Here is a 72089-nt window from a genome sequence, read left to right on the forward strand (position 1 = left end):
CATCAACGCGCGAGTCATCGGACCTAAAATTACAAGTCTACTATGCACATGAATATAATATAATATATATATAATTATATATATTATATTATATAATTAAATATAACGTCGACAAACAAGAAGACAAGGCATTGTGAGCTGGCCAGGGAAGCCATGCGATCGCATGGCATTTACACACAAAGCCCATGCGATCGCATGGGCTACAGAATTTGCAAAAGTCCTATAAATAGGTCGAGAATCTGCCTAGATATACACACCAATTCAATCTCTTTACTTCCTCTGTATAATCAATATATATATATATATATATATATATATATATATATATATATATATATATATATATATATATATATATATATATATATATATATATATATATATATATAATATAGTGTAGTTTTATATTAGTTAGTTTTGGGTAATGTAAAGGTTATTTTACGGGTTTTAAAGTCGAAGTTCTGTCTGTGTAAAGCTACGCGATAAATAATCAATGTAAGTTATGTTCTCCTTTTTAAATTAATGTCTCGTAGCTAAGTTATTATTATGCTTATTTGAGCCGAAGTAATCGTGATGTTGGACTAAATATTAAGACGGGGTTATTGAACTTTGTACCATAATTCAGGTTTGGACAAAAGACCGACACTTGTGAATATTGGACTATGGGCTATTAATGGGCTTTATATTTGATTAACTAAATGATATCTTTTTAATCTAATATAAAGATTTACGATTTGACGTAGATATAAATAACCACATACGCTTAATTGGGTACGGTAGGCGGGATATTTATAAATACTAATAATTGTTCATTTAACCGGAAACGGGGGATTGATTAATAGTTAATGGACTCATTAAACAGGGGTGAATTACATTCAAGGGTAATTAGTGTAATTGTTAACAAAGTATTTAAACCTTGGATTGCACGCAGTCGATAACCTGGTGAATCATTAAACAAAGTATTAAGACCTTGTTACAGTTTAAGTCCCTAATTAGTTGGAATATGTGACTTCGGATATAAGGTTAAATTTTCCGAGCATTTTATAATTATAACCGATGAACTATTATGGGTAAAAACTAGATAGGTTTCAAATAAATCCAGGACAAAGGACAATTAACTCAGGGTAATAAATTAAAATCAAAACGTCAAACATCATGGTTACGGAAGTTTAAATAAGCATAGTTATTTTATTTCATTTCTTATCGCAATTTTATATATCGTTATTTAATTATCGTCATTTATTTTTACGCATAAAACTTAAAATCGACAAACCGGTCATTAAACGGTAAATCCCCCTTTTATATATTATTATATATAATTATATATTTTTTGTACAAATATAGTTATTTAAAATATAGTGTAAAATAAGTCGTCTCCCTGTGGAACGAACCGGACTTACTAAAAACTATACTACTCTACGATTAGGTACACTGCCTATAGTGTTATAGCAAGGTTTAGGTATATCCCATCCGTAAATTAATAAAACTTGTGTAATATTTCGTCATATTTCGTAGTAAATATAATAGTATTTCACGTACACCTCGCACGACATCAATAAACAAAGCAACTAAATCAATCTCAAAACATATCGATGAAATGGTAAGTCAAGTTAATAAGAAGACAAATACAATAAGTCAAAAAGAAAGTGATGATTAGATCGTAAAAATTAAAAAAAAGAGTTAATATAACTAATATAATAAGTTAAGTATGATTAACTATTTTATTTACTATTTTGTTGAGTTGTGTAACTTATTTGAGAGTAAATGATAAAGCTTATGGAGTTGTTGTGTGTATATGGTTTAACTAATTTGGCTTATATAATATTAATCGTGGGGCAGGAATTAGGATATGAATGGAATGCCGACATGTTAGGTGATAATGATCACTTGATTTCCAACTTGTTTGACTTAGTTTACATCCCAACAAAATTTATCTTGTTACTTTAAATTTTGATAAGTTTATCAATTTTCATCATAGTTCTATTTATATCGTAAAATATAATTAACATATTAGATGCCTAGCTTGTTATGTATCACTCATATAATAAATGGTTTTAGACCATAACACATATGATGAAAAGCGAGTATGATAAAAAGCGCGTATGATGAAAAGCGCGTATGATGAAAAGCGCGTATGATAAAAAGCGCATATGATGAAAAGCGCAGCGCTTATAATTAAAAGCGCATATGATGAAAAGCGCATATGATGAAAAGCGCGGCGCATATGATGAAAAGCACAGCGCATATGATGAAAAGCGCATATGGTGATCAATGAAAAAGCACATATGGTGATTAATGAAAAGCACATATGGTGATTAATGAAAAGCACATATGGTGATTAATGAAAAGCATATATGGTGATTAATAAAAATAATATTGAGAAAGAATCACCAATGTTTCTTGAAAGAATTCAAGGTTATATGCATGGACCAATTCATCCATCATGTGAACCATTTTGATATTTCATTGTTCCAATATGCATCTAGCGGATGGTCTCATGTTTGTGTGTTATCAAGCCATAATATGGCATTTGCAAAATTTCTTGCACAAATTATTAAATTGAGAACACATTATTCTAATTACACCATTAAAAGGATGAGACTTGATAATGCTGGTGAGTTAACATCTCAAGCATTTAATGATTATTATATGTCTACAGGGATTGTTGTTGAACATTGAGTTGCTCATATGCATATACAAAATTGGTTTAGCTGAATCAATAGATAAACGCTTGCAGCTAATAACTAGACAATTGGAAATGAGTACAAAACTCTCAATATTTAATGGGGACATGTAAATTTACATGATGAAATATTAATTCGCATTAAACCAAGTGCAATTCATAAATATTCTCCATTACCAACTTAATTTTGGTCGAGAGCCAAATATATTCCATCTTAGAACATTTGGTTGTGCAGTGTATTTTTAATTGCACCACCACAATAAATGGTTCCTCAAAGAAGGATGTAAATATATGTTGGATATGAAACATCTTCAATCATAAGATATATTGAATCCATGACGGGTGATGTTTTTACAGCACATTTTGCTGATTGTCCTTATAATGAAAAATTTCTCCCTATATTAGGGGGGAAGAAATGAAAAATAAAGAAGAAGATGTTTCATGGTGTGAACATAAATTAATGTAACTTGATCATCGCACAAAAGAATGCGAGATAAAAGTTCAAAAATAATGCATATACAAGAACTTGCAAATAAATTACCCGATGCATTTACAGATACAAAAAGGAGAGACTAAATCATATATACCAACAGTAAATGCTTAAGCTAGAATTAAAATTCCAAAAGCTGACAATAATGTCACTCATGAGCCTTCGCCACGCCAGAAACGTGGGAGACCAATTGGTTCAAATGATAAAAATTTTTGAAAAATAAAATCAGCTGATAATGAGGTAAAAGAAAATGTTCAAGAAGAACCACAAATCAGTACTCCTTCTGCAAAGGAGATTGATGATGTCAATACAGAATTTTCAAATCAATTATGTACATTCAAAAATATTATGGAACCGAAATGAAATGAAAAATCTTAATGAGATACTTTCATATAATGTTGCATATGACATCATGAATGATGACGATGATCCATAACCAAAATATGTCATGGAATGTCAAAATAGACATGATTGGGATCATTGGAAATGAGCAATACGAGCTAAATTTGAATCGCTCAATAAAAAGAAAAGTTTTCAGATCAATAGTTATCACTTTTAAAGATGTGAAACGTATGGGATACAAATGAATTTTAATTCAAAAAAAAGAAATAAGAAAAATGAACTTACAAGGTCAAGCCAGACTTGTAACTCAAGATTTCTCTCAAAGACCAGGAATGGATTATGAGGAAAACTTATCCTCCTGTAATAGATGCAATTACTTTTAGATACTTAATCAACATGGCAGTTTCTTAAAAATACATCTCATGGATGTTGTTACTACTTATATATATGGATCACTTAATAGTGATATATATATATATATGAATATACCTAAAGGGTTTAAGGTATCAAAAGCATTTAATGAACCAAGGAAATGTATTCCATTAAATCATAAAGGTTTTTATATGGGTTGAAACAATCGGATCGCATGTGGTATACCCGATTAAGTGATTACATGATAAGCTAAGGGTGTACAAATAATCTTATTTGCCCATGTGTTTTCATTAAGAAAACAACATCCGAATATGTGATTATAGCTGTTTATGTCGATGATCTTAACATCATAGGTATAAATAAAGAGATTCATGAAGTCATTCAATTTCTAAAGAAAGAATTTGAAATAAAAGATCTCAGAAAAACCAAGTATTGCTTTGGTTTACAGATTGAACATATGCCTAATGGTTTACTTGTACATCAAACAAATTATACCAAAAAGGTTTTAGAACGCTTCAATATGTACAAGTCAAAACCATTAAGTACTCCTATGGTGGTTAGATCACTCAATGTTGACACTGATCCATTTCGTCCCCGAGAAGAACATGTAGATGTTCTTGGTTCAGAGGTTCCATATCTTAGTGCAATTAGAGCTCTTATGTACCTTACAAATTGTACGAGACCTGACATTTCTTTTGCAGTTAATTTGTGGGCAAGGTTCAACTCAGCTCCTACCAAAAGACATGATAATGCTAAAAACGAACATATATTTCATAGCATTATTCCTCAAGAAAGACAAGCTTTTAGTTGCAATTGTTCTATTTATAAGTGATATTCGTTTAAATAATAAAAGGTGAAGACAAAAGACAGATTCGACGAATTGAAGACGCAAACGACCAAAAAGCTCAAAAGTACAAAATACAATCAAAGAGGTTCCAATTATTGATAAGAAACGTCTCGAAATTACAAGAGTACAAGATTCAAAACGCAAAGTACAAGATATTAAATTGTACGCAAGGACGTTCGAAAATCCGGAACCGGGACCAGAGTCAACTCTCAACGCTCGACGCAACGGACTAAAAATTACAAGTCAACTATGCACATAAATATAATATAATATTTAAATAATTCTTATAATTATTTATATATTATATTAATATTTAAAACCGTCGGCAAGAAAGACTCCAAAAGGGACTGAGCTGTAATTTCAAACTCCGCGACTCGCGGAGTTTGAAGGCCAAAAACGCCGCGAGTCGCGGAGCCCCAAGTTTTGAAAATCCCTATAAAAGCAACCGAATTCTGAGCATTTTTAATCATCATATATCAATCTCTCCATCTATATACGTAAAATATATATATATAATTTATATTTTAATTTTAATTTTAATTTTAATCCTAATAATAAGGGTACGTTAGCGAATGTTGTAAGGGTGTAAGTCGAAATTCTGTCCGTGTAACGCTACGCTATTTTTAATCATTGTAAGTTATGTTCAACCTTTTTTCATTAATGTCTCGTAGCTAAGTTATTATTATGCTTATTTAATCCGAAGTAATCATGATGTTGGGCTAATTACTAAAATTGGGTAATTGGGCTTTGTACCATAATTGGGGTTTGGATAAAAGAACGACACTTGTGGAAATTAGACTATGGGCTATTAATGGGTTTTATATTAACTAAACAATACCTTGTTAATTTAATATACAAACTTATAATTCGACGTATTTATATATAACCATATACGCTTAATCGGACACGATGGGCGGGATATTTATAAGTACGAATTATTGTTCATTTGACCGGACACGGGGATGGATTAATAGTCAATGGACTCATTAAAACAGGGGTGGATTACATTCAAGGGTAATTGGTGTAATTGTTAACAAAGTAGTAAAACCTTGGTTTACACGCAGTCGATAACCTGGTGTATTCATTAAACAAAGTATTAAAACCTTGTTACAATTCGAATCCCCAATTAGTTGGAATATTTAACTTCGGGAATAAGAATAATTTGACGAAGGCTTTCGCTTTTTATATTTATGACTGATGGACTATTATGGGCAAAATCCGTATGGACATATTAAATAATCCAGGACAAAGGACAATTAACCCATGGGCATAAAACTAAAATCAACACGTCAAACATCATGATTATGGAAGTTTAAATAAGCATAATTCTTTTATTTCATATTTAATTTCCTTTATTTTATATTTAATTGCACTTCTAATTATCGCATTTTTATTGTTATTGTATTTACTTGCACTTTTAATTATTGTACTTTTTAATTATCGCAAGTTTATTTTATCGCACTTTTATTATTCGCAATTTCATTATCGTTATTTACTTTACGCTTTAAATTAAGTCTTGTATTATTATTTTACATTTGGTTTTAACTGCGACTAAAGTTTTAAAATCAACAAACCGGTCATTAAACGGTAAAAACCCCCCTTTATAATAATAATATTACTTATATATATATTTGTATTTTTATAAAAGTAAACTAATATAGCGTTAAGCTTTGTTTAAAAAGATTCCCTGTGGAACGAACCGGACTTACTAAAAACTACACTACTGTACGATTAGGTACACTGCCTATAAGTGTTGTAGCAAGGTTTAAGTATATCCATTCTCTAAATAAATAAATATCTTGTGTAAAATTGTATCGTATTTAATAGTATTTCCTTGTAAAAATAATAGCTATTTTATATACACCTCGCGAAACATCAAGTTATTTTTGGCGCCGCTGCCGGGGACTCTTAAACGCCGGAAGCGCAACGCTAATAATAAAAAAAAAAAAAATTTAGTTTACTTTTATTAAAATTCGTTTTTATAAAAATACGTTTTAAATATTCGAAAATATAAAAAGAAAAACAAAAATATAAATATTTTTAAGATTTTGTTAAATATTTAAGTTTTATAAAGTATCTTTAGTTTGTAAAAATATAAGTTTTTATATATAACTTTTAGATTATAAAACAGAAAATTATAAAACAGAAAATAAAAAAATAAAAAAAAAGAAAAACGCGTCGAATATTTAAACCTGTCAGCTGAATTCTGGAACCCCGCGACTCGCGGGGTTTGCTGCTTTAAATACCGCGACTTGCGGAGAGGACCTGACACGCTGACAGAACCCTAATTCAGCATTAATTACGGGTAATTATTAATTATTATTATTATTTAACCCTAATTATTATTATTATTATTATTATTATTATAATTAGTTTTATTTTAACTTTTACTTTTTATTTAATTTATGTATTTAGTATTAATTAGTTTAATTAATTTATAAAATTAGTAGTTTTAATAAATAAATAATATAAAAATAATATTTTTATAAAAATTGTACTTTTTACAACTTTTTGTATATTTTTATATTTTATCCCTTTTTAATTGTTTTAGCGTAATATTTGTATTTTTAGCTCATATTTAGTTTTAATTCATAGTTTTTGCCATAGTTATTTCTACTTCTAGATTTTTAGGCTTTGCCGTAGAATTCCTTAAGTGCTTTTTCTTTAGACTAAGATTTAGGTGCTTTAGAATTTTACGACGCCTTTTTAAGTTTTAGTTTCTTTTTAAGTTATTTTCATTTGGGATTTAGTTTTCATGTAAGCTTTAATATTTTTAGACGACTTTTACCTATGTATCAATTATCATTCCAATTAGTAATCTCAATTTGCGATTATAATTTTAAGTTAGTTGTAGTAATAAGGTTAGGTTAGTCAAGTATTTTTAAGTTTTATAAGTTTCTTTAATTTTTCCGTCACCTTTTATTTTTCAACCATTTTTCTTTTTCAACCTTTTTCCGACGAACTCTTTTTCTTTCTTATTTCTCGCTTTTCTAGTTTTAGGACATAGATTTTTATTCTACTTCTTATCTAATTTTCTTAAAATTACGAAAATTTATTTTAAGTAGTTAAATTGATAGACATCAAAATTTTCTGGTTCGTAGTAATAGTTGGATTTGTATGTGGACCGGGTTATTGGAGCCAAACAGTCCTCAATTATATTGAGACCAAACGAATCCTGCCCCTCTGCTGCATCTTTTGGCTATTCGAAACGTGAGCAAAATCAGAAAAGTCTATTGATTGGATAACTTATTATAATTTTTCTTTCCTTTTAAAAACTAATAGGATATTCAGTGAATGCACCGAGCAAGACGTTCACCACCTTTTGTACGTTCACCACCTGTAACTAGATCAAGACATTTAGCAAATATTACTGCCGTTGATTTTTCTTTAGAATCGTCATCCAGTCGACCAAGTACTTCAGTTCAAATTTCCGATAATCCATTTTTTGAACCCGACCTCACAATTGAGAATCAGGAGAATATTCAGGAACGGTTCGTAGATCCTGAACCACTAAACTTTCCTCCGGAACCACCAATCATTCAAACAGAGATTGTTGAGGAACGAACCATTAAATCAGAATCCTCTAGTGATTCCGATTCAACAAATTCAATTATGGAGAATCTGGAACCTTTAAGTATGGAAGGCCGAATGAGAGCTAAACGCACTGGCCAAGGTCACGCAATTACTCATCCAGACATTAATGCGCCAGATTATGAAATCAAAGGACAAATTCTACACATGGTGACTAATCAATGCCAATTTAGTGGTGCGCCGAAGGAAGATCCAAATGAACATTTACGTACCTTTAATAGGATCTGCACACTATTTAAAATCCGAGAAGTGGAGGATGAACAGATATATCTCATGTTATTTCCCTGGACTTTAAAGGGAGAAGCCAAAGATTGGTTGCAATCGTTACCTGAAGGGGCGATTGATACATGGGATGTTTTAGTTGACAAATTTCTTAAACAATTCTTTCCGGCATCTAAAGCCGTAAGACTTCAAGCAGAAATTGTTACGTTCACACAGAAACCAAATGAAACTCTATATGAGGCATGGACAAGATATGGAAAGTTGTTAAGAGAATGTCCGCAACATGGTTTAGACACCTGTCAAATAGTACAAATATTCTACCAAGGATGCGACATCACTACAAGGAAAGACATAGATATAGCAGCTGGTGGTTCTATTATGAAGAAAACCGAAACTGATGCTTACAAAATTATTGATAACACTGCTTCCCACTCACATGAGTGGCACCAAGAAAAGATATCGTTAGATCATCTAAAGCAGCTAGAGCCGATTCTAGCCATGACTTAGATTCCATTTCCGCAAAGATAGATGCTGTGGAGAGACGAATGGAAAAGATGACTAAAGATATTCACTCGATACGAATTAGTTGTGAGCAGTGTGGAGGACCACATTTGACAAAAGATTGTCTCAGTATTGAATTAACAATGGAACAAAGAGAGAATATTTCATACATAAACCAAAGGCCTGGAAATAATTATCAAAATAATTATCAACCGCCAAGACCGATTTACAATCAAAACCAGAATTATAACAGAAATATTCCATACAACAACCAACAAGGTCCTAGCAATCAACAAGTATCCAATAATACTTACTATCAACAAAGACCTAATTTTCAAAATAAACCACCACAACAAACCGATGATAAAAAGCCGAATTTAGAAGATATGATGACGAAGCTAGTTGAAACTCAAACACAGTTTTTCACATCTCAGAAACAAACTAATGAACAAAATGCGCAAGCATTTAGAAATCAACAAGCTTCTATTCAAAATCTGGAACAAGAAGTAAGTAACCTAGCAAGGTTAATAGGTGAAAGAAAACCGGGAAGTCTACCTAGTGATACAAATGCTAACCCCCGGAATGAAACAGCTAAAGCCATTACCACAAGAAGTGGTACAACACTTAAACCACCTGAAATACCTGTAACTTCTGATGAAGCTATTCCTACTCCACAAGAACCACAACCTGATCAAGATAAGGAAAAAGAACCGGTAGTTGAAAAGGTTAATGAAGATAACACAGTTAAGGCTAAACCTTATGTTAAACCATACCAACCACCACTTCCTTATCCAAGTAAAATGAAGAAAGAGAAACTTGAAGCCGAGCAATCCAAATTCTTGGATATGTTTAAACAGATAAATGTAAATCTTCCTTTCATTGATGTGATTTCAGGAATGCCTAGATATGCTAAATTCTTGAAAGATCTAATCTCAAATAGAAAGAAAATGGAAGAACTCTCGGCTGTTACTATGAATGCTAATTGTTCAGCAGTGCTGTTGAATAAGATACCAGAAAAACTATCTGATCCAGGAAGTTTCACAAATCCATGTTTTCTGGGTAGTCTTAGTTCAATAGAAGCATTGGCAGACTTAGGTGCTAGTATAAATCTAATGCCGTATTCACTATACGCTAAACTAGACCTTGGAGAATTGAAACCAACCAGAATAAGCATACAACTAGCCGATAGATCAATAAAATATCCTAGAGGGATAATGGAGAACATGCTAGTTAAAGTTGGTACTTTAGTATTTCCAGTAGATTTTGTTGTTCTGGACATGGAAGAAGATTCTCAAGTTCCTCTCATATTAGGAAGACCATTCTTAAACACGGCTAAAGCAATGATAGACGTGTTCGGTAAGAAATTGACCCTAAGTATAGAGGATGAGAGTGTTACCTTTTCAGTTGATAGAGCAATGCAACAACCACAATCTGCAGATGATACATGTTATTATATTCAAACTATAGATGCACATGCAGAATTATTAGAAGAATTTCCAGAATTACAAGGAACAGGAGAATGTTCTTTAGGAGAAGGTAATGAACCAATTGATGAAGCTGAAATGTTAGCTACACTTATAGCTAATGGATATGAACCAACAACAGAAGAAATTCAAATGCTAAAAGAAGAAGACAGATATCGATACAAATCATCGATAGAAGAACCTCCGAAATTAGAGTTAAAGCCACTTCCAAACCATTTGGAATACGCTTATTTACATGGTGAATCTGAATTACCTGTAATAATATCGTCTTCTCTTACTGAAAATGAGAAATCACAACTCATTTCTGTGTTGAAAGCTCATAAACCAGCCATTGCATGGAAGATTCATGATATTAAAGGAATAAGTCCTTCGTATTGCACACATAAAATCCTTATGGAAGAAGGTCACAAAACGTATGTGCAACGCCAACGAAGACTAAATCCTAATATGCAAGATGTAGTTAAGAAAGAGATTATTAAACTGCTAGATGCAGGTTTGATATATCCAATTTCTGATAGTCCATGGGTAAGCCCAGTTCAATGCGTGCCTAAGAAGGGTGGCATGACTGTCATTACAAATGAGAAAAATGAGCTTATTCCTACTAGGACTGTAACAGGATGGCGTGTGTATTGATTATAGAAAATTAAATGACGCCACCAGAAAAGATCACTTTCCCTTACCTTTCATTGATCAAATGTTGGAAAGATTAGCCGGAAATAGTTACTATTGTTTTCTAGATGGATTTTCCGGATATTTTCAAATTCCAATAGCACCCGAAGATCAAGAGAAAACCACATTCACGTGCCCTTATGGTACTTTTGCTTACAAACGCATGCCATTTGGACTTTGCAACGCCCCAGCAACCTTTCAAAGGTGTATGATGGCAATTTTTCACGACATGATAGAAGAATGCATGGAAGTTTTCATGGATGACTTTTCAGTCTTCGGTGATACATTTGAATCATGTCTAGTTAATCTTGAACGAATGCTTATTAGATGCGAACAATCAAATCTAGTTCTTAATTGGGAGAAATGCCATTTCATGGTTAAAGAAGGCATCGTTCTTGGTCATAAAATTTCAAAAGAAGGAATTGAAGTGGATAGAGCTAAAGTAGATGTAATTGCTAAACTTCCACATCCCACCAATGTTAGAGGAGTTAGGAGTTTTCTAGGGCATGCCGGTTTTTATCGATGTTTCATAAAAGATTTTTCTAAAATTGCCACTCCTATGAATAAACTCCTAGAAAAGGATGCTCCATTCATCTTTTCAGATGAGTGTATCAAATCTTTTAATATTCTTAAAGAAAAACTCACTAATGTGCCGATCATGATAACACCAAATTGGAATCTACCATTTGAACTAATGTGCGATGCAAGTGATTTTGCAATGGGAGCCGTTTTAGGACAAATGATTGAAAAATGATTTCAACCTATATATTATGCTAGTAAGACGTTACAAGGAGCACAAACGAACTATACAACTACTGAAAAAGAACTCCTTGCTATTGTCTTTGCTTTTGACAAATTTCGATCATATCTCGTTCTAGCAAAAACGGTGGTCTATACCGACCATTCTGCTCTTAGATACCTATTTTCAAAACAAGATGCTAAACCAAGATTAATCCGTTGGATCTTACTCTTACAAGAGTTTGATATTGAAATCCGAGATAAAAGAGGAGCAGAAAATCTCGCCGCTGATCATCTTTCTCGTCTTGAAAATCCCGAATTAGAAGTTCTAAATGAATCGGCCATACAAGACAACTTTCCTGATGAATATCTATTGAAGATAGATTATAAAGAAATTCCATGGTTTGCAGACTATGCAAACTACTTAGTTTGTGGATTCCTTGAAAAAGGATTATCGTACCAAAAACGAAAGAAATTCTTCAGTGATATAAAACACTATTTTTGGGAAGATCCACATTTGATTAAAAGTTGTCCCGATGGAATAATACGCCGATGTGTATTTGGAGATGAAGCTAGTAAAATTTTAAACCATTGTCACAGAGGACCAACAGGAGGGCATTATGGGCCTCAACTAACAGCAAGAAAAGTTTATGATGCTGGATTCTATTGGCCTACAATTTACAAAGACGCACACCTTCTTTGCAAATCCTGTGATGCTTGTCAAAGGGCCGGAAAAATAAGTCAACGTGATGAAATATCACAAAATGTCATCCAAGTATGTGAAGTATTTGACATTTGGGGTATTGACTTTATGGGTCCATTTCCAAAATCTCATAATAATCTATATATACTAGTAGCCATTGATTATGTATCTAAATGGGCGGAAGCACAAGCTCTCCCAACTAACGATGCACGAGTTGTAGTCAACTTTTTAAAACGTCTTTTTGCAAGGTTTGGAACACCGAAAGCTTTAATAAGTGATCGGGGAACTCATTTCTGTAATAATCAACTTGAGAAAGTTCTTAAAAGATATGGAGTAACTCATAAAATCTCCACCGCATATCATCCACAAACAAGTGGACAAGTTGAAAATACCAACCGAGCTTTAAAACGTATTCTAGAGAAAACCGTAGGATCAAATCCGAAGGAATGGTCCATTAAATTGGAGGATGCACTCTGGGCTTTTAGAACAGCCTACAAAACTCCAATTGGAACCACACCTTTTAGACTTATTTATGGAAAAGCATGTCATCTTCCAGTAGAAATTGAACACAAAGCATTTTGGGCTTTGAAGACATGTAATCTTGATTTACATGAAGCCGGACGTCTACGATTAAGTCAACTAAACGAATTAGAAGAATTAAGACATGAAGCATACGAAAATTCGATAATCTATAAAGAAAGAACGAAGAAATGGCATGATAAAAGAATCAGAAGTTTAAAAGAATTTAAGGAAGGAGACAGAGTTCTTCTTTTCAATTCACGATTCAAGCTATTTCCTGGAAAATTGAAATCAAGATGGTCTGGACCATTCATAGTCAAAAGAGTTTTCCCATACGGAACGATAGAATTAATAAATTCAAATGGGATTGAATTTAAAGTTAATGGTCACAGAGTTAAACACTACATACATAGTTCGATGGAAGTCGACAACGAAGTTAATCACAATTTCGACACCACAGCTAACTAAGTGTGGGGAGAATCAAGTCTTTAAAGGATAATATGTATTTCTGTTAGAGTTAGATTTTCTGTTTTCGTGTAGTTCTCGAAAATGGAACCCGAATGGTCTTTCCCTAGCAGACCCTAAAGAACTAGTCTTCTCCCCCCATTTTGAATTTTTATTTTTTTTAGGTTTTTACAAAATGAAGACTGCCTGTGAACTAAATCATGGTCTAATGCTACACGCTTTGATCACTAAACGTAATAATGACACACTACCGAGTGAAATAGTATCAGTAATCAGAGAAAGAATGGACGGAGTTAGAAAAGAATCCAGATACGAAGATAATAAGTTACAATTTGGTAAAGGAAAATCAAAATCCGCAGCGAAAAGGAGAGCACGACACCTAGAAAGATGTCACAAATGCGGAAAATGGTCACATAGAGGTAAATGTTCAAATAATCAAACCTATTCAAACACCGAATTTGTTACTTTATGCAGAGACGGACCGTTCATATGTTTAGAAGAAAAGACACTGAATGCTCGAGGTTACGCCTATGTAGCTATGGAAAACCAATTAAACCGACTATCTTATGAATGGGATAGATCGTATAACTAAGAAATCTATTTCACAGGTATGTCTGTACAGTTTTTATTTTATTTTTTATTTTTATTTTTAACCTTTTGGTAATAAACGCTAATTTGTTCGCTATAAAGTATTAAATTGGTATTGAATAAAATTAGGTTTGGCGACCGAAATTATTGATATCATTCAAAAATTTATTACATCACTGCGAAATTTAACGTTTATTCTTAAGGTATAAATATCTTTAATCAATCAACCCAAAATATTTCAAAAATTCGTCATGAGTTAAATTAGGTCTTGGAACCGAAATTACTTTACCGAAAAGAGGGGCGCATATTTTTGATAATATTTGATTGATTAAAGTGGGATAAAAAGTCAAAAAGATTTTTAATTTTATTTTTACCATGTTTTTAAAATTAATATTTAAATCTTAAATTAATATTGTAAACTTTGTAAAAACAATATTTTTAAAATTGTAAATATTTAAAAAAAATTAATATAAGTTTGGTGTGAATTTATAATATGAATTTTTAAATTAAGTTTGGTGTGAATTTTTAATTTTTAAAATATGAATTTTAATTTTATGCATTTCAAATTTTAAGTTTGGTGTGAATTTTTAATATTAATTTTGAATTTTATATTTAAGTTGTGTGAATTTAAAAACAAAAATTTACTTTATCTCATTAAGTTAAAAATATGATTTTTAAAATTCGTCGTAAGTTGAAGACTAGGTCGTTGAACCGAAATTACTTTACCCGAGGGAGGGACGAGAACTTTTATTATCATTATTTTTAATCTTATTGAATTAAAGTATGCCAAAAACATTAAAAAAACCCAAAAATCTTAGCTTTTAAAACAATCGCTACAAAAAGACAAATTTTAAAATTTTGTCGAAGGACGGACTAGGACATCGATCCGAAACGACCTCGTCCTAAATAACAAGGCAAACAAAATTTTAAAATTAATTACTTAATTGTTTTAATTAATATAAGATGTTAAAAAAAAAAAAAAAAAGCAAACTCCGCGACTCGCGGAGTTTGAAGCCTTAAACACCGCGACTCGCGGAGGGATGAAATTACAGAAAAAATATAACAGCCGAACTGATCAGTCCCAACACACCACACCAAAAATACTGAAAAAACACTGCGAAAAACCCGAAAAAAATCGAAAAAAAACCCCCAAAATCACAATTTTTAACCGTTAATCATCAAATCTTTTACTAAAATCATGTTGAGAAGGATGCTATCAAGGAATTACTCAAGAAAAACGGTAAATTTCTACACCTAAACACCATTTAATCCGAAAATTAGTGTTCTTGAGCAATTTTTTCCCCAATTTGATTTTGATGCTTTTTAGTGTAATTAGGCTTAAATTGTTTATGTATTATGCTTGTATAACCTAGATTGATGCTATTTAACATGATTAGAAGCCTTAAACTTCAAATTTTGAGTAATCTAGGGTTTGTGTTCTTGAGCAAATTTGGGGCTTTTTGATATAAACAGGTTATGGCCGATTTTTGTCATGAATTGTTGCTAAATTAAGTAGTGTAACATGTTTAGGTAGTTAAATGATCCAAACTTTGAGCCTAAACATGATTTTGAGAATTAAAGTGGACTTTTTCAAGTCTAAAATTCATGAACTTGATTTTTGAGAGATAATGCCATTTGAAACTTGTTTAATTGCTAGTAATGATTATTTTGACATGTTATTTGAGTTGAATGCTTATGAACTTGACGAACATTTTCGTATATGCTTATTTAAAAAAGTGTAGATTTGATAAAAATGTGAAAATGAGCTTAAGTTTGATATAAATTGATCATGTCATTGTAATTATTTTGATTGATGATTTTGCTGACACTAATGCATATTTGGATGCACAAAAATTGTGTTTGATGTGTTTTGCAGACTGAAAGGGGTGAATCTTCATCCCAAGCCCGCAATGCTCCTGCTGAGAATGCGGAACAACAGGAGGTGGATAACTACTACAAGCAAGATATACCTCACCCAGTCATGACATTTTCTGATATGCACTTGGAAGAGTTGCACCCGAACCTGAGATTTGACAGACTTTGGATAGATTATCCAAAATACCAAAGGGGTTTGCATACTCTTCATTCTAAGGTTGTTGAGGTACCTAGGGTCATAGAATGGGACCCTTAGAAGCTGTAGAATTGGCCGGGCCAATTAGAGAATTACTTGTACAGAGGTATGGTAATTCTACTTTTAATGACTGGGTACGTTTATTCACCATGCGTAGACCTGTATATAAAGTATGGTGTGAAGAATTGTTGTGTAGTATAGAGTTGAATGATCGGGTAGCTAGTTTAACCGATCGATCTTTTATTAGATTTTTGTTAGGAGGTTCGATGCGCCACATGTCTTTACTAGACATGGCTCAGGCTTTACGTATATATACGCCTGAGGAGTTAGCATCTGCCGATTGTAGAGGGTTGATACTAAATGGTAGAAAGATAGATGAAAATTTTGATACACACGGTGTGTGGAGTCAAATGACATGCCATCACCGTTTCAAAGGGGGAAATTACTCTTATTTGGATATAGATAGAGCTGAATTAAGAGTAATTCATAGGTTTTTAGCTAATTCGATTACACAAAGGGGTAAGAACAAGGAAAAGGTAAATGAACAGGATTTGTTTTACCATATGTGTATTCGAGACCCACAAAGCGCTGTAAGTATACCGTATTGTGTGGGTTATTATTTATCAGCTATGGTTAGGGGGATGAGACCGCATAGCATAATAGGAGGTGGTATTTTTATTACTTTGATTGCTGAATATCTCGGTGTGGATATAAGTCTGGGGGGATTATTAGTAGAAGAACCAGAACCCCGCGATACTATAGGTTTAAATGTATACCATGGTGCGAAAGTTTTGAAGAGGCGAAATAACGCCGCAGTACAATACCATGGTAGACATCCACAGGTTGAGAGAAACCAACAGCAAGGTAATGTAGGAGGGAGAAATGAGATGCAAGAAATACAAAGGTTTATAGCTTCACAGGAGTACGAAAATGCTAGACAGAGAGCATTTGAAGATTGGCAAGTTCATCAGAACCAAATCATAGCTCATTGCCAACATATAGGTAGAAACTATATTCCTACACCAAAACCCATATTCCCTCCCTGGTCTATAGAGATGCAACCACCGTATCCTACGTATAACCCTGCCGATGCATTCTATAGCACCTATGGTTATGCTTGGAACCCCTATTGGTACCAGTATCATCCCTAGTCTACTTAGTTTTATTTATTTTATAATTTGTAATGTTGATACATTTAATACTGATGTTAATATTGTAATAGCTTTTATAATTTTCTAACTTTTATTCTTAGATTTTAATAATTTTTGAATGTGGGGTAATATACCAAACTTCAAAAATATGTATATATGTTTGCATTTTATCTTACGTACACAACAGGGTAAAACAACGCATTTTCAAAGACTGGCATTAAGTTCAGCAAAAGCAACTAATTTTGACGACAAGATGCAAAATATATGTGAAATAACAACAAGACGGAATGAACAAATGATGTGCACCATTTATCATTCAGCAAACAAACGCCAATATGTTTGGAAACTTTGGTAAAATTTAATCAATTTCACACAAATCACCCTCAATAATTTAAATTGTTACTGATTTCTAGCAAATGAGGGCATTGCAAGATCTTAAGTGTGGGAAGGGGTTAAATTCTTTCGGATTTTAAAATTTTTTACTTTATACACTTGGTTATCATTAAAAAAACTAGTAAACCAGTAGTTGTATTAGAATCTAGTGCTCTCTGATAATAAAGAACAGCCCTAGTCTTATATACTGACTACCCAATTCTAGTAAAATTTTTAAAAAAATTTCACTTAAATGAACTCAAAATCATGTTTATACATATTTATGAACGATAAAACTAGGTTTTAACACCGAAATTATTGTTACCTCAAAAAGGACATAAATTGAGAAACAAACCAAAATGTTAAAATTCATTTAAAATGGAATAGAGGACGATAAAAAGGAAAATAAAATCCAAGTGTGGTAATATTTACCAAGTTATCTTAAACATATGTCACATATATCTGTAACAAATAACTGAAAATACTTTTGCTTTGGACTAAACTAAACTGTTTTACCCGATGAAAGAAAAGAAGAGATGGATCTACACGATGAATCAATTCCATCATTAAAAGGAAGTAAAGTCTTCCGAAAAAGAAACGCGCTTCTTGATTTAGGTCATGAAGTTGTCGTCCAGACCAGCTGTAGGTTGACGAAAAATCTAGAAAAGTCATCACTAAAATCAGCAGGAAATCCACGGACCTCAGCATTAAACAGGGTCGCCAAGTGGTCAGATTTATCCTAACCATGAGAAGGATTTATCTCGTAACATGGGGGGGCACCATGCAAATTAGCTGGATAAGACTACTGAATCAGATCCCCAGAAAGGATAATCTCCTTAAAAGATTAAAAATCAACTTTTAAGACTGATATTACTCAATCCTTGAGATTGACTTTAAAGATTGAGAATTACAAACTCATGGAATTCAATGATATCTAAACTCGAGCTTGAACGAGAAAATATTTTGATCAAAATTAAAACCGATTTGTTTTCTGAAAACCTATTTTCAATGCGTTCATTACCATTGAACGTAAAATCCTAGGAATTCACCTGGAATTCATTAGGTCACCTGAACTAAATCGGGTGTCAACCGTAAGAACGGTGGTTGCATAGCATGGTCGAAGACAGGACCTTGTGCCAGACCGAAAAATTATAAGGGTGAGCTTTACTATTGCTCCTACAAAGGATAGTAATTGCGTCCGACACGTTATAGACCATAATCAAAAGCATGTCACGGGACATTGCCTTAACAGTTGCTTGTTCATCGCTTTCCTTTACAACCGGACGGTAGTTTGCCGGAAGGTAATATACGGGACAAGTAAACTGGACGTGTTGCTTTCCAAATACAAGGTTAGCAAGTGGGTGACACAAAACCGCAAGTTTTGAGCTAAAATTTTCAAATCTGAATCCCACCAAACTCACAAAAATATTTTGCAAACACCGGTAAAGGGTTATTCCGAAAAACTTATCTAGGGTAAAAACTAGATTTAATTTTCAAAAGATCAAATGTTTTCATAAAGATCCAATTTCCTTAATGGATCTAAATTTTTATAGTCATGTGGGACTGTAAACCATATCGTTACTACCATTGTTTATACCGCCGTATAGAAATCACTGATGTATAAAGTGTGAAGAATAAAGAAGTGATTCTAGTATTTCAAGACGATATTGCTTGAGGACAAGCAACGCTCAAGCGTGGGAATATTTGATAATGCTAAAAACGAACATATATTTCATAGCATTATTCCTCAAGAAAGACAAGCTTTTAGTTGCAATTATTCTATTTACAAGTGATATTCGTTTAAATAATAAAAGGTGAAGACAAAAGACAGATTCGACGAATTGAAGACGCAAACGACCAAAAAGCTCAAAAGTACAAAATACAATCAAAGAGGTTCCAATTATTGATAAGAAACGTCTCGAAATTACAAGAGTACAAGATTCAAAACGCAAAGTACAAGATATTAAATTGTACGCAAGGACGTTCGAAAATCCGGAACCGGGACCAGAGTCAACTCTCAACGTTCGACGCAACGGACTAAAAATTACAAGTCAACTATGCACATAAATATAATATAATATTTAAATAATTCTTATAATTATTTATATATTATATTAATATTTAAAACCGTCGGCAAGAAAGACTCCAAAAGGGACTGAGCTGTAATTTCAAACTCCGTGACTCGCGGAGTTTGAAGGCCAAAAATGCCGCGAGTCGCGGAGTGTCAAACCCCGTCCAAGTCCCCCTGGACGGAATCATCAATATCTGGTTCCATTGCGATGATCGACTCCAAATAAGGTCCTTAGTATGAGCTAATGCACTGCGGAAGACTTAATTCGTACCTGAGAATAAACATGCTTTAAAAAGTCAACATAAAGTTGGTGAGATATATAGGTTTGATGCCAGCAGCGTTATAACTATGGACCACAAGATTTCATATGTAAACATTTTAATAAAAATATTCTAAGTGGTTGAGCACTTGGTAACCATACTTAACATTTAATCACGTCGCATATTCCCTTTATTATGAAATCTTACTACACTGTACCAAGTGTAGTCACGAAACGAAGTACTGTGCAACCGTTGAATACTGGTCGTCCAGTCCGGTTGGGGTTGTCAGGCCCGATAGATCTATCAACAGGATTCGCGTTTACAATACCGCTGTAAATATTAGTTACCAAGCTACAGGGAAGTATGCCAGTGGTACAACTCAACGTAGAATATATTTTCAGTTACTTGTGTCCATAACGTAAAACATAAAATACATGTATTCTCATCCCGAAATATTTAGAGTTTAAAAGTGGGACTATATACTCACCATACTGTATTTTGTAGTAAAAATACATATAACACCATTAATCAATTATTAGGTTGGCCTCGGATTCACGAACCTATATCATTTATATATATATTAACACATACATATAATTGAACAACAAAATTTTAAATTATGTTACTACTAATTTGAATATATTTATTTTTATATATTATATACAATGTATTAATATTTTTATACATAGTTGAATATATATTCATAGAAATGTTTATTCGTTATGATAATAGTGATATTTGTAATAATAAAAATATTAATAATGATCATAATGATAATCTTATTAAAAATGTTATTTTAATAATTTTGATAGTAATAATTTTGATAAAAAAATACTTTTACTAAAATGATACTTTTCTTAATAATGATACTTTTAAATAAAATGATAATTTTAATCATACTAATAATAATAATAATGACAATAATAATGAATAGATAAATAACTACCTCAAGGAAGTTGTCCTAAAAATAATGTCCAAGTCCGGGTTTGAACCCGCGACGTCCCACTAACCCGATAATAGCTTAAATCATTCCTCTGTCTCGACTTTTCTTAAATATTAATGCCCGAATCCGAGCTCGAACCCAAGACTTCTCGTTCACCCAACAAACACCCAACATTGATTCATTTGTTACTTTCGAATATAAACCCATTCGATTTAATTATAACTGTTTACTATTATCATCTTCTTTTCATCATCATCTTTATCCTTATCAAATCTTAATTTCATGTATCATAATATTAACCTAGTCATCCTTATCTTTAATATGTATCACCATAATCATCATTCCATAATCAATATCTTCATCATTTAATCCATTACCATAATCATATTATCATCATCATTCGCGTTTGGTTTTATCAATTTCTAACGTGCACCATTCCACTTATCCTGGCCCAACATCAAACGTGGCCCAAAATTATGGTGATACACCTAAATATTCCACGGCTCGACATCATCTCAGTTCAATGCCAGTTAAATCGGCCCAATGGTATAAATAGGATTACGGTCCAAAAAGCTATGGATTGTGGTCCACTTATTCAAAAAGAATCTGATATCTAATGCTTAGTGACGTGCAAAGTCCTTGTCCAAATTCTATTTTGTTTGCATGACTAAAAGGGAATTCTAAATATAAAGTGACAGCTCATATACCTACCAAGTGGGGTTATCGATTGGGATGGATTATAGCAAAGGTAAGGCATGGAAATAATTTAAATCAAATGGGTTGTCACATGGTAAATGGTCGGCCACATGTAGTTCCACTTGCATAAATTGGTATCCATGATTGATTAGGCATGATAATTCTTTTTTTTTATAACACATCTTGCGTTCCATTTCAGCCATATAGCAACGACAAAAAATAAAAACGAGTTAGAAGGTGGTTTATGGTTTTGATCAAAAGAACAGAAGTGGTAATGAGGTAAGGAAGAAGGGTGGTCGAGCATATAGTTATAGTGATGGTGTAGGGTGACGATGGTGGAGGTGGTTGAGATGGTGACCGAACCCTGAAGCAACATAATAGCTTGTTGATGGTTCGTGGTGGATTTATGAGACAGAGAATAGAAGCATAGAATAGCAGTCGCAACAGTTTCACAAGGAGGGCTGCCAAACAGAAATCGAGTAACAGCAAGATGGATGGTGTACTATGATGGAGGTTTCGTGATAGTTCATGGCAACCGGTGGTGGTGTATGGCCGGAAATGACAGGTGTTTTAAGGTGGCGGTTATAGGTGGTGTTTGTTTTTGAATCAAAACCAAAAATTGTAACGGGGTGTGTTAGACGGAGATGATGGAGAGGAAAAAGGACCAAGGTGGCTCTCGGTAGTGGATGATAGCCATGGTGGAGTGGTGTGATGTTCTCTGGCAAGAAGGGATCGAAGAGAGAGAGAAAAGAAGAGTGAGAGAGAGGGATTAAGATGGTGGTAATGGTGATGATGAGGGTTGAAGTGGTGGTTGTCGATGGTTATGGTGGTGATTGTCAAGGTTCATGGGTGTAGCTTGGTGGTGCCCGGAAGAGAGTTGAGATGATGAAGAAGTAATATATTTGAGTTTGTGTGTGTTTTTCTCCCAAATCGTTTAGCAACTCGCCTGATATATAATATGTTTTTAGGTCGACAGATTGATTCAATCACAAACAGAAGAAAAGGATATATATGTATAAATAATTAAAAGCAGATACAATGGATAACAGTTTTTATTGTATATGAGATTCCATTTTTATAACAAGAAACAAAAGTTTAAACAGGTTGATTGAGATGTGCCTTGGATTTTTACTGGAATCGAATCATTAACTAAAATAATACAGATACTAATATGAAAAACAGGCGTTTACTTATATCTGTTTTATTTACTTAATTATTTTTATTTTTATTATTTTATAATTAATAAACCTTAGTAATTAATAAGTATATTAATAATAATAATAATAATAATGGAAATAATACTAGTCTTAGTGATAAAATAGTTAATAACATCAAATATTACTAATAAAAATTATAATTACTAATTATTACAATTATGATTTTAACAATAATAATTATAACAATAATAACATAACAATTTTATGTATCAAATTTCATAAAATTATATTTAAATATACTAATAGTATAGATATTAATATTAATTATAATGGTAAATATACCAATAATAAATCAATTAAAATTGAGCTTGTAATTACATTCAACATATAGCAATTTATTAATTCTTTATTATTTATAAATTTTACTATATAATACATATCATTGTAGTTATAGAATTCATGTATATATGTATACACAATTGTTCGTGAATCGTCAGGCTTGGTCAAGGGTAACTGATTATCCTGAATATAGATTTCAGACTTTCTAGACTCAACAATGGGGTTTTTGCTTATCGTGTCGGAAACATATAGAGTTTAAGGTTTAAATTTGGTCGGAAATTTCTGGGTTGTTACAGTACCCACCCGTTAAAGAAATTTCGTCCCCGAAATTTGGTAGAGGTTGTCATAAATAACAATAGGAATGTTTTCATGACGAATATGAGGTAATAATAGAGTTTTATCATTATTGAAAGATATAGATAAAACGATTCGATTATGTGAAGCACACGAGTGAAGCTATCACAAAAGAATGAAATGAGTGAATATGGAATTGTTTTAACCGATGACGTGATTAGGATTGATTTCCAGAATTTAAGGGATTTAAAGAAAATCGTACGTAATAAGATTTGGTTCTTCGGCGATCAAGATCTTCTTTGAGTTAATGCGGCTAATCGGTTTTGATTTCTTTGTCGGATATTTTACTTATAAAACTACCCCCTTTGTTCCCTTATTTCCATATCACACATTTTCTACTCTTTCTCCTATTTGCTGCGATTTATACTCTAGTTTTTATTTTGGAGCTTCATTCTTTCATTTCCTCTTCCCGTCCTCAAGCCAAGCGAGTAATGGTCCGGAATTCGTAGGTATGAAATTTGGAATGAGCATAACTAATGCTATTAGAAAGAAATGGTAATTACACGATTTTGATTTGTCAAATTACCAGAATATCTTGGAAAGATAGAACTATCAAGACGATATGTTCTTAATATGTTTGGAGATTGGATAGAATGTAGGAGCCGTGTAACATGGCACATGATGACGGTACTGTGAATCATCACATTCCATTAGAAACTTAACATGACTTACTGTAATATAATGAAGTTGATCAAGTTTCATTATATTATACTAATTCATGCATCAGTTCCCAACACTACTTCAGAACATTCCTATTTTTAAACTCGAAGGTTTCAGAATTTAGAAACTAATGTAGTTTCTTTTATATTGTAACACAGATGTTACGAAGTGATAAATGATTTCAGATGGGAATAATATCTTCAAAAATTTGAAGAATATGCATAACGGAAGATATGAAAATATCTTATAATCTCTAAGATAAAATGTTGATGAAGAATATCATCCGAAAAGGTTTAGAATAAGGAGTAGGGTTCTTACTAACGATTTCAGCAGGCACTGAATCATTTGAATCCTTTGAGGTCGAGTTTAGTTTTCATGATTTGTTCACGGTTTCCTTCATACTTTGCTCAATCCATTTTCCAATTTCAACCCTTCTCTTTTTCTGAGCTTTTCCAACATACTTTACTTCATCGTAAACCTTTGACTGTTAAAGTCGTTTTCGTTTTTGCTGCTTCATCAGCATTTCAAGAACTACTTCATAGTCCAGGGTGTTTTCAGAAACTTCACATTCGAAATATGTAATTCTTTAGGATTAAACGTTTTCGGTATATCTGGGAGAATTTCTACAAGATTTTCAAAATACTGATTGCAGATTTCACCAAAGAGGTAACGAGTTGCTAATACATCTGCTGATGGTGTTTGTGAGATATAAAAGGTTCTCCGGTAACGACGACGAAAAGACAAGGTATAAATATCGAGGTTATAGTAGGAGTAGTTTTACTGAGAAGTCGAAGTGGAGCTGTGACAAAATTAGCTTCTTGAAAAGGAATTGTAGGGTTGTTTTTGCTAATAAATTACAAAGGATTCATCACAGGTACGCGTTAAACTATGAATTTGAGTTCGAGAGTTTTTTTTTTTTTTTTTTTTTTTTTTTTCAGGTGCATATTCGTATGCATAAATCTTTCTTCCATAGACGAGGTGCGGCTAGTTCAACTTCTCGATCGAGGCGTTTTCAAAAATCATGAAAAGATTTTGAATGCGAATTGTAATCACCAAGACACGAATGAGGTTTAGGATAAAATCAAGTGGCAAACTTGAAGATTAGTTTTAGTTTCATATGTTATAATCATCATTTTAACTCATTTTAATTGTTCAACGTTAGCAGTCCAATAGTTCAATCGTTCAATAGTTCAATGGTCCAAGGGTTCAACAATTCAATATATTCATATTTAATATAATATATATATATATATAATTAATTAATACGTATCGTGACCCGTGTACCGGTCTCGGTGTCGATCACAACTCAAAGTATATATATATTTTGGAATCAACTCCGACCCTGTATAGCCAACTCCCTCCTTCACATATAGAGTGTCTACGGTTTTTCCGAAATATATATATAGATGGGTCAGTATGATAAGTCGAAACCTTGTATACGTGTCCCGTTATTTAAATGCGTAAATTAAATAAGTATATATCATGACCCATGTACCGTGTTGTCTCAGAATTAATCCGACGTATTGCGTACATGTGTCCCGACTTAAAAATGCATAAAATTAAATGACGATAAATAAAATTGCGAGAATGTAAATTGCGATAAATTAAATGTTAATCAGTTAGCTGGGAACAGTTAGCCGGAACAGTTAGCGTGGAATCCTTAATAGATTTACAATTAGTTAATCCGTTTGTTTCTAACAAATTTTATTATATCCAATGTTTTCTTCGTTATGCCACTTGTTGGATTCTGATAGGTAAAAATCCAAATATGAAATTTGAATGAAAATGGTTATTCTGAGGTGAGCGGATACGAATATCGGTGATTGTAAGTAGGATAATAGATAATCGTTGAATCAGATTCAAAGAATGTTCAGTGTAACTTATTAATGTGAATTCTAAATATTCCTCGGGTACTACCCACCCGTTAAAATATTTTCATCATTAACAGTTTGTACGAGAGAATTTTTTTTTTATCACATTCTTTATGAAAATATACTTGCATATATATTTTCATCGGACGTAATCATGGATTTAATGAGTCAATAAAATATTAAACTCATTTGATTTATCGTTAGCACCGGATTACATGATCTCTAAAACATTAGAGATTACATGATTGCCATGTCGAACGAAGATATATGAGGTAAAACGTAAAGCGAAGGTAATCGATATAGAACGATATGTCAAACGAAAATTTAGTAGATAGAACGATATGTAGAACGGTGACTATACTCAAGGTATAGTTTATGACGTTGAGGTTTACGACGCGGTTGTGGCTGATGCTGGTGTTTGTAACCGTCGCACCATATTTTCCATAGCCGTCACACGAGCGCGAAGTTTGTTAACTTATGCTTGTACACCGGAATGATTGGCGATTGAAGCGAGCGGATGTATAAAATTCGGAATATGAGATGGTATGTAATTATGATGAGATATCCGTAAAAAGGGAAAAAGAAATGGTTTCTCGAACAGGTTCGTCGGTAAGTGTTTCAGGTTTATCGCCAAAAGGATAATTTAGTGGATGGAAAGGTTCCTCGATGTGAAATGATTTTCGGATGTCGTATGATATTCTAACTATATAGAATATCTATATATATTACCAAAGATTTCATAGACTTCAAAGGAATTTACGGCATATATCAGGCAAATCTAGGATGCGCTAAGATATGAATTTTTGTCTATACACTATCGATGCACTAAATGCAGTAAGACGTGTCTAGACTAAAGAATGATAAGCAGGAAATTTTCTAAGGATGATAAGCAGATGATTTCCGACTAGAAATGATAAGCAAAACTTTTGACAGGCCGACACGGTCAAAGTCCAGACTCACTAATGTATCCTAACAACTACCAGTTAGACACACTAATGGGTAACCTGGTTCGCTAAGACCAACGCTCTGATACCATTCTGTCAAACCCCGTCCAAGTCCCCCTGGACGGAATCATCAATATCTGGTTCCATTGCGATGATCGACTCCAAATAAGGTCCTTAGTATGAGCTAATGCACTGCGGAAGACTTAATTCGTACCTGAGAATAAACATGCTTTAAAAAGTCAACATAAAGTTGGTGAGATATATAGGTTTGATGCCAGCAGCGTTATAACTATGGACCACAAGATTTCATATGTAAACATTTTAATAAAAATATTCTAAGTGGTTGAGCACTTGGTAACCATACTTAACATTTAATCACGTCGCATATTCCCTTTATTATGAAATCTTACTACACTGTACCAAGTGTAGTCACGAAACGAAGTACTGTGCAACCGTTGAATACTGGTTGTCCAGTCCGGTTGGGGTTGTCAGGCCCGATAGATCTATCAACAGGATTCGCGTTTACAATACCGCTGTAAATATTAGTTACCAAGCTACAGGGAAGTATGCCAGTGGTACAACTCAACGTAGAATATATTTTCAGTTACTTGTGTCCATAACGTAAAACATAAAATACATGTATTCTCATCCCGAAATATTTAGAGTTTAAAAGTGGGACTATATACTCACCATACTGTATTTTGTAGTAAAAATACATATAACACCATTAATCAATTATTAGGTTGGCCTCGGATTCACGAACCTATATCATTTATATATATATTAACACATACATATAATTGAACAACAAAATTTTAAATTATGTTACTACTAATTTGAATATATTTATTTTTATATATTATATACAATGTATTAATATTTTTATACATAGTTGTATATATATTCATAGAAATGTTTATTCGTTATGATAATAGTGATATTTATAATAATAAAAATATTAATAATGATCATAATGATAATCTTATTAAAAATGTTATTTTAATAATTTTGATAGTAATAATTTTGATAAAAAAATACTTTTACTAAAATGATACTTTTCTTAATAATGATACTTTTAAATAAAATGATAATTTTAATCATACTAATAATAATAATAATGACAATAATAATGAATAGATAAATAACTACCTCAAGGAAGTTGTCCTAAAAATAATGTCCAAGTCCGGGTTTGAACCCGCGACGTCCCACTAACCCGATAATAGCTTAAATCATTCCTCTGTCTCGACTTTTCTTAAATATTAATGCCCGAATCCGAGCTCGAACCCAAGACTTCTCGTTCACCCAACAAACACCCAACATTGATTCATTTGTTACTTTCGAATATAAACCCATTCGATTTAATTATAACTGTTTACTATTATCATCTTCTTTTCATCATCATCTTTATCCTTATCAAATCTTAATTTCATGTATCATAATATTAACCTAGTCATCCTTATCTTTAATATGTATCACCATAATCATCATTCCATAATCAATATCTTCATCATTTAATCCGTTACCATAATCATATTATCATCATCATTCGCGTTTGGTTTTATCAATTTCTAACGTGCACCATTCCACTTATCCTGGCCCAACATCAAACGTGGCCCAAAATTATGGTGATACACCTAAATATTCCACGGCTCGACATCATCTCAGTTCAATGCCAGTTAAATTGGCCCAATGGTATAAATAGGATTACGGTCCAAAAAGCTATGGATTGTGGTCCACTTATTCAAAAAGAATCTGATATCTAATGCTTAGTGACGTGCAAAGTCCTTGTCCAAATTCTATTTTGTTTGCATGACTAAAAGGGAATTCTAAATATAAAGTGACAGCTCATATACCTACCAAGTGGGGTTATCGATTGGGATGGATTATAGCAAAGGTAAGGCATGGAAATAATTTAAATCAAATGGGTTGTCACATGGTAAATGGTCGGCCACATGTAGTTCCACTTGCATAAATTGGTCTCCATGATTGATTAGGCATGATAATTCTTTTTTTTTATAACACATCTTGCGTTCCATTTCAGCCATATAGCAACGACAAAAAATAAAAACGAGTTAGAAGGTGGTTTATGGTTTTGATCAAAAGAACAGAAGTGGTAATGAGGTAAGGAAGAAGGGTGGTCGAGCATATAGTTATAGTGATGGTGTAGGGTGACGATGGTGGAGGTGGTTGAGATGGTGACCGAACCCTGAAGCAACATAATAGCTTGTTGATGGTTCGTGGTGGATTTATGAGACAGAGAATAGAAGCATAGAATAGCAGTCGCAACAGTTTCACAAGGAGGGCTGCCAAACAGAAATCGAGTAACAGCAAGATGGATGGTGTACTATGATGGAGGTTTCGTGATAGTTCATGGCAACCGGTGGTGGTGTATGGCCGGAAATGACAGGTGTTTTAAGGTGGCGGTTATAGGTGGTGTTTGTTTTTGAATCAAAACCAAAAATTGTAACGGGGTGTGTTAGACGGAGATGATGGAGAGGAAAAAGGACCAAGGTGGCTCTCGGTAGTGGATGATAGCCATGGTGGAGTGGTGTGATGTTCTCTGGCAAGAAGGGATCGAAGAGAGAGAGAAAAGAAGAGTGAGAGAGAGGGATTAAGATGGTGGTAATGGTGATGATGAGGGTTGAAGTGGTGGTTGTCGATGGTTATGGTGGTGATTGTCAAGGTTCATGGGTGTAGCGTGGTGGTGCCCGGAAGAGAGTTGAGATGATGAAGAAGTAATATATTTGAGTTTGTGTGTGTTTTTCTCCCAAATCGTTTAGCAACTCGCCTGATATATAATATGTTTTTAGGTCGACAGATTGATTCAATCACAAACAGAAGAAAAGGATATATATGTATAAATAATTAAAAGCAGATACAATGGATAACAGTTTTTATTGTATATGAGATTCCATTTTTATAACAAGAAACAAAAGTTTAAACAGGTTGATTGAGATGTGCCTTGGATTTTTACTGGAATCGAATCATTAACTAAAATAATACAGATACTAATATGAAAAACAGGCGTTTACTTATATCTGTTTTATTTACTTAATTATTTTTATTTTTATTATTTTATAATTAATAAACCTTAGTAATTAATAAGTATATTAATAATAATAATAATAATAATAATAATGGAAATAATACTAGTCTTAGTGATAAAATAGTTAATAACTTCAAATATTACTAATAAAAATTATAATTACTAATTATTACAATTATGATTTTAACAATAATAATTATAACAATAATAACATAACAATTTTATGTATCAAATTTCATAAAATTATATTTAAATATACTAATAGTATAGATATTAATATTAATTATAATGGTAAATATACCAATAATAAATCAATTAAAATTGAGCTTGTAATTACATTCAACATATAGCAATTTATTAATTCTTTATTATTTATAAATTTTACTATATAATACATATCATTGTAGTTATAGAATTCATGTATATATGTATACACAATTGTTCGTGAATCGTCAGGCTTGGTCAAGGGTAACTGATTATCCTGAATATAGATTTCAGACTTTCTAGACTCAACAATGGGGTTTTTGCTTATCGTGTCGGAAACATATAGAGTTTAAGGTTTAAATTTGGTCGGAAATTTCTAGGTTGTTACACGGAGCCCCAAGTTTTGAAAATCCCTATAAAAGCAACCGAATTCTGAGCATTTTTAATCATCATATATCAATCTCTCCATCTATATACGTAAAATATATATATATAATTTATATTTTAATTTTAATTTTAATCCTAATAATAAGGGTACGTTAGCGAATGTTGTAAGGGTGTAAGTCGAAATTCTGTCCGTGTAACGCTACGCTATTTTTAATCATTGTAAGTTATGTTCAACCTTTTTTCATTAATGTCTCGTAGCTAAGTTATTATTATGCTTATTTAATCCGAAATAATCATGATGTTGGGCTAATTACTAAAATTGGGTAATTGGGCTTTGTACCATAATTGGGGTTTGGATAAAAGAACGACACTTGTGGAAATTAGACTATGGGCTATTAATGGGTTTTATATTAACTAAACAATACCTTGTTAATTTAATATACAAACTTATAATTCGACGTATTTATATATAACCACATACGCTTAATCGGACACGATGGGCGGGATATTTATAAGTACGAATTATTGTTCATTTGACCGGACACGGGGATGGATTAATAGTCAATGGACTCATTAAAACAGGGGTGGATTACATTCAAGGGTAATTGGTGTAATTGTTAACAAAGTAGTAAAACCTTGGTTTACACGCAGTCGATAACCTGGTGTATTCATTAAACAAAGTATTAAAACCTTGTTACAATTCGAATCCCCAATTAGTTGGAATATTTGACTTCGGGAATAAGAATAATTTGACGAAGGCTTTCGCTTTTTATATTTATGACTGATGGACTATTATGGACAAAATCCGTATGGACATATTAAATAATCCAGGACAAAGGACAATTAACCCATGGGCATAAAACTAAAATCAACACGTCAAACATCATGATTACGGAAGTTTAAATAAGCATAATTCTTTTATTTCATATTTAATTTCCTTTATTTTATATTTAATTGCACTTCTAATTATCGCATTTTTATTGTTATTGTATTTAATTGCACTTTTAATTATTGTACTTTTTAATTATCGCAAGTTTATTTTATCGCACTTTTATTATTCGCAATTTCATTATCGTTATTTACTTTACGCTTTAAATTAAGTCTTGTATTATTATTTTACATTTGGTTTTAACTGCGACTAAAGTTTTAAAATCGACAAACCGGTCATTAAGCGGTAAAAACCCCCCTTTATAATAATAATATTACTTATATATATATTTGTATTTTTATAAAAGTAAACTAATATAGCGTTAAGCTTTGTTTAAAAAGATTCCCTGTGGAACGAACCGGACTTACTAAAAACTACACTACTGTACGATTAGGTACACTGCCTATAAGTGTTGTAGCAAGGTTTAAGTATATCCATTCTCTAAATAAATAAATATCTTGTGTAAAATTGTATCGTATTTAATAGTATTTCCTTGTAAAAATAATAGCTATTTTATATACACCTCGCGAAACATCAAGACACTAGAATAAGATCAAACACATATTTCGATACCTTCGAGGAACTACTGATTTAGGATTATTTTATTCTAATAATTCAAAACAAGATTTAGTTGGTTATGCAGATGCAGGTTATTTAACTGATCCACATAAAGCTAAATCTCAAACTGGATATGTATACCTAAATGGAGGTACCACAATATCATGGCGTTCTCAAAAACAAACACTTGTTGCAACATTATTAAATCATGCCGAAGTGATTGCATTACATGAAGCTACTCGGGAATGTTTTTGGTTGAGATCAATGACACAACTCATTACTGATTCTTGTGGACTAGAACGTGATAAAAGTTCAACAACTATCTATGAAGATAATGCAGTTTGCATAGCACATATGAAAGAAGGAATGCATACTCACAATATTGGCATGAGCCATGTTCAAAAGATGTAACAGCTCAGCAATATCTACTTGAGGGGGAGTCAACTCTATGCTGCACTCTTTTTCCCTTAGCTAAAGTTTTTTCCCACTGGTTTTTTCTTTAGCAATATTTTTAACGAGGCAGTACTAGTTGATCTCTAATGAAATAAAATTGTCATCCAAGGGGGAGTGTTATAAATCTCAAAAGTCAAGCAAGTGGATGACCAACTTATTTCACCAAATCCATTCACTATTTTCATGTTGAATTTTTAGGCTTTTGTATAGTAACATTAGTACTATAAATATGATGCAAATGTAAGTCTATTGTGTACCAATTTTCATAAAATATCATTCTTGCTTCTTCTATACTTTCTCTCTATTATACTTAGCATACTATTATAATTTATATAATAGATTAGGCCACTATAGGTAACTATAAACTAACGATATTACAACAGCGGCTACTTAATAACATCATTGATATTTACAAATTGTGTATAGTATAGTATAGATAGATACATGGTTAGATTTATGGCACTATCAGATTATGTGTGATGTTGACACCTTATCGAAAAAGTTATTTCAAAGAAGAGGATGTTATTTCGTGGCATTAAATAGTTGTACTACATCCGCTTCAAAATAAGTGTACGCCATATTATTTATATATGTCACAAAATGATTATGTTGTTGCAAAAAATAACTACTACATCTGTCCGAAAAAAAGAGTTTACGTTACTATTTTATTTGTACAAAATAAATGTTTCTTGCTTAAAATAATACAAAAGCCACTAAAGTTTTAATTCTACCATTTCTATGTATATAAGTCAACAAAAATTTTATTACCAATTTTATCTTTTTCTTACTTTGTTTTGAAAATTACTTAATTACAGTGACTTATTAAGTGTAAGGTAGGGCAGTAAATGAGCCGAGCTACTCGAGATCGGCTCGTTAAAAGCTCGGTTCGAGCCAAGCCTAAACTAGCTCGAGCTCGAGTTCGACCTTAAGTTAAGGATCGTCTAATAAACGAGCTCGAGCTTCAAATGAGCTTAAACGAGCCTAAACGAGCTTTATATATATATATATATATATATATATATATATATATATATATATATATATATATATATATATATATATATATATAATGAAAACGTATAAAAATATATATACAACATACAAAACCAATCAAATTTCATGTTCATTCATAATCTCAAAAACCTGCCGTTCCAATTTCTTGATACCTAATTAAAATGAAGATGTCCTTGAGTTAATTATATATACACCCGATGGGATCTAAACTTAGCATACCATTCTATTTCCCAGACCAATATTAATGTTCACACATTTTCCAAAATATACATTCAAATATCCAAATATTCAAATATCAAGGATTATATCTCGGCTTTATTTAACTTTTTTTAGTTTTCCTCGTAAAATTTTTAACTTTATTTCTAGTTGTTTAAATTAACCGTATATAACATCAAAGAAAAAAACATTAAGCTAAATCAAAATGAAAACATATTAAAAAAACGAGCTTAAAACGAGCCGAACTCATGCTTTTTAGCTGACTCATGAGCCGAGCTCGAGCTGAAAATCTAAAGCTCGGACCGATCCAAGCTCGAGCCCGAGCTTTCTGCCAACCAAACGAGGCGAGCTCAAACACCACCAAGCTTGGACTCGGCTCGACTCGGCTCATTTACAACCATATCAATAAGGTAAAGTAGATATTTCACTAAAATATCATAAATTTAAAAAATTTGTTGGTTGACATTTAATCCGGAATGAAAAAAGTATTAAATATTATTAGACTTGCCAATTTACTTTCATTTATTAATCTCAATCACTAATATTTTAATTCAATCCAGTTAAAGTTACTTTTAAATATAAAAATGTTGATTATTTTTTTCCGATGAAAAACAAAAATTAATATAGAATCAAAAGGGAGATGAAAAGTAAAGGTAGAGAGGTAAAGCGGTGATTAGGTTGGTTTTATAGCGGACATGGTGCGTTTCTATGTTTGTAGTTTTTGGTTACATTTGGTTGTTGTATTGGTCGTGGCTTTTCGATTGTGTACCGTGTACGTTTTAGTGTTTCGATTGCTTAAGGCCCGAGCTTACTTAACTTTAGTTTTATTGATCGTTTTTTGCTTCCGAGCCTTAATTTGCGTTTGGATCGTTTGTATTTTTGTTCGTCTTTTCATCGTTTAATGAAAAGATTTGGTTATATGTTATGGTTAATTTAGCAAAAAAAAAAAAAAAAAAATTGATGATACTACCGTACAATATTATTTATCATAATTTTAAATTTTTTATATCCAACAAAAATTAGAATACACTGTATTTGTAGGAAGTAAATACGGAGTAGATATAAATACAGAAGTACACATTAATCATTAATCAGTGAAAACAATTAGGAATGGCATCGGGTCGGGTTTGGGACGGGTTTAAGTAATCCCGGACCCGAACCCGATTAAGAAACCTCGCCCCAAACCTGGCCCGGAACCCGTCGTGTCCCCATTTACTTACATACTATCGGGTTTCGGGTTTTCTCACGGGTAAACGGGTATACCCGATTAGTCATTATGTATCTATTTTTCAATAAGTTACCAAATCAAAATTTCGAAAAATAACTTAACTACTTCATGTTTAGAGTATTATAAAATATCACATACAAAAAGTTGATTGAAAAGTTTCTAAAATACTCAAATACACAAAGTATATATAAAATATCACATCTCGAAAACTTGTTGTATATGATTATATTGAATAAAATTATACTCGTTTTCAAAACAAATAAAAGAAATCTTTCATATATTAAAAATATAATACTAATACTACAATTTTACATAAAAATTATTATTAAAATTTCTCGGGCCGGGTATACAGATATGCGGGTCGGGTATACAGGTCGGGTAAACGGGTTTGTATCCAAAACCATACCCGAACCCGAACCCGGAAATTTTTTTTGTAACCATCCCCATACCCGTTCCATGACCCGTCGGACTCCAGACCCGGCCTAATTATAACGGGTTTCGGGTTTTCCCATCGGGTACCGGTTATTTTGGCATCCCTAAAAATAATTTAATTTAATGTAATTAATACAGTAACCATTTAAAAACACATTTTTGACAAGAGCTCGTCTCAGACCATACGTATACCACTTCTCATCTTCATCCCTTTCTTGTTCACCAATTTCTAGGGTTTTCAAAACCTCACAAAATTTCTCAAATTCATTACATGGATTCCAATTTGGATCTGTTCGATCCACGAACTGCTGTAATGGACTCTGCTGACTACTCCGTCGAAGTCGGCCGTGGTGACGGTGACTTCGGTTTTGCTTTCAATGACAGCAATTTTTCGGATCGTATTCTTCGAATTGAGATCATATCTGAATCTGCTGAAGCTAGACCTGATGGTGAAGGTTGCACTAGTCTCGCTGATTGGGCTAGAAATCGTAAACGCCGTAGAGAAGACATTAAAAAGGATAACGGTAGTTATTTGTGTTAATTTATATTATTGTTTTTGTTTGTTAATTGATTGATTGATAATTGATTGATGATATATGATTCGAGATGTTGTTTCTGAAATTAGTAGAATGCTATAAGATGTGTAGAATTTGATGATATGATGATATCTGTTTAATGGAGTTAGATTTGATAGGAATATTTTGGTGCCCTGAGGGAGCGGTTGACTTTTGTATGAAGGTTTGTTGTTAGCTTGGCTGTAAGCTGGTTTCGACTTTCGAGCTAAACTAAGAGATTGTTGTGAAATGATATAGTAGTACACATGCTAAGTTTAGAAGGATTATGTTTGATGAAGGATTAGAGTGATTTGAGAGACCTGTTTTTACTCCCTTTTTATCTATATGGATCATTTTGTGGCTATGGCAGTACCAGGGATTTTGAGTGTCAATCTTGTTTTGCTTGTATATAATCTTGTTTAGTTGTTAGACATGGTGAAATAATATGAACCTGGATGAGTAGACATATACTCCTATATTTTAATAAGAGAGTAGGTCGATGAGGGTAGGTGGGCTCATATGAATACAGGTTTATGATTTATTTCTTTGAAACTATGGCATATGTTTTCACTTATCCGAGAATCAAGTAAACTATGTACTAATAGATATACCTTTGGCTTCTTCTGAGACAATAATAGTATAGGGCATATTTCACACAATGTAAGGGGGCCAGCCAGAAACTGATGAAGTTATTTAGTCGAAGGAGGAAACTAAATGGGAGACTTTATTCTGTCTAGGATTGATGTGAGGAAGTTGTTTACTTTATAGCCAGTTTTCCATTTTTAAAGGCTTTGTATGGGTTTTGGGGGAGTGGGGGTGTTGCAAGTCTATTTGTTTTATCGTATTATGATACTGATACATGTAAGTCCTATTTTTTTTCTCTCGTTATCTTGTTGTATAAGGATCTGGGCATAATGCCATGGACATCATTTTCTGTAATCCTTTCATTGGTTGCAGAGTCATGTTTAGTTTTGTCCCGTTTTTGCTGGAAGTCATGTTTCTTATTGAGTGAGCGTCATCCAAAAGATGTATGCCTTTTTTTTTTTATAATGGAGGGCTATGGAAACCACAGTTCTGCATTTGTTTGAACGCATATATTTGATCAAGTTAATTTATTCATTTCATCATTGAAGAATATTACTTAAGCATGTCTTGTTAGGGGTTTGATTTTTTGAGTTTCTGCTACCCGTATCGGGATTGAAATTTGCTGATTCTTTTCAGCCGTCCAATATCTTTTTGTGTTATTACATTGTTTAATCTTATAGCTGGTGTATACATATACTCTCTGCATGTATGTTACTGTTGTTATTATCTCATTTTTGAGTTTGTGTTATATTTCACCCATTAGATTTTGTCTTGCCTTGTTTGTTGAATGAGTATGCACTGAAAAATATTTGAAAGCATTATTGTGCCTTCATTGACAATTACATTGCTTTTACAGCTGTAGATATGGCTGCTGCGGGCCCAGAGGAAGAAATTTTGAATCAGCCTGATAAACTTTCTGATGATGTGGACACTGACAACCAGGATGAAGAGACGGCAGCAATGGTTGAAGAACCACCTTCAGGTATGATGACACTTCTTATGGATTATTGTTAATATTTTATTTGCATCACACCAAAGTTTGTTTACTTTAGTAGTTTTTAGAGTCCATTTATCAAAAACTATTACCACTTCTCTTTTTTTAATGACAACTTTTATGACTTTAACAAAGAGCGGATGTTTGAAGGAAACCAATATTGAGATATTTTAGTGAACAATTGTCATAATAGGGGTCTTTACCAACTTCCATAAGTCCATTTTGTCTTTCTCGTGGTAACCTTATTGAAAGATACTCAAATGATTTCTACTCCTCTTTTGTAGTTGGATCTTATCCTCAAAAGTTTTAATGCTTGCTCTTATATCATATATACGATATACGATTGGTACTAAACTTGGAAAATATCTGAACGTGCTGTGTGTGAAGAGAGAAATCTACGTATTTCAATTGTCAAATAGTTGGTTTGTTATCATACGTATGAAATATTTTTTTCAAGTTAGAAGATAACATAAATAGATGTGTTATTCTCAGAAAAACTTCGGAATTAAACTGATAAAGCTGTTTTTATCACTTTCATAGAAGATGATCAATTGATGCTATTATTTGTTAAGCGTCGAGGTTCTATTTGCTAACTCAATTTGCCAGATTGAGTAAACCGGACCCACTATTACACCCCTTTGTCTTCTGAAGCTACTTGAAGAAAATCAAGAAACCAAAACAAATTGCTCGTCAACACCTCGTTTTCTTGAAATTAACATTGAATTTTTTTATATGTAATGGGTTGTACAATATTTTAGTGAATAATTGTAATATTTGGGTATTTACCAACATCAGTAAGTCCATTTTGTCTTTCTCTTGTTTACCTTATTTAAAGTCACTCAAATGATTTCCACTCCTTTTTTGTAGTTGGATATTAACTTCAAAGTTTTTTTTTTTTTATGTTTGTTCTTATATCATACTATATAGAATTGTTACTAAATCCTGGAAATATTTGAACGTGTTGTGTGTGAAGAGAGAAATCTGCAAATTTCAATTGTCAAATAGTTGGTTTGTCATCATGTGTATGATTTATTTTAAAATGGAGGATAACATTATTAAAAATGTTTTTCTTCAGATAAACTTGGAAAAATCAAACTGTTAGAGCAATTTTTTTTTTTTTCCACTTTTATAGAAGATGATCAATTGATTGATGCTATTATTTGTTATGCATCAAGATTCTATTTGCTAATATGACTTGTCAGATTGAGTGAACAGGACCCACTATCACATCCATTTGTCTTTTGAAGCTATTTGAAGAAAATCAAGCAACCAAAACAAGTTGTTCGTCAACATGGTGTTTTCTTGAAATTGAAGTTTAGCTGTTTATAAATGTAATGAGATGTAAATTTCTTTTTATAGGAGATGAAGGTCCAAATGACACTGATTCTAACTGGAGCATGGAGTGTTCAACGGCTGTGAGAGTTAAAACTTTACACATTAGTTCTCCAATTTTGGCAGCAAAAAGTCCATTTTTTTACAAGGTAAATTTTAATGTTCAAATGTGCGTCTTCAAAATTCTTCATTTGGTGATGTGCATCTTTGTTTATCTCTAATGCAGCTCTTTTCCAATGGTATGAGAGAGTCGGAACAACGGCATGTAACATTACGGATAAATGCATCTGGTATCCAATTTTTATGAGCTTCTTATACTCCATTTTGTCTATCTCTATCCCCAAATTATTTTCTAGTTAGAGGTGGCAATTCGACCCATCTAATTAAATTTGTCAATTTGGGTTAATATATCTTAATCACCAATGGGACACTGGGTCCAATGGGTTCGGGTAAATGATGCATCTTATAATGAAACAAGTCAAATGAGTCGAAAGGTATTAATACTCTATTATAATGCATGCAAACTATTTACTCACTTTATAAGTGAATGTAAACTAATTATTTGTAAACTATTATTATTGTAAATATAATATCTAACACGTAAGAGAACATTGATAAATATGTGTTTGCGGCTCTACGCAAACTACCTAACCTATTTTGACCCGCACTAAAATGGCTTGTTTGACCCAGTACCAGAACCTGCGTTCCCCCTGTACACAACCTACCCAGCCCACCCTTTTTGTCATCTTTATTTGCAGATAGTTTTTTTATGATTAATTGACTGAACTCTGAAACTTCTTGTGTCTGTCAACTTTTCTTATGGAACAGAGGAGTGTGCTCTTATGGAACTACTCAACTTCATGTACAGCAATACTTTAACAGTAACTACTGCTCCTGCTTTACTGGATGTGTTAATGGCTGCTGACAAGTTTGAGGTGGCTTCATGCATGAGATATTGCAGTCGTTCGTTAAGAAATCTGCCTATGACACCTGAATCTGCATTACTGTATCTCGATCTTCCATCTAGCGTTCTAATGGCTGAAGCCGTTCAACCATTGACAGATGCAGCAAAACAGTTCCTTGCTGTTCGCTACAAAGACATAACCAAGTAAGCTCCTCCTGCTCATGATTATGTCTTCATGTTCCTTATTATAGTTTGGTTTTAACTGATGTGGTTGATTTAGCCTTTTGTTTTGTTATTGTTCACATGCACACCTTGGTCCTATTATTCTTAGGTCATAGGTGTTTTTTATGTGGTTATTTCCACTTATTGAAATAGATAGAATTAGGAAGTGAAGAACTAATAAAGATAAAGATGAAATCATTGTTGCATCTCTCTTAATGTTGCTTGTAGAAAAGTATTGCGATTTGTCTTCAAATAGAATTATTTAGAATGGAAGAAACGGGAAGCTGTTCTAAGTTTTGGGTCTTGTGGCATGATCATATTAGAATTAGTCACATGATTGCAAAAATCGCTACTCTCGGAGTACTCGGTCAGGACTTTTTAGGGAGTACCGGGCAACTCTGAGAGTACTCGAATGTTGACCAAGTTTTACTTTGACTGATTTTGACTATTTTTTGAGTATTCCTGATTTTAGGCCGAGTTTTGACTGATTTTTCGCGTAACCTGAGTTTTTGCAGATTTGACCGTACTTGACCATGTTTGACCTAGTTTGACCAAGTACCCGCTAAGACCACTCCCTATGGTTAGTTACCCGTTCATTACCCGCTCATTACCCGTAATGAACCATAGGCACGGCTTAGTTACCCGCATTAGTTACCCGTACTCACCATGGATTTAATGGAAGAGTTTTGGTTAGTTATAAGAATTGTGGGTCCCAGTGGCTTTTTATTGTTGGACTTGATGCTTTATTGCTTGTACGTTGTATATTAAGAGGAGTATTATTTTAGCCATGATAGGGAGTGTTTAATTATGAGTTAGTTATATGATATTGGCGCTGATGTGGCGCTGATGTGGAAAGTTAAGAGGATGAATAGTTTAGTTACTTTAGGGAGTGGCCTAAGTAATTCCGAGTTCTGCAACCTTCGAGTTAGATTAATATATGTACATAGTTGGGTAAGAAAGACTGGAGATAGCAAAATGGCAGCTATGGTAACAGGTCAAAACACGTAAATCTTCTTTCAAAATATAAACAAATATAAAACATATTATAGTTATTGTTACTAATATTATTTGAATTTTTACAATATATGCATATTCTTGCCTTTATTTTCTGTACCTTCAGCAGTGTATTTTTACCTTTTTAAACATTTTCACGCCTTAACACACTCAAAACTACCATCATCAGGTTTCAAGAAGAGGTTCTCAATTTGCCTCTTGCGGGAGTCGAAGCAATTTTAGCAAGTGACGATCTTCAAGTCGCGTCAGAAGATGCCGTTTACGACTTCGTCCTCAAATGGTCCCGAATCCAATACCCTAAAATCGAGGAACGTCGCGAAATCCTAGCCACTCGTCTCGCTCAATTCATCCGTTTCCCCTACATGACCTGTCGAAAGCTCCGAAAAGTCATGGCCTGCAACGATTTCGACCACGAATTCGCGCAAAAAGTTGTCGTTGAAGCACTTTTTTTCAAAGCCGAAGCCCCGCACCGGCAACGAACCCTAGTTGCCGATGAAAACCCAAGCCCAAACCGTCGGTTCATCGAACGTGCCTACAAGTATCGTCCCGTTAAAGTTGTGGAATTCGAATTGCCACGTCAGCAGTGTGTGGTGTACCTAGATTTAAAACGCGAAGAGTGTTCGAATTTGTTCCCATCGGGACGAGTCTATTCTCAAGCTTTTCATTTAGGTGGTCAAGGGTTTTTCTTATCGGCGCATTGTAACATGGACCAACAAAGCTCATTTCATTGTTTCGGGTTATTTTTAGGTATGCAAGAAAAAGGGTCGGTTACATTTGCGGTTGACTACGAATTTGCAGCTCGGTCAAAGCCTACTGAAGAGTATATCAGTAAGTATAAGGGAAATTATACTTTTACAGGTGGAAAGGCAGTTGGTTACCGTAACTTGTTTGCTATTCCGTGGACTTCGTTCATGGCTGACGATAGTCTTTATTTCATCAATGGCATTCTTCATCTTCGGGCCGAGCTTACAATCAGGCATTGAAGGCTTCGAATTTGGTTAGTTGTGTTGTAACCTTGAATGTTGTTTTTTTTCGAGTAATTAAGCTATCCTTTGAAACTTGATCCAGAACTTTGCTAAGAGATGAAATGTAGAGTTGTATCCTGAATGTGTGAGATTTCTGTTGTTGCTTTGTTGTGCAAATGCATATGCATATTATAATTATAATTTAAAACTATATGTTAATATGTTAATTTCTCATCTTGTTAAGTACATTAAATTTTGTATTAGTTTATCATGATTTTGTTTTGGATAATTATAAGGACTCGTGTCCATTAAAATGCTATTGTTGTCCGATACAAGAAACGAAGCCTGTCCGGATGACATTCTCAGACGGTAAATTTTTTTTTCTTCCATAAACAGCTGTTCAAGAAGTTGAACTTTTTGTCGTGTAGCTTTTGCGGACGCGATAGCGTCGTCTGAAAAAGTATATTTTCTTGTAGTGACAATATTCCATGCGGACTATTGTTAATCTTTAATATTTATTTATTTTTATTTACTTATTTATGTTGAAAGCTACTAAAATAATACAGTAGAACTTAGTAGTGCATGGTACCTTCCTTAATAGCCCACATGCCTAGAGTAAAATAATTAACGCTAAGCAAAACTCTATGCTCTATCTATTCTCTGATCTCTCTCTCTCTCTCTCTCTCTCTCTCTCTCTCTCTCTCTCTCTCTCTCTCTCTCTCTATATATATATATATATATATATATATATATATATATATATATATATATATATATATAGGTAGGATCAAGAAGGAAGTAACCAATCGAGGGGAAGCGGGCGGAAGCAAAACTTTTTTTTTTTTTTTTTTTTCGTTTTTTGAAAAAACTTTGTTCACGAACATTATAGACGAGATGAAAATATGAACATTTAGTAGAGACACTTTGTGATATATTTTTTTATTTTGGCGGGAAAACGCTCGAAAAAGTAATATATAACAATTATCGTGTTTTTCGAGCGTATATTGAGGTTTTAGCTATTGGGGTTTAGATATTAGGGTTTAGATATTAGGGTTTATAGGGTTTAGATATTAGGGTTTAGAAATTTAGGGTTTAGGGTTTAGATTTAGGGTTAAATTTAGGATTTAGATTGAGTTTTTAACACGAACGGTTTAGAGTTTAGGGTTTAGGGTTTGGTGTTTTGGGTTTATGGAATAAACTCAAAACACCAAACCCTAAACCCTAAACTCTAAATCGGGCTAAATTTTACTTCACAAAACATGAAGAAAAAAAAAACGTTCATATTCTTCACGGACAATATTATCTTGAATGTTATTTTTGTCGGTCGTTTTTCTGCCTAAATAATAACATTCATTATGAAGTGTCTCTTCTAAATGTTCATATTTTCGTGTGATCTTGATGCCGGAAAAAAAAATTCCAAAAAAAACGGAAATTTTTTTTTTTTGCTTCCCCCCGCTTCCCCCCGATTGGTTACTTCCCCATTGATCCTGCCCCTATATATATATATATATATATATATATATATATATATATATATATATATATATATATATATATATATATATATATATATATTCCATAAACCCAAAACACCAAACCCTAAACCCTAAACTCTAAATCGGGCTAAATTTTACTTCACAAAACATGAAGAAAAAAAAAACGTTCATATTCTTCACGAACAATATCATCTTGAATGTTATTTTTGTCGATCGTTTTTCTGCCTAAATAATAACATTCATCACGAAGTGTCTCTTCTAAATGTTCATATTTTCGTGTGATCTTGATGCCGGAAAAAAAAATTCCAAAAAAACGGAAAAAAAATTTTTTTGCTTCCCCCCGCTTCCCCCCGATTGGTTACTTCCCCATTGATCCTGTCTATATATATATATATTATTACAAAAGCAATATTAGTAAAACAATCTTAATAAAAATTTACATATTAAAAATCTAACCCTTAAATTTAAAAGTAAGAATGATTAAGAACCATTAGATCAATATATAAACAATATTAACCATCCAGGCATAGCCTGGGTGGCCACCAGGACTTCCAATGAAGCAACAGGTCATGGGTTCGATTCCCTTCAAGGCAAATACCTTGGGGCGAGCTCCATTTAGTGACTGATTGACTAGAGGATGCTTTGCCTGCTAGCGGTGGAGGCCTGGCTTGCCGTTTACCCGGGGTTTACCAACTAGAGGGGAGCCATTATGGCTCGTCGCTAGAGGGGTTCCTCGTAAAAAAAAAAAAAAAAAAAAAAAAAAATATATAAACAATATTAGTCAATATATATCCAAGATCAAATACGTGTATAACATTACGGTTAAAGATGATCGGGTTAGAATTCGAACTCGAAAACACATAGAACTGTACACTTATAACATACTCCGTACGATCAAAACACTCAAACCATACACTCATATATCTGTAAATAATAATTGGGGACATTAGCCAAAATACACCTTTTTTAAAGTTTTTGGACAAAATACACTTTTTTAGAAAAAAATTGCCTATTTACACAATTGGGCGACCATCATTTTGGTCGACCACTTCATAGTGTGGTCGACCACCTCATTTTTCAAGGTGGTCGACCAAAATTCTGGTCGACTAGTGCGGTGTCGTTAGGTCGCAATACGTCAGAATCAGCCACCAAGAAGGGGTTACTGTTTTAAATTTATATTTAGCGGGCCTAAATCGTACTACTCCTTATTATAAGGGGAGTATGACATAGGGTCGTATTTTTAAGATATCAGTAGAATCGAACCTACATTTAAAGCTTAAGATAATTATAAAGGAGTAGTGGTTACCTAAATTTGAGTTTTTCTAGTTTATAAGGTAGATAAAGTAAATGCAATAAAATTCGTAATTCAGATAAGGTTAAAACAAGTGCATACTATGATTTCATCAGTTATTTTGCCGAGACTATGGAATGCTGGCTCATGAATAGGTAGAGGCCTTGTATTCATTACACTAGTCCTAAACGCCCTGTCGTAAGACATGTCACTGGGTAATGCGATAGGCTTAAAGATTCTGAATAGACAGCAACGTCCCTTACCCCCGACGTCCGTGCAGTCTGACTACAGGCATACACGTTCAGAAAGCTCATCCAATTGAGCGACTCGGTTGGGTGACGTATTAACATTCCACAAAGGTCTAAACTTTTTTAAGCATAATAGAATACAAGGTTTACCATATCCGAGAGACGTGATGTGTTTCAATGCTTTCATTAATGATTGGGTTTAAAAGATAGTTAGGCCCTCAAAAGAGTTCAACCATAAAGAACACCATGGCCAAGTCAAGTTGACTTCCATGAACACGTTCGGTTATCCTAACGGTCCAATCCTTTATGTGTTTAAACAAACGATTCCTTAATTAACCAAGAATCCCTCAAGCGGGGTGCAATGCTTGAGACCGCGTTATGGTGAAGTGTACTAATCAGCACTAACCGGGTTCCATGGCCTTACTTAGCAGAGGTACAGCTTACAACAACCGTTGTGCTTCAGCATGCACGTACGAAGTTTATATGGTTGGTGACTACACTAGCATGGTCTGGGACCGACAATGTACTAGGGGTCTAGTTAGATGTTTCACTACGAAAGAGTCCCCAGTCGGAATCCAAAGCTTAATAGACTTACTACAACCGGTGTGCCTCAGTCGATCTTACGTTGTATCTGATAGACTTCTCTTACCAAGGGGTGACACAGATAGTGTACTCTGAATCGGGGTTCGTGACTTCCCAATAACAGAGCCAATAACTACGTTCTATTAGTTGGAAAAGCGATTGAGTTTAAAGCATAATCGGAAAGCATTTCGACAACATACACAAACCATAATATTATTTCGGCATTATAACTAGTTACATCATAACATACACTAAAGATAACTACTCGCTAATCATGGCAACAACATCACAGAACATAATGATAGAAGACATTATATAAAGATAATGGATAGAAGTATCAGTAGATTAAACGAGTTTCGAATACAAAAGTGACAACTTCAAACTCCAGACCGCTCCTAATACAATCTTTGGCGTTCTTCTCTGGGTACTAGATTTTTAGCACGGAGTCGAAGACCTTGAAAGTATGACTAATATTGTACAAGAGAGAGACAGAAGTGAATTGAAGTGTGTGTTAGAATGAATGACAAAGACCCTTTAAATAAGCTTGAAATTTTCCTGCAAACGGCTGGCAGGCCGTTTGGCAAGCCGTTTGCAGGGGCCGTTTGCCAGGCCAGCCCGTTTAACGTGCCTATTTGATCTGGGCGTATGGCAGGCCGTTTGCCATACTGGCAAGCCGTTTGGAAGCCCGTTTGGCAAGCCGTTTGGCTTGCTGATTCGCTGGATCGTAACTTGATTTCTTGTCTTTCACCGTTTTCGCTCTAGAATCTTCGTTTTAGCTTCGATTCTTTTTGCACCTTCGTAATTACTTGATCTTCAATTTTAACCGATGAAGCGGGTATTTTGCCGATAAAGTTCGAATCTTTCTTGTTTTTGGGCCTTAATACCGTCGTAAAGACGTGACTTTTTAGCCGATATCAAATATCCCACACTTAGACTTTGCTTGTCCTCAAGCAAACTCTCATTTTTCCTTTAAGAAATCTTTTCGAAGTTTCTTTTCTAATAGCCTAAGCGGTTTGCTTTTTATTATAAGAGTGAAAAGTAAGATGAGTTATTTATGTTAGGGTTGAAACTATCTCTGCAAGCATGCGAGGAGGTTACATGACTTAGGCTAGCTTTCACGGGTCACTCAAATCACACAAGTGTTTAGGGTTCCCTGTAAATCTCAGAAATGAATTCACTCATAGCCAGTCATGCTACACCCATCGTCATAGGCTTGATAAAGACTCAAATCCTTGCTACGAATGTGAGAACGGTAGTAACCATAGCTTCTAGGTCATTTGTCAATGATGGAAGGGAATTTCAGAGTGGTAGTGAAGTTGTTTTTGAGGGGTGAAAAAGGGTAATACAGTCCTTATGCAGACTTTTATTCAGAATTTAAGATAGATAGGAGTGCTGATATTTTTGAGAAGCACTTTTGAACTTTTCTTCATTTGACAATCATTTTCGGTCAAGTTCTTCTTCGGCGTTTCTCTTTATAAGTTCTGCTCCTTTTTTCAGAACTTTGAATATATATATATATATATATATATATATATATATATATATATATATATATATATATATATATATATATATATCTTATCTCGAGAAACTTTTTGTCGGTAAAATTTTTCAAGACCTTTGCCATGATACTTGAGAGGTTTATAACATCGAGTTTTCGGAAGGAATCTCATTTTCTGGATTTTTCAAGTGGTAGTTAAGATGATGTGAATGAGGTGGTGAAGTAGAAGTAGTGGAGGTGCGAAAGGTTTGTTTTTGACAAAGGGCTAGTTCTTTTTGATTATAACCGAATCACGTTTCGCTGCTTTGGAAATGTAGATCTAAAGCAAGTTCTGATTCTGAGCACAGACATCGGCACTCTCAACGGAAAACAGTGAAGCATTAAAGATGAATGCTGGTCTTATTTGGGTGCCTCACCATAATCAATTTAGGTCAATAATGCCTAGTCATGCAATGCTCTATTAGAGATTTGGTTCGTCCTAACAAGATTTCCACCCTACTTAAGCCTTACTTTTATTTACAAACGTTTTAGGATTTCAAAAATATTTTTTCGGAAAGGCTTTCTCGTTAATTTTTTTTTGAAATTTGGCTTAAGAATTTGGAATCTTCGTAATGGGTTATTTTAATACAGCATAAAAAGATTATACCAACATCCTACACTTAGATGAACATTGTCCTCAATGTTCCTAGTGTATCCCACACTTAGGAGTTTTAGTTGAAGATTTGGGAATATTTATCTGGTGTTTATTTAGGTTGAGATCCCACACTTAGTGATAAGCTAGGATGTGGCATAATTTAAAGTTTTAGCTAGTAACGGGAAGAAATAAGTACCCTTAGTAGATGTTGCTTGTGAAGATACTAGATGGCTTTCAATCCTTGCGTCCTTTATTGATAGGCTCATTTGTCATTCTTTATTCTTCTACTATACTTTATTTCACGGGTTGCCTCCCGAGAAGCGCTTTTGTTTAAGGTCGTTGGCTCGACAGTAGTGATGCTTAGAAAGAAAACATTCCTTGTTGGTGGTTGTAATCTTGGTCTTCTCGAGGAAATGTGAGTCTTGGTGGGTAAATCCTGAGAAAGTGTCGGACCACAAGTGGTAGAAGATCCGGTACCTCTCTTGAAGATCTTCTGAAAGATAGGTGGTGTGCAGTTTCGGCTCGTGATAAATCTTGAAGTCCGATAAGAATATGATCCACGATTCTGCTGGTTGACCCATGAATGTCAATCATTGAGGCAGTGTTGGTGGTGATTATCTCTCTGATAGGATGCTCATTTCGGAGGTCTTCAAACAGTGTTAGAAACTGTATCTTCAGTATCTCGAAGTCTTCAGAATGATGATCTCCATAGTAAGAGTCTGTAGCTTTGCACAGATTGATAAGAAGGCGAAGCTGAAAAGAAGTGAAAAGCAATCCTGACCCGAGCATCAATGTCACCGTCTTTGAGTATATCTCCCGACATCCGGCTTTAAATGTGAAACTTAGATCCGTGGATTCGTGGAAGATACATGCTATCTGCTTCGTAACGTAGGTGGCAATCTTGACTCGGTCTGGTTCAAGATGAGAGAACAGATTGTTGCGTCTTACTTCTTCTGTAACTGCGTCTCGTAACTCTTTGATAATCAGATCAGCGTGGTGATCAATTGTTACATAAATAGCTAGCCTGTCTGGTGTGCTTTCAAAATTATCTCTCTCCAAGAGAGCGAAAAAGCTGTGAATATCCTCGATCATTTGCAAATCAGAATGATAAGTCGGGCGTCCGGTGGAAAGATCTATATGCTTCTGGATGAGAGTCAGTAGTGCTCGTTGGTTTGCTGAGAAAGGAAGTGTAGATCCGGCTAAGGCATTGTAAACCTTAGAGTAAATGACCTTCTGATCTCGACAGAATCTTGTCTCAAGGATAGTGCGGACCACTGAATTGTGCTCTCGTTGCCTTTCTTCGCGGTAGATATGATCGTGAAGGGTATTGATAAAGTCTTGAATGTGCTCTTCTAGGATTTCAATATCATTGTTTTCTCTTTGGAGATAGAGGTTGTATTCTTCTCTAATAGCCATGATTCATTCCGTTAAGCGTAGCATGAAGTCAATTGTTGATTTACGGATGGCTTCGAGAATATCTTCAAATTCATCGATGTCATTGATGAAAGTTATCATGTCGGTGTGTGTAGATATGACCGGAATCCGATCTAAAGAAGAGTCCGGCTCTCCTTGATCCGGTTCGGTTGGAGAGTGTGAGTTATCCAGAATGTCTTCATGTTGCTCTTCCTCTCCCATAGCAAATGACCATAATGTTCTTTCGCCCTACTTCACTTCATGTGAAGCTTGCACCGCAACCCTCTCTCTAACATCGGATTTTGCAATTATCGAATCGCGGTCGCAAGACAATTCCCATGGCCATCACCATTGTACCAAAGGGTCTCTCGATAATACCCTAGTGTAGTGACCCGAACTTTTCCATGTTTATATATATTAATTGAGATTGATGTTTACATGATTAAATGTTTCCAACATGTTAAGCAATCAAACTTGTTAAGACTTGATTAATTGAAATAGGTTTCATATAGACAATTGACCACCCAAGTTGACCGGTGATTCACGAACGTTAAAACTTGTAAAAAAACTATATGATGACATATATATGGTTATATATATAGTTAACATGATATTATGATAAGTAAACATATCATTAATTATATTAACAATGAACTACATATGTAAAAACAAGACTACTAACTTAATGATTTTGAAACGAGACATATATATAACGTTTATCGTTGTAACGACATTTAATGTATATATATCATATTAAGAGATATTCGTACATCATAATATCATGATAATATAATAATTTAAAATCTCTTTTGATATTATAAACATTGGGTTAACAACATTTAACAAGATCGTTAACCTAAAGGTTTCAAAACAACACTTACATGTAACGACTAACGATGACTTAACGACTCAGTTAAAATGTATATACATGTAGTGTTTTAATATGTATTTATACACTTTTGAAAGACTTCAATACACTTATCAAAATACTTCTACTTAACAAAAATGCTTACAATTACATTCTCGTTCAGTTTCATCAACAATTCTACTCGTATGCACCCGTATTCGTACTCGTACAATACACAGCTTTTAGATGTATGTACTATTGGTATATACACTCCAATGATCAGCTCTTAGCAGCCCATGTGAGTCACCTAACACATGTGGAAACCATCATTTGGCAACTAGCATGAAATATCTCATAAGATTACAAAAATATGAGTAATCATTCATGACTTATTTACATGAAAACAAAATTACATATCCTTTATATCTAATCCATACACCAACGACCAAAAACACCTACAAACACTTTCATTCTTCAATTTTCTTCATCTAATTGAACTCTCTCAAGTTCTATCTTCAAGTTCTAAGTGTTCTTCATAAATTCCAAAAGTTCTAGTTTCATAAAATCAAGAATACTTTCAAGTTTGCTAGCTCACTTCCAATCTTGTAAGGTGATCATCCAACCTCAAGAAATCTTTGTTTCTTACAGTAGGTTATCATTCTAATACAAGGTAATAATCATATTCAAACTTTGGTTCAATTTCTATAACTATAACAATCTTATTTCAAGTGATGATCTTACTTGAACTTGTTTTCGTGTCATGATTTTGCTTCAAGAACTTTGAGCCATCCAAGGATCCATTGAAGCTAGATCCATTTTTCTCTTTTCCAGTAGGTTCATCCAAGGAACTTAAGGTAGTAATGATGTTCATAACATCATTCGATTCATACATATAAAGCTATCTTATTCGAAGGTTTAAACTTGTAATCACTAGAACATAGTTTAGTTAATTCTAAACTTGTTCGCAAACAAAAGTTAATCCTTCTAACTTGACTTTTAAAATCAACTAAACACATGTTCTATATCTATATGATATGCTAACTTAATGATTTAAAACCTGGAAACACGAAAAACACCGTAAAACCGGATTTACGCCGTCGTAGTAACACCGCGGGCTGTTTTGGGTTAGTTAATTAAAAACTATGATAAACTTTGATTTAAAAGTTGTTATTCTGAGAAAATGATTTTTATTATGAACATGAAACTATATCCAAAAATTATGGTTAAACTCAAAGTGGAAGTATGTTTTCTAAAATGGTCATCTAGACGTCGTTCTTTCGACTGAAATGACTACCTTTACAAAAACGACTTGTAACTTATTTTTCCGACTAGAAACCTATACTTTTTTTGTTTAGATTCATAAAATAGAGTTCAATATGAAACCATAGCAATTTGATTCACTCAAAACGGATTTAAAATGAAGAAGTTATGGGTAAAACAAGATTGGATAATTTTTCTCATTTTAGCTACGTGAAAATTGGTAACAAATCTATTCCAACCATAACTTAATCAACTTGTATTATATATTATGTAATCTTGAGATACCATAGACACGTATACAATGTTTCGACCTATCATGTCGACACATCTATATATATTTCGGAACAACCATAGACACTCTATATGTGAATGTTGGAGTTAGCTATACAGGGTTGAGGTTGATTCCAAAATATATATAGTTTGAGTTGTGATCAATACTGAGATACGTATACACTGGGTCGTGGATTGATTCAAGATAATATTTATCGATTTATTTCTGTACATCTAACTGTGGACAACTAGTTGTAGGTTACTAACGAGGACAGCTGACTTAATAAACTTAAAACATCAAAATATATTAAAAGTGTTGTAAATATATTTTGAACATACTTTGATATATATGTATATATTGTTATAGGTTCGTGAATCAACCAGTGGCCAAGTCTTACTTCCCGACGAAGTAAAAATCTGTGAAAGTGAGTTATAGTCCCACTTTTAAAATCTAATATTTTTGGGATGAGAATACATGCAGGTTTTATAAATGATTTACAAAATAGACACAAGTACGTGAAACTACATTCTATGGTTGAATTATCGAAATCGAATATGCCCCTTTTTATTAAGTCTGGTAATCTAAGAATTAGGGAACAGACACCCTAATTGACGCGAATCCTAAAGATAGATCTATTGGGCCTAACAAACCCCATCCAAAGTACCGGATGCTTTAGTACTTCGAAATTTATATCATATCCGAAGGGTGTCCCGGAATGATGGGGATATTCTTATATATGCATCTTGTTATTGTCGGTTACCAGGTGTTCACCATATGAATGATTTTTATCTCTATGTATGGGATGTGTATTGAAATATGAAATCTTGTGGTCTATTGTTACGATTTGATATATATAGGTTAAACCTATAACTCACCAACATTTTTGTTGACGTTTTAAGCATGTTTATTCTCAGGTGATTATTAAGAGCTTCCGCTGTTGCATACTTAAATAAGGACAAGATTTGGAGTCCATGCTTGTATGATATTGTGTAAAAACTGCATTCAAGAAACTTATTTTGTTGTAACATATTTGTATTGTAAACCATTATGTAATGGTCGTGTGTAAACAGGATATTTTAGATTATCATTATTTGATAATCTACGTAAAGCTTTTTAAACCTTTATTGATGAAATAAAGGTTATGGTTTGTTTAAAAATGAATGCAGTCTTTGAAAAACATCTCATATAGAGGTCAAAACCTCGCAACGAAATCAATTAATATGGAACGTTTTTAATCAATAAGAACGGGACATTTCAGTTGGTATCCGAGCGTTGGTCTTAGAGAACCAGAATTTTTCATTAGTGTGTCTTATCGAGTTTGTTAGGATGCATTAGTGAGTCTGGACTTCGACCGTGTTTACTTGAAAAATGATTGCTTAACAAATTTTGTTGGAAACTATATATTTTTAACATGTGAATATTATGTGATATATTAATCTCTTAACGCGTTTGATATTATGTGATAGATGTCTACCTCTAGAACAAGTCCCATTGACTCACCTAATAATAATGAAGAGTCAACTGTAAATTGGAATGATTCGTGGACTGATTCACAAGTTCCCGAAGAGGAACCGGAAGAAGAGTCGGAACCGGAAGAAGAATCGGAACCGGAAGAAGAATCGGAACCGGATGAAGAAATAGAACCGGTGGGGGAAATAATAAAACGGTTAAGTAAAAGAAAATCCTCAACCAACCGACCAAAGTTAATTATGGTCAATGGTGTTTCCGCCAAGGAAGCAAAATATTGGGAGGATTACCAATTCTCCGATGAATCGGATTCCGACGCGAATTCCGATGATGTTATAGAAATTACCCCAACTGAATTTAAAAAGGCAAAAGAAAATAATAAGGGAAAGGGCATAAAAATAGAGAAATCTAATTCCAACCCCGATGAACTTTATATGTATCGTCAACCCCCGAAGTCCTTAAGTTGTAACAATGACCCGGGAACCTCTAAACCACCAGGTTTTTCTAAACCAATGTGGACAACGACGGCTCGTATTAGGGGAACATCATATATCCCTAGAAACTTGGCAAAACGAACCAAAACCGAAGAAGAAGAAACGAGCGAGTCGGAATAAGATAGTTGTATTCGTGTGGTGTAATATATGTAATATAGTGTTCGTATGCTTTATGATATATGTAAAAATTGCTTGTATTAATAAGTATTTTTTTTATGAATCTAACTCTTGTCTATTTTACAGTTTAAAAACACAAAATGGATAGACAACCCAATATTTTAAGAGACCTACCCGGAGACATGATTGATGAAATCTTGTCTAGAGTCGGCCAGAATTCTTCGGCACAACTATTTAAGGCGAGATCAGTTTGTAAGACATTCGAAGAACGTTCCAAGAATGTCTTGGTTTATAAGAGACTTTCGTTTGAAAGATGGGGGATATCACATTGGGAAACCCATAAGTTACGATGTGTTTACTTTGACGCATATATTGCGGGGAACCCAAATGCTATTTTACGCAACGGGTTAAGAAATTATTTTGACTCAATATATCCGAATATTGGACTTCGTGATTTAGAAAAAGCGGATAACATGCAACATAAAGAAGCATGTTATGCTTACGGATTAGTAATGTTCGCTTCTCACCAAAGTGAGAACAAGAACATCGGGCTACAACTATTAAACAAAACGTTTCCACAAGTGACGGAGTCGGTAATTGGGGTAAGAAATGAGGTTTTTAGATTATTACGGGACTGTTGGACATTACGTAACCCTCATCCCTTTGATGACGTTACAACACGCTGTCTTATCAACGGCCATAACGGTTATGTTGTACAAGACCAAGGATGGGAAGTAGTCCTAGTAAAACCAGAATGCATGACTTGTTTCTGGACGTATGAATTACGTGTCTTTATTGCCTTTGCTGAACGACTTGTGTACTAGCTAGAATTGTCTTCACAACTATCTTGTATCAAAGTTATTGTGTGCTATATTTCATGCTTTATGTAAAATAAGCGGTATTGTAAGTTTGTAAAATATTGTATAAAAGTTTGAACACGAAATATTATTACAATCAGTTTTTCATATAGAATTGTAGTAGTTGAATTGTATATTAGCTACTAAGTATGAACTTAACGGGTAGGTACTACCCGAATTTAAACTTATAAAACGCTAATATGAAGAAAAAGCTTTTATAAATGAGTTCATATTATGCTACGAAATACTATTAACTACTCTTAATATTCTGTATGATTAACTTGTTCCATTTAACTATTTTGAAGGAAATGGCACCGACTACTCGACACACCGTGAATATGAATGAAGAGGAATTCCGTACTTTTCTAGCTTCAAACATAGCCGCAGTACAGGCTGCGCTACATACCAACAATAACCTTGGATCTAGCAGTACAGGAAATCGTGTAGGATGCACCTACAAAGAATTCACTGCCTGCAAACCTTTGGAATTTGATGGAACCGAAGGACCGATCGGATTGAAACGGTGGACCGAGAAGGTCGAATCGGTGTTTGCCATAAGTAAGTGTACTGAAGAGGACAAAGTAAAGTACGCTACGCATACCTTCACAGGTTCTGCGTTAACATGGTGGAATACCTATCTAGAGCAAGTGGGACAAGATGATGCGTACGCACTACCGTGGTCAGCATTCAAGCACTTGATGAACGAGAAGTACCGTCCCAGAACCGAGGTCAATAAGCTCAAGACAGAACTTAGAGGGTTACGAACCCAAGGATTTGATATTACCACGTACGAAAGACGATTCACAGAATTGTGCCTATTGTGTCCGGGAGCATTCGAAGATGAGGAAGAGAAGATCGACGCGTTTGTGAAAGGATTACCGGAAAGAATCCAAGAAGATATAAGTTCACACGAGCCCGCCTCCATACAACAGGCATGTAGAATGGCTCACAAACTAGTGAACCAGATTGAAGAAAGAATTAAAGAACAGACTGCTGAAGAGGCCAATGTGAAGCAAGTCAAAAGAAAGTGGGAGGAAAATGGTGATAAGAATCACCAATACAACAACAACAGCAATTACAACAATAATCGCAACAATTATCCCAACAATCGCAACATCAATCGCAACTACAACAAACGGCCCAACAACAACAACAACAACAACAACAACAACAGCAACTACAACAATTATCCCAACAACAATAATAACCGCAACAACAACAACAATCAGAAGCAACTATGCCAAAGGTGTGAAAAGAATCACTCGGGGTTCTGCACCAAATTTTGCAACAAGTGTAAAAGAAATGGTCATAGCGCGGCGAAGTGTGAGGTCTACGGACCAGGGGTTAATAGAACGAAAGGAACAAATGGTGTCGGAACGAGTAATGGCGGAGCAAGTAGTGTCGGAGCAAGTTATGCCAATGTAGTTTGTTATAAATGTGGAAAACCAGGCCACATTATTAGAAATTGCCCGAACCAGGAGAACACGAATGGACAAGGCCGTGGAAGAGTTTTCAATATTAATGCGGTAGAGGCACAGGAAGACCCGGAGCTTGTTACGGGTACGTTTCTTATTGACAATAAATCTGCTTACGTTTTATTTGATTCGGGTGCGGATAGAAGCTATATGAGTAGAGATTTTTGTGCTAAATTAAGTTGTCCATTGACGCCTTTGGATAGTAAATTTTTACTCGAATTAGCAAATGGTAAATTAATTTCAGCACATAATATATGTCGGAATCGAGAAATTAAACTGGTTAACGAAACATTTAAGATTGATTTGATACCAGTAGAGTTAGGGAGTTTTGATGTGATAATCGGTATGGACTGGTTGAAAGAAGTGAAAGCGGAGATCGTTTGTTACAAAAATGCAATTCGCATTATACGAGAAAAAAGAAAACCCTTAATGGTGTACGGAGAAAAGGGCAACACGAAGCTACATCTTATTAGTAATTTGAAGGCACAAAAACTAATAAGAAAAGGTTGCTATGCTGTTCTAGCACACGTCGAGAAAGTACAAACTGAAGAAAAGAGCATCAATGATGTTCCCGTCGCAAAAGAATTTCCTGATGTATTTCCGAAAGAATTACCGGGATTACCCCCACATCGATCCGTTGAATTTCAAATAGATCTTGTACCAGGAGCTGCACCAATAGCTCGTGCTCCTTACAGACTCGCACCCAGCGAGATGAAAGAACTACAAAGCCAATTACAAGAACTTTTAGAGCGTGGTTTCATTCGACCAAGCACATCACCGTGGGGAGCTCCTGTTTTGTTTGTCAAGAAGAAAGATGGTACATTCAGGTTGTGTATCGACTACCGAGAGTTGAACAAACTTACCATCAAGAACCGCTACCCACTACCGAGAATCGATGACTTATTTGATCAACTACAAGGCTCATCTGTTTATTCAAAGATTGACTTACGTTCCGGGTATCATCAAATGCGGGTGAAAGAAGATGATATTCCAAAGACTGCTTTCAGAACACGTTATGGTCATTACGAGTTTATGGTCATGCCGTTTGGTTTAACTAATGCACCAGCTGTGTTCATGGACCTTATGAACCGAGTGTGTGGACCATACCTTGACAAGTTTGTCATTGTTTTCATTGATGACATACTTATTTACTCAAAGAATGACCAAGAACACGGTGAACATTTGAGAAAGGTGTTAGAAGTATTGAGGAAGGAAGAATTGTACGCTAAGTTTTCAAAGTGTGCATTTTGGTTGGAAGAAGTTCAATTCCTCGGTCACATAGTGAACAAAGAAGGTATTAAGGTGGATCCGGCAAAGATAGAAACTGTTGAAAAGTGGGAAACCCCGAAAACTCCGAAACACATACGCCAGTTTTTAGGACTAGCTGGTTACTACAGAAGGTTCATCCAAGACTTTTCCAGAATAGCAAAACCCTTGACTGCATTAACGCATAAAGGGAAGAAATTTGAATGGAATGATGAACAAGAGAAAGCGTTTCAGTTATTGAAGAAAAAGCTAACTACGGCACCTATATTGTCATTGCCTGAAGGGAATGATGATTTTGTGATTTATTGTGATGCATCAAAGCAAGGTCTCGGTTGTGTATTAATACAACGAACGAAGGTGATTGCTTATGCGTCTAGACAATTGAAGATTCACGAACAAAATTATACGACGCATGATTTGGAATTAGGCGCGGTTGTTTTTGCATTAAAGACTTGGAGGCACTACTTATATGGGGTCAAAAGTATTATATATACCGACCACAAAAGTCTTCAACACATATTTAATCAGAAACAACTGAATATGAGGCAACGTAGGTGGATTGAATTATTGAATGATTACGACTTTGAGATTCGTTACCACCCGGGGAAGGCAAATGTGGTAGCCGATGCCTTGAGCAGGAAGGACAGAGAACCCATTCGAGTAAAATCTATGAATATAATGATTCATAATAACATTACTACTCAAATAAAGGAGGCGCAACAAGGAGTTTTAAAAGAGGGAAATTTAAAGGATGAAATACCCAAAGGATCGGAGAAGCATCTTAATATTCGGGAAGACGGAACCCGGTATAGGGCTGAAAGGATTTGGGTACCAAAATTTGGAGATATGAGAGAAATGGTACTTAGAGAAGCTCATAAAACCAGATACTCAATACATCCTGGAACGGGGAAGATGTACAAGGATCTCAAGAAACATTTTTGGTGGCCGGGTATGAAAGCCGATGTTGCTAAATACGTAGGAGAATGTTTGACGTGTTCTAAGGTCAAAGCTGAGCATCAGAAACCATCAGGTCTACTTCAACAACCCGAAATCCCGGAATGGAAATGGGAAAACATTACCATGGATTTCATCACTAAATTGCCAAGGACTGCAAGTGGTTTTGATACTATTTGGGTAATAGTTGATCGTCTCACCAAATCAGCACACTTCCTACCAATAAGAGAAGATGACAAGATGGAGAAGTTAGCACGACTGTATTTGAAGGAAGTCATCTCCAGACATGGAATACCAATCTCTATTATCTCTGATAGGGATGGCAGATTTATTTCAAGATTCTGGCAGACATTACAGCAAGCATTAGGAACTCGTCTAGACATGAGTACTGCCTATCATCCACAAACTGATGGGCAGAGCGAAAGGACGATACAAACGCTTGAAGACATGCTACGAGCATGTGTTATTGATTTCGGAAACAGTTGGGATCGACATCTACCGTTAGCAGAATTTTCCTACAACAACAGCTACCATTCAAGCATTGAGATGGCGCCGTTTGAAGCACTTTATGGTAGAAAGTGCAGGTCTCCGATTTGTTGGAGTGAGGTGGGGGATAGACATATTACGGGTCCGGAGATTATACAAGAAACTACCGAGAAGATCATCCAAATTCAACAACGGTTGAAAACCGCCCAAAGTCGACAAAAGAGCTACGCTGACATTAAAAGAAAAGATATAGAATTTGAAATTGGAGAGATGGTCATGCTTAAAGTTTCACCTTGGAAAGGCGTTGTTCGATTTGGTAAACGAGGGAAATTAAATCCAAGGTATATTGGACCATTCAAGATTATTGATCGTGTCGGACCAGTAGCTTACCGACTTGAGTTACCTCAACAACTCGCGGCTGTACATAACACTTTCCACGTCTCGAATTTGAAAAAATGTTTTGCTAAAGAAGATCTCACTATTCCGTTATATGAAATCCAAATCAACGAAAAACTCCAATTCATCGAAGAACCCGTCGAAATAATGGATCGTGAGGTTAAAAGACTTAAGCAAAACAAGATACCAATTGTTAAGGTTCGATGGAATGCTCGTAGAGGACCCGAGTTCACCTGGGAGCGTGAAGATCAGATGAAGAAGAAATACCCGCATCTATTTCCAGAAGATTCGTCAACACCTTCAACAGCTTAAAATTTCGGGACGAAATTTATTTAACGGGTAGGTACTGTAGTGACCCGAACTTTTCCATGTTTATATATATTAATTGAGATTGATGTTTACATGATTAAATGTTTCCAACATGTTAAGCAATCAAACTTGTTAAGACTTGATTAATTGAAATAGGTTTCATATAGACAATTGACCACCCAAGTTGACCGGTAATTCACGAACGTTAAAACTTGTAAAAAAACTATATGATGACATATATATGGTTATATATATAGTTAACATGATATTATGATAAGTAACCATATCATTAATTATATTAACAATGAACTACATATGTAAAAACAAGACTACTAACTTAATGATTTTGAAACGAGACATATATATAACGTTTATCGTTGTAACGACATTTAATGTATATATATCATATTAAGAGATATTCGTACATCATAATATCATGATAATATAATAATTTAAAATCTCTTTTGATATTATAAACATTGGGTTAACAACATTTAACAAGATCGTTAACCTAAAGGTTTCAAAACAACACTTACATGTAACGACTAACGATGACTTAACGACTCAGTTAAAATGTATATACATGTAGTGTTTTAATATGTATTTATACACTTTTGAAAGACTTCAATACACTTATCAAAATACTTCTACTTAACAAAAATGCTTACAATTACATTCTCGTTCAGTTTCATCAACAATTCTACTCGTATGCACCCGTATTCGTACTCGTACAATACACAGCTTTTAGATGTATGTACTATTGGTATATACACTCCAATGATCAGCTCTTAGCAGCCCATGTGAGTCACCTAACACATGTGGAAACCATCATTTGGCAACTAGCATGAAATATCTCATAAGATTACAAAAATATGAGTAATCATTCATGACTTATTTACATGAAAACAAAATTACATATCCTTTATATCTAATCCATACACCAACGACCAAAAACACCTACAAACACTTTCATTCTTCAATTTTCTTCATCTAATTGAACTCTCTCAAGTTCTATCTTCAAGTTCTAAGTGTTCTTCATAAATTCCAAAAGTTCTAGTTTCATAAAATCAAGAATACTTTCAAGTTTGCTAGCTCACTTCCAATCTTGTAAGGTGATCATCCAACCTCAAGAAATCTTTGTTTCTTACAGTAGGTTATCATTCTAATACAAGGTAATAATCATATTCAAACTTTGGTTCAATTTCTATAACTATAACAATCTTATTTCAAGTGATGATCTTACTTGAACTTGTTTTCGTGTCATGATTTTGCTTCAAGAACTTTGAGCCATCCAAGGATCCATTGAAGCTAGATCCATTTTTCTCTTTTCCAGTAGGTTCATCCAAGGAACTTAAGGTAGTAATGATGTTCATAACATCATTCGATTCATACATATAAAGCTATCTTATTCGAAGGTTTAAACTTGTAATCACTAGAACATAGTTTAGTTAATTCTAAACTTGTTCGCAAACAAAAGTTAATCCTTCTAACTTGACTTTTAAAATCAACTAAACACATGTTCTATATCTATATGATATGCTAACTTAATGATTTAAAACCTGGAAACACGAAAAACACCGTAAAACCGGATTTACGCCGTCGTAGTAACACCGCGGGCTGTTTTGGGTTAGTTAATTAAAAACTATGATAAACTTTGATTTAAAAGTTGTTATTCTGAGAAAATGATTTTTATTATGAACATGAAACTATATCCAAAAATTATGGTTAAACTCAAAGTGGAAGTATGTTTTCTAAAATGGTCATCTAGACGTCGTTCTTTCGACTGAAATGACTACCTTTACAAAAACGACTTGTAACTTATTTTTCCGACTAGAAACCTATACTTTTTTTGTTTAGATTCATAAAATAGAGTTCAATATGAAACCATAGCAATTTGATTCACTCAAAACGGATTTAAAATGAAGAAGTTATGGGTAAAACAAGATTGGATAATTTTTCTCATTTTAGCTACGTGAAAATTGGTAACAAATCTATTCCAACCATAACTTAATCAACTTGTATTATATATTATGTAATCTTGAGATACCATAGACACGTATACAATGTTTCGACCTATCATGTCGACACATCTATATATATTTCGGAACAACCATAGACACTCTATATGTGAATGTTGGAGTTAGCTATACAGGGTTGAGGTTGATTCCAAAATATATATAGTTTGAGTTGTGATCAATACTGAGATACGTATACACTGGGTCGTGGATTGATTCAAGATAATATTTATCGATTTATTTCTGTACATCTAACTGTGGACAACTAGTTGTAGGTTACTAACGAGGACAGCTGACTTAATAAACTTAAAACATCAAAATATATTAAAAGTGTTGTAAATATATTTTGAACATACTTTGATATATATGTATATATTGTTATAGGTTCGTGAATCAACCAGTGGCCAAGTCTTACTTCCCGACGAAGTAAAAATCTGTGAAAGTGAGTTATAGTCCCACTTTTAAAATCTAATATTTTTGGGATGAGAATACATGCAGGTTTTATAAATGATTTACAAAATAGACACAAGTACGTGAAACTACATTCTATGGTTGAATTATCGAAATCGAATATGCCCCTTTTTATTAAGTCTGGTAATCTAAGAATTAGGGAACAGACACCCTAATTGACGCGAATCCTAAAGATAGATCTATTGGGCCTAACAAACCCCATCCAAAGTACCGGATGCTTTAGTACTTCGAAATTTATATCATATCCGAAGGGTGTCCCGGAATGATGGGGATATTCTTATATATGCATCTTGTTATTGTCGGTTACCAGGTGTTCACCATATGAATGATTTTTATCTCTATGTATGGGATGTGTATTGAAATATGAAATCTTGTGGTCTATTGTTACGATTTGATATATATAGGTTAAACCTATAACTCACCAACATTTTTGTTGACGTTTTAAGCATGTTTATTCTCAGGTGATTATTAAGAGCTTCCGCTGTTGCATACTTAAATAAGGACAAGATTTGGAGTCCATGCTTGTATGATATTGTGTAAAAACTGCATTCAAGAAACTTATTTTGTTGTAACATATTTGTATTGTAAACCATTATGTAATGGTCGTGTGTAAACAGGATATTTTAGATTATCATTATTTGATAATCTACGTAAAGCTTTTTAAACCTTTATTGATGAAATAAAGGTTATGGTTTGTTTAAAAATGAATGCAGTCTTTGAAAAACGTCTCATATAGAGGTCAAAACCTCGCAACGAAATCAATTAATATGGAACGTTTTTAATCAATAAGAACGGGACATTTCACCTAGGTACATCATGTCTACACCAAGATCGGAGTCACACATCACACTAGCACGTATAAAAGAGGCACCTGACGCAGTGTCAACAAACTCCCACTACCTTCTACTGAGGTTTAAATCTCGGTCCTTAGGGTTCCATACACCCGACATCGTCCAACATGCCACTGTATGACCTGAGGTCATACCTACCCGGTGAACCTTACGGTTCACTAGACCACCAATCTTCCCAGCGAACACACGCCATAATAAACTCTCATAAGTTGTGAAACATAGCTTAGCTAAATCCTTCACAACACACTAAGGATTGCTTGGTAACACCAAGACTTACACTCCACCGCATACCGACACAACCATCAATACGTGGAAGATTCCATAAGGAACTTACCCTAATTCAACAAACAACCAACACAAAGCATCAACATGAAGGGTCTCACTCCCGCAAGTTTAATGACCCAAGCACACACCGATACATCATCATCGTAGACGACCAACACCTTGAATCACAACCAGATTCACTAACCCCGTACTCACCCGAGTACCAATACAAAACGCACCCAAGAGACCTATTACATCCCAGTACGGGATCCAAGTCTCCGCCAGACACTCACGTCCAACATCCTAGTTATGGTAAACCATTATACCAAAATCATATTAACAGTACACCCACTACTTAGGGTGAACACACACGCATCAATCCCGTGAGTTCACCTACCCACCTTAACTAACCATACCCACCGTACACTTTACGATCGAAAACAGACCTGATGTGACACAAGCACATTATCCGAGACCACCGTAACCTGGGAACCAATACACGATTCCTAAATCGTCCCAAAAATATCCCAACCATGCCACATTGTTCGTTCGGTACTCTACATGTCATGCTTGGTGCCAAGATACACGGTTGTAATAATGGTGATCAAGCATTAATACAATTGAGTACCTTACCACTTCCACATGTCCATATAAAGTACTTTACCCGGAATAGTGCAACATTCACATAAAACGAACACGTGGCAATTCCTAGTACTCCCGAGTGATCAAAGCCCTTACGGTGAACTTGATCACTCAAAACCGCCAAATAACCGAATCTCTCCAATAGATTCGTCCCTAAGATACCGCACCAGAATTATATATATACATATATATACATATATATACATATATATATATATATATATATATATATATATATATATATATATATATATATATACAATATAATAATATATACAAATATATCATATCCGCATACCATCCTACCACTTAAGGATTACCATCAAAGTAGCCTCCTAGTCAACCTACTACTTTAGGCGACTATCTATCTAAGGCACAAGCGCAAACATCAATTAAGGCCCCACATATACACAAGTCCTATTTAGTGTACCTAGGCTAAGACACTAACTATTATCAAACCGACCTGTATTTCTACAAGTCCACATACAATTCCACACCGTCAAGTCTAAGTCTAGGCACCTATCACAAAGTTACCTAGATCCCTTAAACCATACTCTGATACCACTTGTAACGACCACAACCCGTTTTCAAAAAACGACAAGATTTCTTTTCATAGGCAAGCGAAGCGATGCTGCACTTTTAATTTAATATCCAAATCACAATTTCCAACATACCACAAGTCTCGATGTATCTGAAATCCGCATAATAAAGTTTAAACACATACAACAAGTTTTCGAGTTTTGACAACGAGGGCCACATGACCCATAAAAACACTAAGTGTTTAACACGATTCACATTACAACAAATCACAAGTTAAGACTCAAAATCCCAACCCGATACCAAGAGCATGATCCTGGGGACTATCCATCCCCACCCGAAGCCAAATATCCAAGAGCCAAATCCACTAAATTCAAGCAACTCTAATCCACCCCAGTCCCGCAACTAGGTAGCTCCATGCTAACAACACCTATAAAAAGGTAAACAACGAGAGGGGTAAGTAATGCTTAGTGAGGAGAATAAATATACACATATGCATACAACTTACCGACCCGCAACCACAACACAAATATAGCATACGATGCACCGCAACAAGCATAACAACTAGCATGGAATAAACGCAATAACATGCCAACAACAACAATATAACAATAGTATGCTATAAAACAACATCACACACAAACCTCATGGTTAACCAAGAGCACACGGGAATGGTTCTCGCGAATGAACCATCGGTTATTCACAATAGCCATGTGATACGACACACGATTTATTCACTAACCCCATATGTGGTGCGACACACGATATCTACCTTACAACCCATGGTGATACGACACACGATTTATTTACCACGTTACCGATGTGGTGTCGACACACGAACTTGAGTGATACGACACACGATTTATTCACTCTAGTGAACCCCGACACACGTGGTAACACTAAACCACATCCACCGCAAGCAAGTAAATTATATACATACATGCATAAATATTCCACTCACCTAGCGACGCACGCACAAGTACAAGCCATGTATGTACAACCTTCGTCATCCCATCCGAGCAAGTATCCACCTATTTAACACATAGGCATACAAACGCATAAACACTTATTCTCTAAAAGAGAATCTAATACCCGCACCCTTAACCAAGGGTCTCCACCATGCTCACTAACACCCGCCCATTTAGACACCTAAATGGACATCACCAAATTATCACTACGGGTGTTAATTTCAACCTACACACAAACAAGTGCCATTTAACCAAATTGCACTCGACACAAAAAACTCAAATCATTACCACTACATGTGGTAATTCAAGCCCAACAAAACCCTAAGATTATTGACACTTGCACCAAGCCCAAAGTCCCAAACAATAACACTTTGTTCACTTTTCACCCAATTTACCCAAACCGAACAACCCATTTTTCCATAGACATTCTGACCCATTTAACCTCCAAAATAGTAAGTACAAGCTTATTCTTTAGAAATTACACTCAAAGACCTTTTCGAAAGTGTTCACACGTCTCAAACGGAGTCACGGTTTGCAAGATATGACCTTTACAAAATCATGTTTCGTGTAGTTTTTATAGTGACGGGTTTCACCCAAAATGACACCATTTCGACCCAAAATGAACCACACCACTTTTACTTGATCAAAATCAGTTTATACACATTTGCAGAACTCATTTTAACAACAAAAATCATCATCAACAACACAAGTTTTTAGTTGAGGCATTTTATCGAACACTTCATGTACATGACTCATTTTCATGACAATTTAACACTTAAACATGTTCTTATGACCATCTTACCCAACAACCAAGTTAATAGTGATTAACACTCAAAATTCAAGACTAAACTTCCCAAATTCGTCACCAAGACCCTATACTCACAACCTTAGGGTTTACATACGCAAGTCATGACCAAAACCCTCAAATTTCAAAGGAAATGGGGTTTATAACTTAACACCAACTCAAACTTAAACCCAAACTCGAAATCAAAAGATAAAATTTGGATTAAGACTTACCTCCAACACCAAAGAGAAGCCTAGAGGCTAGACACACCAAAATGAACTCCCAATTAAGCATGCACCACCATCTTCCTTACCCATTTGAGCTTTCTCTCTTTAAAGCTTGGGTTTCTCACTCTAAAAGATGGGAGTGAAGAGGATGATGAAAATGAGATGAAATGAAGATTAGGATAGGTTTTGGCTAGATTTGTGGCCTCAAAACCGTCTACAAGTGAAATTACCACATTTCCCCTCATTGAACCCCTTTTAAAATAAAAAATAGAAGTCTGGCCAGGGCATGAGGCACGACCCTCCTATATTGGCCCGCTGCGCGATATGTAGTCCAAATTGAAGACAAAAAATTTTCAAAACTCAAAACATCTGAACGACATTAGCCGCGACGCGCCCCTAAACCTCGCGGCGCGACTTAACTAGCAAACAACTTTTTATTTTGAAGTTCAGGGACTGAGGTTGACTGATTTTGATTCTGATGTAAATTCTGAAAATGCATAAGAGTATGTAGACTTTTCCTGACACTTTTCAGAACACTTTCTGATGCATAAAAATTCAGGGTCTTACATTAACTTTACCGGTTCAGCAGGTAACTGGTAATGAAATGTTGACATTGGTACACTTTTCGGAAGTATATAGCCGACAGTGAGAAGAAAATGAGTATATGGGCGACATCGAAACATTTGAGAAAATATATAGCCTATTTGTAACTTTACCCTTTGTTTTATGTATGATTGTTATGTTATGGTCACAAAATGCTGTTTGCTTACTTAAAACCTTTTTTCACATTATTGTTGCACTTAGTACTTATTTTTTTGTTTTGCATTAGGTATGTGCACATTCATGGTTTCAAAGTTATACTTATTTTTTGGTGATGAGGTAGGTGGCACATATTGATGATGGTGCTGAACAATGAAGATTCGGTGAAAAATGTGAGATTGATGCATGATTATGAACATAAACGTTTGTAATATATAACTAACAAACCCGACAAGTAGTGAGGGTTCACCACTAATTAAAATCAATTTCAAACTATGTGCATAATACAACATGAAAGGACATGAAAAGGATGAATCAAATGTATATAATGGTTTGAATAATTATGTAACTTCTATGAGTTCAAAGTTACTTAATGTTCCTTTGAGCTTATATGACAAAAGTTCGTTCAAATATGTTTGATGTAATATGAACATGTGTTGGCAAACTATTTAGTCCATTAATTATATATTCTTCATTAATTCATTATTAATTAATTATATGCAATGTAAGTTATCCTTTATTTGCATCTTAAGACACATTATTTTTAACATACTTATTAAATGATTATCAAACAAATTTACAACATCAACCTATTAATTTATATCAATATTGCAATATGTCTTTCACAATTCCGTAATTTAAACTAGTAAACGTTATGTAAATAATAAAATTAATTAATAAACCAAATTTGGTTTAATAGAATAGTGACTACAAATGGAATAAATTTACATTTGTGAGTCTTTTTCAAGAAGGAAATGAAAGGAAATAGTATGGAGATGAAAAGAAAAGAAAAGGAAACGAATAGAAATTTTATTACACGGTGAATCCTTGTACCAGCCTGAGGCTTTCGACCAAAAGCAGCCTCACCTGCTAGTTTATTCGGAAGAAGAAAGTTTCAATGAAATGGCAAGGTTCGGTCTGGAAGGATCTTTCACGAAGATTGACGTCAAAGGAAAGATTGTGATGTGCGATGCATGTTGGATAAGAAACACTTAAAAAGGGGAAGCAGTTAAATATGTCGACCTTGTTGGACAGAGTACAACTGCTTACAAGCACGCTCTTCCAGCATCGGATGTTTGACACAAAGGAGTCGACAGCTGATGAATTTTGTAGCGAATCACGAGGATATATAAATGAAATCAGATTTGCAAGGCCGTCTTCGTTGTCGGGGATGCAATATTCATCGGGGATTTGTACCCACCGGGCGTTCTCTGGATCTTCTACATCAGGTGTCCCTACTTGACCGTTGCCAATGCTAAGCAACCAGTCAGAGAAATCAGAAATTTCTTTATTTTCTAACAATGTTAGGCCAGGTCATTGCAGCCGCATGTTTTCTGTGAGGGTAAAGAGCTTGAATTCTTGCCACAAATATGAGCTAGTAATGGAGGCATCCAGTATATCTTCCTTCGACCCCTTTTTTTGATAGACAGAGTTTGTTTGAAGTCCCCGCCTAAAATAACGGACATACCTCCAAAAACGACATCATTGTTGTCTAAAATATCCCTAAGGCTTCGATCTAGGGCCTCGAAACACCGTCTATTGATCATCGGTGCCTCATCCCACACAATTAGGCCAGTCTTCTGTAATAAATTTTCCATTTGAGTATTTTTCTTGACATTGCACATCGATTCATCAGTGAGAACCAATGGAAGTTTGAATCGAGAATGTGTCGTTCGCCCTGATGGCAAAAGAAGGGATGCAATACCAGATGATGCTACAGCAAGAACAATTTTACCCCTTGCTTTCAATGCTGTAATAATCGCCTTCCATAAGAATGTCTTACCCGTACCGCCATGCCCATAAACGAATATCAATTCAGTTGCCTAAGCATACGAGGCTTGTGTAATCAGATCATACACTATTTTTTGTTTCGAATTCATTATGCTCTCAAGTTGTATGCGTTCCATTTCAAGTGATTCCCGATCATAATTTTTCTCCTCCATAATTAACCGATTGGCAAGATCTAACAGGAAGTCTGACGGCAACGAAGGTAACCCATACTCAGTTATTGACCTTGAACATTGATTTAAAAGAAGCTCAACCTCATACAAAACAAAATTATGGAGTTATTCAGTATTTATATGCAATTTTGACATGTTCAATGAAGCAGCAGGCCGAATAGAAATATCATCAGACATAAGTTTCTGGTGTTTTTCCCATAGATTTAATGGATTTGTTACCTAACAGCACACCAAAATGCTTGCGAAAAGTGAGCGGAGGTCAGACGAAGACGCAGATACAGAAGCCTCTTCAAGAGCAGTTGACCATTCTTTATCATCACCGAGTAAGCCAATAGCCTCGCATGCCGATCGATATGTATAATGAACAATATTATTGACTGTTCTAATATCTGCGAAGCCTTTACAGCCCTTTTGATGGCAAAGCAGCATTCTCAAGAAAAAAGCCTCCCTAAATGCCGGATGTATATACGTTAACCTTCCAATACAAGGCTTCTTCAGGTTTGCCCTTTGTTTCCAACACTTGTTTCCATCATACCAAACAAACTCCAAAGGAAAATCTAGGTAAGTTAGATGGTGGCCTGCACTAAAAGAAGCATTATAATGCAGCCATTGAGTGAGCGTCATCTTCTTCGTTGGATTCATTTGAACAATGGATTTAAGTGGCTCACACGCATGAAATGTCAGCATTTGCATATTTTCTAAATGTACACCAAGAATCTGGACTGCTGGCTCACGATGATGAATCGGGAAATTAAATATACGCCAGCAAGCTTCATGAGGGCAAATAAAGCGGGCGTCTATGAAATTTTGAATCTCGTCGATGGGCTTGGGAACCTGTGATTGTTGACCATCGGTATTACCCACAGGCCTTGTTATGCGAGCAGCAACACGATCGGTTCCTTTTGAAATGTACTTAAACAGATACTTGATGAGCATTGTCCAACCACAAAACTCAACATTTATATGAGCATGAAAAGTTAGACATAGAAGAAGATTGTAGGGGACGACGTAACTATTATCGAGCTTCACCCCGCCTCTGGTGGTATAAATCCCAATGTTACGCCGCCGATAGTGAGCGCGTCCATCAGCGTCAAAATAAGTTTTGCTATTATATAATTTACGGAAATTCTTTGAGCAAGCAAATAGTTCCATGCATGGTGCACTTGGCTTTGCCAGGCTACAAGGACCGTGCATCATAGTTACACAGATAACTGCATAGCCAACTGCATCAGTTCTAGGATCGGGTAACTCTGCTGATATGTAATCGTCTATGTGCTGATTTATAGGAGACAACGGAGGTGAATGAACCCATAATAACGTATGACAATGCGGCAAACCTCACTTCTGAAACTCGATCGTATAGAGGACTGAAACATCAAAAAGGAAAGAATGAGCTATGTTATCCATGCAATACAACACAACAAAGATATGTGAAACTTTACAAAATGGTGTAAGTAGAAATAGTTTGAATTGAAAAATACCTCCTCTGAATACACCAAAAGGCTGTTCTTCTTTTTAAGAATGCGACAAACTCTCTGACTCTTAATTGGAATACACGAGCAACAACATCTGCCCGATCCGAGGGAGTAAGGAGCGTGTATGGTTGCAAATACCGAGCGATCTCCGGCCATTTAACATTACAGGTAAATGTGATAAAAAACTGAGGATTTCCATATACTCTACCAAAAGAGCATCCAAGTAATGACTATACATATAGCGCGTTCCACCGGTAAATGAAACAGGGAGTATTGTCCTGCTACCAACATCTGCACCGGTTTGGTCCCCCCATCAATGGCATCATACAAACCGGATAGATACTCATTTCGTATATCTTTTTGCTTATGACGTATGTAATCCATACGATTTAATTCAATGCTACAATAAAACGTTACTACATACTGTTGGAAGAGTCACCCCATTCTAAGCATCAAGCTGTAAACACCAAGCCTATCATGAATTTAATAGCTGTAGTACATGTTCATAATCATTTTTCTTTCACGCCCAGCTGGCGAACCAGGAACATCCCGCAACATCAAACTAAGATGGAACCCTGGCTCACTATAAAAGAACATCAAAGGGAACTGCGGCAACGTGTAAAGGGGGTGAAGCTTATTAATACGCCTTGGTACTTCACCCCTCGGTTCAACACTCACATCGTAATCAGTGGTAGCTCGAGGGCCACTATCAAAAACAATAGCGCCAATTGCATCCGAGGTAGGTAATGTGTGTTGTCTAGAACTACTAACACTGAACAATCGCACGCAAAAAGTCGGCACCTTAGAATCCCGACACTTGTCCCTAGCTGTACGAAACAATTTTACAAGTTCCTTGTGCGTATCCAATAACTCAATTAACTGAGATACCACTGAACTACACAGACGGTTTGAATCCTGACCACCGAAATGAGACATTCTATTTTCAACTTCATGATCATTGTCATAGATATAGAGCTGCAAAAACCTTGGTGGAACCCCCTGCTGAGGACACATGGAACCAATCCAGTGATAAATCTGACCCGACACTTTGAAAACGTAAGGAGAACGGCCGTCATTTATAGTGTCGTCAATTTTTTCTCCATAAGAAGTCATGCTGAACATCTGGTTGTAAGCACGGATGTTATCGGTGAAGTCGCGAGAATCTAAAAGTTGCTTTAATAACAAAGGAGGCTCTTGAAACCGCGGCAACGAAACTCGACCATTCTCACAGCAACGATGAAAGTAAAGCTGCTTGTCTTTGAAATGTGTCTTGATACGTTCCCCACGCCAAAACAACGCATCACAATGTGTACATACACAAACGCAATCGCCCAAATCACAATAGAAAGGCGAAAGAGCTGCACAAAAAAGTAATGTTAAAAAAAGGCAGTAAAGCACCAAATACATGTAAAAAATCATGCTAGCTGTTCAGTCGCAGTAATGTGAAAAAACAAAATTACTATGATAGCTAAAATAAACATGTAGTACTCACCAAAGTAATAAATACAAATTAGAAAAAAAGACAATGTAGTATGAATAAAACATACAGTTTATGTGACCCATTGTTTTTTCGAACCCGTAACCGTTACTTTAATTCTATATATAATCAATTAACAAAAAATTAGTTCAACG

At 34.5% G+C, this 72089-nt stretch overlaps 2 protein-coding genes across 2 annotated transcripts in view; one reads left to right on the forward strand and one right to left on the reverse strand.

The window, feature by feature from the left end:
- Positions 1-35724: 35724 nt before the first annotated feature.
- Positions 35725-42174, forward strand: LOC139872944 (BTB/POZ domain-containing protein POB1-like). The gene is made up of 6 exons (XM_071860882.1): positions 35725-36093; positions 37565-37690; positions 39062-39183; positions 39261-39324; positions 39863-40142; positions 41344-42174. The coding sequence occupies exons 1-6, from the start codon at positions 35841-35843 to the stop codon at positions 42155-42157; spliced, it is 1659 nt and encodes a 552-aa protein (XP_071716983.1). The 5' UTR covers positions 35725-35840; the 3' UTR covers positions 42158-42174.
- A 26151-nt stretch (positions 42175-68325) lies between these two features.
- The window catches only part of LOC139902942 (uncharacterized), a 4692-nt gene continuing 928 nt past the window's right edge, over positions 68326-72089 (reverse strand). Inside the window, exons 5-10 of the mRNA XM_071885663.1 lie at positions 70957-71815; positions 70747-70857; positions 70464-70661; positions 70320-70349; positions 69214-70159; positions 68326-68844 (exon numbers count right to left, since the gene is read on the reverse strand). Of these exons, the coding sequence (XP_071741764.1) occupies positions 68326-68844; positions 69214-70159; positions 70320-70349; positions 70464-70661; positions 70747-70857; positions 70957-71815 (2663 nt within the window). The remainder of the gene's footprint in view (positions 68845-69213; positions 70160-70319; positions 70350-70463; positions 70662-70746; positions 70858-70956; positions 71816-72089) is intronic.

This window comes from Rutidosis leptorrhynchoides, chromosome 1, assembly GCF_046630445.1.
Source record: "Rutidosis leptorrhynchoides isolate AG116_Rl617_1_P2 chromosome 1, CSIRO_AGI_Rlap_v1, whole genome shotgun sequence".
Taxonomy (NCBI): Eukaryota; Viridiplantae; Streptophyta; class Magnoliopsida; order Asterales; family Asteraceae; genus Rutidosis; species Rutidosis leptorrhynchoides.

Excerpts from the sequence above, each read along its gene's own strand:
- LOC139872944 (XM_071860882.1), top strand. The coding sequence starts at position 35,841 with ATGGATTCCAATTTGGATCTGTTCGATCCACGAACTGCTGTAATGGAC. Across the intron at positions 39,325-39,862 it reads ATTACGGATAAATGCATCTG|AGGAGTGTGCTCTTATGGAA; the intron begins GTATCCAATTTT and ends CTTATGGAACAG. Across the intron at positions 40,143-41,343 it reads CGCTACAAAGACATAACCAA|GTTTCAAGAAGAGGTTCTCA; the intron begins GTAAGCTCCTCC and ends TACCATCATCAG.